The sequence below is a fragment of the Anomaloglossus baeobatrachus genome, chromosome 3 (genome assembly GCF_048569485.1).
Source record: "Anomaloglossus baeobatrachus isolate aAnoBae1 chromosome 3, aAnoBae1.hap1, whole genome shotgun sequence".
Taxonomy (NCBI): Eukaryota; Metazoa; Chordata; class Amphibia; order Anura; family Aromobatidae; genus Anomaloglossus; species Anomaloglossus baeobatrachus.
Window position 1 is genome coordinate 268,818,169 of NC_134355.1, and position 72,089 is coordinate 268,890,257.

The window sequence follows — 72,089 nt, forward strand, 5'->3', positions numbered from 1 at the left end:
TGCAGCTTTGTATTTCCCTTTTCTGTTTCTGGTTATTGTGAGAGTTATTTCTTCATAAAACTGCTATTACGGTGAAGTTAGGGACAAGGGACAATCCTCCGGTAGTAACCCACAATGCCCAGGAATGCTCTGAGACGCTTTTTTAAGAGAGGTTGCAGCCAACTCTGAATTGCATCTATCTTATTTATCTGAGGTTTGATCTCACCCCTGCATACAACATAGCCAGAGTAGTTGGCTTCATCCATCCCACTGGTGTACTTCTTCGGTTTGATGGTAAAACCCACCTCCTTTAGAGAATCAAGTATTGCCTGGACTTTGGTAAGGTGACTTTTCCAATCTGGGCTGAATATCACAATGTCATCCAGAAGGGCAGCAGCATACTTCTTGTGCAGCACTGGTCCATGACTCACTGGAAGGAGGCCGAAGCTCCTTGCAATCCAAACAGCACAATTACATACTGATAACATCCATCTGGCGTTGAGGAGGCCATCTTATCTTTGGCATGCTGGGATAAGTGAATTTGCCAATAACCTTTTGTGAGGTCCAGGGTAGTAATGTGTCAATTGTAGGGACGTTATTTAGCTTCCGATAGTCATTGCAAAACCGCCATCCTTTCAAACACCATCAGGAACACCTCGACATTGTCTTTGCAACACCCCTCTTACTGTCTTCCTCAAAGAAAGCCATCTCCTGCTGATGCTGCTCTGCTGTACCTGCTGCTGATGTTGCTGCTGCTATTTCGGTATCTGCTGCTGTAAGTGCTGCATCAGGATTTTGTTAGTTTCTTGTTGGACCTGCTGCTGCTGAACCAGTTGCTTAAAGTGAAGCAATCGCAACAAATTTCCCATATAAAGTAAAGGCAGTACCATACTGGCACTAGCATGGTGATTAAAATCATACCTTCACTTTTCAGATTGGATCTTTGATTGCAGAAAAAAAATATTCATTAAAGTTCAGAAACTTGTGCATTCTGTGATTGATGTGTGCATCGGGGTGGGCCTTTGTGGATCGGGTCTTCTGTGTAAATCCGTCCTTCGGCGTCCTGCTGGCTTGCCCCTTTTCTTTTTATAAATTGCTGATGTTGGCAGCCCATGCGCTTTGCTAGTGTAATGATGTCTTCAGTAAAATATAGTCAGAGCATGTACGTACCACATTCTCTGGCACCATTTTATTGAAGACTCTGTGGAGAAGTCTATAAGCGGCATTTGCACATGCGCACATGAAAAAAATTAAATCTGTGCATGCGCCAATTCCCTTTAACATCCTCCTCTATGCTGTCATACTGTGTTTGCAGTGCTGCAGCTGCATTAATTGAGGACATTCAGTGTTTAATCTGTAATCTACTCTTTAGGACTTCTGTATGGATTTGCACTCTTTGCATATGGTAGTGTCACACAGGCTTCAGTTATCTGTCCAAACCAGCAGATTTATTAAAGGTCATAAATCTTCACCATAAACAAATGTACAGCCTTCCGTAGACACAAAGCAAAGATAGTCCATGCTGCAGTTTGGCTCAGCCGCTCAGAAAACACAGGGTTTAGTCTGACACTGATCAGGACTGACCAGCACAACAGGTACGTATAAAATTTCAGTCTGAACAAGCCCATAATTCGCATTCAAACTAGCCAACAGGCTGCATAAAATGACCACCAATGGGCTACAAAGAAGCAGATTGTTATTATTTATTGCCAGATTAGACAGGCCACTGCACGTCCCATTCACAAACAATGTTGGCAATAGATCATTCTGTGCAAATAGACTTTCACTGGGATCGGTGCATGGGTACTAAGTAACTCACACGGATGTACGTGTGGGTTCAAAATGCTCACAATACCCCTGAATAAAATCCTTGAGGGGTCTAGATTCCACACTGGGGTCACTTGTGGCGGAGTTTCTGCTGTTTAGGTTCCTTAGGGGTGAAGCGATGGCCGAGAGGACCACCGCAGTGCAGAGTAGATTACAGTACACAAGACGAGGTGCGAACAACAAGGGTGTATTTATTAACAGGTGGGGAAAGATGTGGAGAAGGCAGGTTCAGGCACGGGGTATACAGTGGCAAAACGGGATTTAACAACACTTTTGTATTCTCTAGCTGGTCCGCTCAATAGCACGGTGCTCCAACTATTACAGGTTCAAGAAACACAAAAAACAGTCAGGTACAATGCTACTCTACACATAACCTCTCTGGCCTCTGCTAAACGGGCCACACGGATGCCGTGTTCTATCTACTGAAGCCTACTTTAGCCCCTAGTATGTGCACAATATTCAACTCACAGTGATGCTGGGGACATGGATCCAGTCCCGGGGGCCCCCCAACAACAGTCTCATCCGGAGGTGCGCACTTCTCCTGGGCCGGGTTAAGGAGATCAAAATCTTCTTCTTGCTTCAGATTCCTCGCTTGTTCCCTGTTATCTGCAAGTCTCTCTCTCGATTCAGAAGAAAAACTCCAATCCTCCGAGACACACCGGCTGTGTGTTCCATCACATACATCTAAAAGCAAAACAGAAACTCCCTTCTCTTCTTACACTCGAGCTGTCCATTAGCACACTTTCTGCAGGGGGAGCAGAACATTCCATTACCCCTCAACACGGGGAGGTTTCTGTCTCTTAAAGTGGCAGCGTGTTTCTTATTGTCCATAGCAGTAGCACCCCCCAATATGCCTCCCCACTTAATGATGGTCGTCCTCGGCCATCACAGCTTCGAGCCCACTGTGTTTTGAAGGAAGGTTCAAACCTGTAGAGGAGACAACAATGGCAGTACAGCAGACCTAGTACATTGTTCAACATATCGGATTGGTGGAACCCCTGCAGTAGACCTCTGAGATCTTCTAAGATCTTGACTATCAGGCCCGGCTTGACTAGCTTCCGGCGGAACACTTGCTGTGGGAGCTGCAGTGGAATCTTGGCTGGTCTCTTCTTCCCGTGGCGGTAGTGGCTCATCCATGTGATCTCCGTTTCCGGAAGGCTGAGGATCCCCCCCTGCATCGGGGGCTGTCCACCAGTCATCATCAACTTCACACACAGATGACGTATGTTCAGGGAGTGGGGCAGAGACTGCAGGAGATCTTGGCGTAGAAAGAGCTTCAGACCGACATGGTCGCAACATATTTCTGTGTAGTACTCTAGGGCCGGACGCTCCATTCTCAATTTGCACCTTGTAGACCGGGCCGTCAACATACACCCGTTCGATTACTCTGTAGGGTTGAACTTCCCATCTTTCACTCAGTTTACCCTTGGGGCGTTTCTCTCTGACTAACACTCGATCTCCAGGTTGAAGCGGTATCTCTTGAATCGGTTTAGGGCTCATATGTTCTTTCTTCTGTAGCTGTTGACAAGCCAACCGACGTATCGTCTGTAATCGTTGTCGATGTTCTTTCACCCACGAAGTGACAGTTCGTTCCATGAAATCCTCTGGCTGCTCCAAACTCAGCTCAATGATTTCTCGCCCAACTCTTCCAAACAGCAGTAAATATGGGGTGTAACCTGTAGTGGAGTGAACTCGGTTATTGTAGGCCCAGACCAGTTCTGCCAGGTAATCCGGCCAACATGCCTTCTTATCTTCCTCTAATGTTCTCAGCATTTGAAGTAGAGTTCGATTGAAGCGTTCACATGCTCCATTGCCTTGGGGATGGTAAGGTGTAGTCCGAGATCGCTCGATGTCATACATACGACATAATTCCTCCATCACCTTGCCTTGAAAACATGCACCTTGATCGGAGTGGATCCGCTTCGGGCATCCATACACCCGGATGAAGTCTTGGCAGATGGCCTGTGCCGCTGACTCAGCAATCTGATCTCTAGTCGGGGTGACTACAGTGAACTTGGAGAAATGGTCGGTCATAACCAAACAGTATTGTAGTCCCCGAGTGGAGTGTCCCACGAGGAGATAATCAATCATCAACAGTTCTAGCGGTTCTTTGGTCTGTATGGTCTGAACGGGTGCCCTTTGTTTGGTGCTTTTAACGAGGTTGCATACTCGACATTGCCGGCAAACCTCTTCCACCACAGACTCCAACCTGGGGAAGTACACGTACTGCTGTAACCATTGGTAGGTCTTTGCAGGTCCAAAGTGAGCGCCAAACTCGTGAGCTTCCTTAGCTACCTCTTGAGCCATTTTTCCGGGGATGACCACCTGCCATCTTGCTTCTATATCTTTTGGCAGTTGTCTCTTACGATATAACACTGATCCTCGAACTTCCAGTCTATCCCACTGGTGTAAGACACTCTTCATCTCGGCGTCCAGGTTAGCCCTTTCTTGTTTGTCTGGCTTCTGCTTCTCAGTTACCCAGTGTTTCATCTGTTGCAGCCCTTCGTCTGCATCTTGAGCACGTCCCCATTCTTCATTGGTTCTCCCCAGGGACCGGGGCAGTGTGCAAGCCTGCCTACTCAACTGGGACGCAACCACCGAGGGCCCAAACTTGCTAAAGTCTGGCGTTTCTTCCTCCTCTAATCGTTCATCGAGATCCCCCACTGGGGTCTCCACCGTCACTCTTGACAGCCCATCCGCATTTGCGTTTTCGGTAGCAGGGCGATAACAGATGGTAAAGTCAAACTTTGCAAGGCGAGCCACCCACCGTTGTTCCAAGGCTCCCAATTTGGTATTCTCAAGGTGGGCCAGAGGATTATTGTCTGTCCGGACCTGGATCTTGGTTCCTGTCAGGAAGCCAGCAAATTTCTCTGTCATGGCCCACACTAGGGCCAGGAGCTCTAGTCGAAAGGAGCTGTAATTGTGGGGGTTTCTTTCGCTGTCCCGCAGGGACCTACTGGCGTAGCCAATGACTCTCTCATGTCCATTTTGCATCTGAGACAATACGGCACCGAGTCCATGAAGGCTACCATCTGTGTACAGCAGGAATGGTTGGTCGAAGTCCGCATAGGCCAGGATCGGGGCTGAAGTAAGGGCATTCTTCAAAGCCTGAAAAGCCTCATCTTGTCTTTGAGCCCAAGAGATGCCCTGGTTCTTCGACACTCCGGCGGTCCCCCTCAGCAGCTCGTTCAAAGGACCCGCCACCTTTGCGAAGTCTTTGACGAACTGGCGGTAATACCCGGCGAGTCCAAGAAATGCCTTGAGTTCCCTCACCGTTCGAGGGACTGGCCACTTCTGAATGGCCGCCACCTTTTCTGCGGAGGGTAGGACTCCATCTTGTGACACTGTGTGGCCCAGGTACTCGATCTCTCTCTTGAAGAGGTGGCATTTTTTGGGCTTCACCTTCAGGTTATGAGCCTGCAGTCTCCCGAGTACCTGTCCAAGCCGGTCAAGGTGTTCTTTGAACGTGGCCGAGAACACGATGATGTCATCCAGATAGATCAGGGTCGCTTCAAAATTTAGGTCTCCCAAGCACTTTTCCATCAACCGTTGAAACGTGCCCGGAGCATTGGAGAGTCCGAAGGGCATCCGGTTTAACTCAAACAATCCCATCGGGAGGATGAACGCGGTCTTGGCTTTGTCTTTTTCCGCCACAGGTACTTGCCAGTACCCGCTTGCTAAATCCAAGGTGGAGAAGTACTTGGCCTTCCCCAAGGCCGTCAAGGATTCTTCGATTCGTGGTAATGGGTACGAGTCGCGAACGGTACAAGCGTTGAGTTTTCTGTAGTCTATACAGAACCGGATGGTTCCATCCTTTTTCTTGACAAGTACCACCGGGGCCGCCCAAGGGCTCTGGCTGCCCTGCACTATTCCTGAATCCAGCATCTGCTTCAGTAACGTCTTTACCTCTTGGTACATCTTGGGAGGGATCTGTCGGTACCGTTCTCGAATCGGGCGAGCTTCCCCGGTCGGTATCTCATGCATGATGGTTTCAGTGCAGCCGAAATCTTCAGCGTGGCGAGCAAATGCGGCCTGGTTATCCCACAGCATAGTTTCTACTGCTTGCACACGCTCAGGGCCCAGCGAATTCACATCCACTTCCATCTGATCGAGGATGGCCTTTCCACTCCACTCTGGGGATGGCATCTCTTTGGCCCTCGCAGAGACTGCTAGGGTCCACCCCACACTTTCTATCGGCGATAAGGATATCTCTTTTTGACTCATTACCTCGCCTTTATGTACGTACACCAGGGCCAGATCCGTCCCTCGAGGCAAGGTGGCCTCACCGGGGCCCACATTCAAGGCTCTGATAGGGAGTAGGGACGCGTCCTTGTTGGACCACAGCTACCATACGAGCTATCATAACTTCTTGGTCCACTCTTCCGGTTGCTACAGGCTGAACAATCACTTCTATCCCATCGAGATTGCGATAGGTTCCCACTGGGAGGTGTAATATACTTTCTCGGCCGGGAGGCAGGATTATAGGTTCCTTCCCAGGAGCCCTGATGACCCCTACCGTCTGATGAGATGGCACACTCTTCTGCGTCCCACAGACGCGGATCAGCCGTTGAAGTGCTTCCTGTGTAGGCTTATGTGTAGTAGCTTGCTTCCAGTATCCGGGTCCCTGTTTGGTGAACATAATCTGATCTAACTCACGTAGGACATTCATCCCCAATATTACAGGTACATCTTCGTTGATGGGCTCGGGGACTAGTAGGATCCCTTTTTTCCCCACTTTTTGCCCACAGATTCGAACATTCATCCACACAACTCCTGTGACCGGGATCGGTTGTTGATTAGCAGCAATCACCTGGATCAGGGTCTCTTTCTCTGGCCTGGCCAGTGTCTGGAAATGTTGATTGAAATATGCTTCTGGCATCGTCGTCACTTGTGACCCAGTATCTATCAAGCAATTCACTGGGACACTCTCGAATTCAGCACGTAGGATGGGACAACCAGCGATCAAATGTTCGTTATGATACGGAGCGGCCTCCCTTCTCGCCTCCCCCGCAGAGTGCCGCACTACTGCGGGGGTTGGTAGTTTAACGATGGCTTCCGTTGGCTTTGAGTGTTATTCCGGCACCCCCTGGCAATATGCCCCCGATCTCCACATCCCCAGCAGTGGATGTCTTCTCCTCGCTGGGGAATACCTCGTGCCTCTGGTGGCTGACGAGAGGAAGCCTGCAGCCTCCAGTCCCCCATTGGTAGAGCCGAGGAATTATTGCGTGAGTATGATGGGCCAGGTTGGAAGGAGGAGGATGCAGCTGGGTAGGGATGTTCACCAGACAAGTCCCTCATTCTTTGCTCCATCTGGGTCAGCTTCTCCTGTACGTTGAGAACGGATTTCTGTAAATCTTGCACCACCTGGACCAGTCCCACCTGGCAGTTTGGGTCCACTCTGGAGGTGGCGGTTTGGACGCGCACCACTCCAGATGCGTAACTTTCTTCTTTACTTCGGGCTACTGCTTCTGCTAGGATTTGACGAAAAGTAAGAGCCGAATTCGCTCGGACCCATTCTGCCAGGGCTCGCCGCAAGGATACGCTATGCAATCCCAGAATAAATTGTTCCCGGAGTATCCGGTCGGTAGAGCCTATGCCGCCGAGTCCATCTGACTCCTTTCTCTGGACCTCCGCTAACACTTCTTGTAGTACTGTTGCATACTGAGAGATCCCTTCTTCTTCCCGCTGCAGCCTCGAAAAAAATTTGGCGCGAAGATGTCCCGCGCTAGCAGTCTCGCCATAGATCTCTTCCAAGAATCCAACTAACTCTTTCAGGGTACTACGGGTGGGTTCTGGTTGTAGACAGACATTTCTACGTGCTTCTCCCTCTAGGGCAGTCAAAGCGATGTCCACCTCAAGCTCTGGGCCGATGTTATACACTTTCAGGGTGCTCTGCAGCCGGGACACCCAGTCGCACAGTGCCATGTTATTGCCATCGAATTTTGGTAGCACACTAAATATGGTGCCCGTTGGAAGTGTCCTTGCAAGGGTTCCACCATTGCCCACAGCACCCCCATTAACATTAGCGTTCCCGCCGTTGCTGTCTGCTGCCTCCATCTTGGTGACCGTACCCTGCTCGCAGCGCCACTTGAAGCGATGGCCGAGAGGACCACCGCAGTGCAGAGTAGGTTACAGTACACAAGACGAGGTGCGAACAACAAGGGTGTATTTATTAACAGGCGGGGAAAGATGTGGAGAAGGCAGGTTCAGGCACGGGGTATACAGTGGCAAAACGGGATTTAACAACACTTTTGTATTCTCTAGCTGGTCCGCTCAATAGCACGGTGCTCCAACTATTACAGGTTCAAGAAACACAAAAAACAGTCAGGTACAATGCTACTCTACACATAACCTCTCTGGCCTCTGCTAAACGGGCCACACGGATGCCGTGTTCTACCTACTGAAGCCTACTTTAGCCCCTAGTATGTGCACAATATTCAACTCACAGTGATGCTGGGGACGTGGATCCAGTCCCGGGGGCCCCCCAACAACAGTCTCATCCGGAGGTGCGCACATCTCCTGGGCCGGGTTAAGGAGATCAAAATCTTCTTCTTGCTTCAGATTCCTCGCTTGTTCCCTGTTATCTGCAAGTCTCTCTCTCGATTCAGAAGAAAAATTCCAATCCTCCGAGACACACCGGCTGTGTGTTCCTTCACATGCATCTAAAAGCAAAACAGAAACTCCCTTCTCTTCTTACACTCGAGCTGTCCATTAGCACACTTTCTGCAGGGGGAGCAGAACATTCCATTACCCCTCAACACGGGGAGGTTTCTGTCTCTTAAAGTGGCAGCGTGTTTCTTATTGTCCATAGCAGTAGCACCCCCCCAATAGGGGCACTGTGAATGCGACGTGATGCCCTTAATTTATTTCTGCCAAATTTGCTTTCCAAAATTCAAATATTGCTCCTTCTCTTCCCAACCTCCCCGTTTGTACAAACAGAGGTTTCTGATGACGTTGAGAATCAGCACGCTCAATAGAAACTGAGTAAGGCCCGAAACACACATCCGTGAAACACGTGCGTGTTTGGTCCGTTTCCGTATATACCGGAGACACGGCCAAACGTGCACCAATGTTATTTAATGTTTGAGGACACGTGCGTTTTTCATTATTCATTAAGGTCCGTGGGTCCGTGTGCGTGCTACGTTTGTGTCTCCGTTTTGCACGGAAGCATATCCATTTTCAGCACGCAACACGCAGCACGGACTCAATGAAAGTCCATGGGTCTGAGCGCACGTCCGAGTGACACGGACGCATCTCTGTTTGCTCCCTTTACATTTTGTGCTTTTTTCATGTGATGTCGGTCTTTTTTCTTTTTCTGTTTCGTTCTCTCCCTCAGTCCGTCGGTCGGTCGGTCTCTGTCAATGTCTGTCGGTCGGTCTCTCTGTCTTATCTGTCCCTCTCGCTGTCTGTCGGTCATTTCCCCCCCTCTCTCATACTTACCGTTCCCCGATCTCCGGCGTGGCGCTTGCACGGCTGTTATAAAAGCTCAGCTCAGCTGATCGCGCTACTCACCTCAGTTGCTGCGTGGAGCTGACCGGAGCGGCGGTGAGAAGCGCGATCAGCTGAGCTGTCACTGAGGTTACCCGCGGCCACCGCTGCATCCACCGCTGGATCCAGGTAACCTCAGTGACAGCTCAGCTGATCGCGCTATTGCCTTCATTAGCTGCGTGGAGGTGACAGGAGCGGCGGTGTCTTCTGCTGCTCCTGTCACCTGCATGCAGCAGAGCTGGATGCGACGCTGGAGGTCCGTGGATTACGCCGGACATAGAGGGCTTTGTCGGGGTTAATAAATTGGTGATGAGGGACTTTGTTACTGTTTTTTATTTCTAATAAAGGATTTTTCGGGTGTGTGTGTTTTTTAACTGTAATTTTCAGATTAATCATGGAAGGTATCTCGGGGAGACGCCTGACATGATTAATCTAGGACTTATTGGCAGCTATGGGCTGCCAAAAACTCCTTATTACCCCGATTTGCCAACGCACCAGGGCAAATCGGGAAGAGCCGGGTACTGTCCCAGAACAGTCGCATCTAATGTATGCGGTCATTCTGGGCGGCTGCTGACTGATATTGTTAGGCTGGGGGGCTCCCCATAACGTGGAGCTCCCCATCCTGAGAATACCAGCCTTCAGCCGAATGGCTTTATCTGGCTGGTATTAAATTTGGGGGGAACCGCACGCCGTTTTTTTTAAATTATTTATTTCTATACTCCATAGTGACACGCCCACCGGCTGCTGTGATTGGGTGCAGTGAGACACCTGTCACTCAGCGTGGGGGCGTGTCTCACTGCAACCAATCATAGGTGCCGGTGGGCGGGGAAAGCAGGGAATACGAGATTGTTTAATGAGCGGCCAGCTTTTTCAAATTAGAAAAAGCCGCCGGAGCAGTGTGAACGCCGTGCAGCGCCGGTGATCGGGGATCGGTGAGTATGAGAGAGGGGGGGACACTTCAGTCACTCGGGGGATTAGCGGTCACCGGTGAATCCTTCACAGGTGACCGCTAATCAGTACACGGCACACAGACAGAGCCGCGGCATGACAATGAAGTCGGGTGAAGTTCACCCGAGTTTATTCTCATCCCGCTACTCTGTCTGCTGTCTGCCGACATGTAGTAAACGACATTTTGCATCACACACGGATATTCCACACGGACAACACAAACACATGTCAGTTAAGTTTCACACGCACACACGGACATTTCACACGCACATACGGCTAGCATACGGGATACATACGCAGGCCACACATACCATAAAAACGGACCTAAAAAACGGAAAACGGACCCGAAAAACGGCCCATTTTACACGGACGTGGTTTTCACGGATGTGTGTTTTAGGCCTAACACATATTGGGGTCCATTTTGTTGTACTAGGTCTTGTAAAAGTGAATAAATTGGGGCTAAAGCAACATTATTAGGTAAAATGCTATTTTTTTTATCCTTCCACATTGCTTTAGTTCCTGTGAAGCACCTGAAGAGTTGATAAATTTCTTTGATGTGGTTTTGAGCACTTTGACGGGTGCAGTTTTTAGAATGGTGTCACTTTTGGGTATTTTCTGTCACCTAGGTCTCTCAAAATCACTTCAAATGGGATTTGGTCCCATAAAAAATGGTTTTGCAAATTTTGCTGAAAAATTGAGAAATTGCTAATAAAATTTAAACCCTTCTAACTTCATAGCAAAAAAAAAAAATGTTTTGCGAAACTGGTACTGATGTAAAGTGGACATGTGGAAAATGTTATTTATTAACTATTTTGAGTGACATAATTTGCTGATTTAAGGGGATAAAAATTCAAATTTTGTAAATTGCAAAATTTTTTGCTAAATTTCCATTTTTTTCACAAATAAACGTAAAAAATATTGTCCGAAATTAATCACTATCATGAAGTACAATATATCCTTAGAAATCATTCTCAGAATCAGTGGGATCTGTTGAAGCATTCCAGAGTTATTAACTTATAGGCCTAAAGGTGGTGTCACACACAGCGACGACGACAACGACGTCGCTGCTACGTCACCATTTTCTGTGACGTTGCAGCGACGTCCCGTCGCTGTCGCTGTGTGTGACATCCGGCAACGAGCTGGCCCCTGCTGTGAGGTCGTTGCTCGTTGCTGAATGTCCTGCTTCATTTTTTCGTCGTCGCTCTACCGCTGTGAAGCACACATCGCTGTGTGTGACAGCGAGAGAGCGACGAAATGAAGCGAGCAGGGAGCAGGAGCCGGCGTCTGGCAGCTGCGGAAAGCTGTAACCACTGTAAACATCGGGTAACCAAGGGAAAACCTTTCCCTGGTTACCCGATATTTACCTTCGTTACCAGCCTCCGCCGCTCTTGCTGCTAGTGCCGGCTCCTGCTCTGTGCACATGTAGCTGCAGTACGCATCGGGTAATTAACCCTATGTATACTGTAGCTAGGAGAGCAAGGAGCCAGCGCTCCTCCCTCCCCTCCTCCCTCCCTCCCCTCTGCAGCGCTGTCCCGCACCTCCTCAGTGCCGGCCCGCCCCCCGCAGCTATGGTCCAATCGCACGATTGGACCTCACTCGCAATGACACTCACATGACACTCGGCTCCCGCTGTGCTGCCAGCATGAGCCAAGTGTCATGCGAGGATCGCAGTAGTGCCTGTGTGGCCCTGGCCATAAAGTGACACTGGTCAGATTTCTCAAATTGGGCCCGGTCATTAAGGGGTTAAAAATAGTTTCACTAGCTGAACAACAGTTTTGCTTGTTTGTTGCTAGATTGGAAGCCTGTTCACACAGCCTTTTTTTATTGGGAACAAACAATCCTAGGAATGTGTGTTTTAATCAGCCAGTGTAAATGCATCCTTGTTTTCAATTACTTTGTTAGCTAAAACTGTGGCACTTTGTATTAACATTGTTTATATTCATCCCTATTGTGTAGCAGAGACTCTTTGATACCTCAAACAACAGTCTTTTCCTGAAATCTGGCACTACAATTTAATACAGGGCACTTCAGTAATACAGGCAGTTTGGTAAAGGCATTTTTCTATTCTTTTACTGTTACATAGGTTATTTTTTATTCCTACCGACATTTTTCCATTTTATGTGAAAGCATTAACTAATTTAGAAATTTATGGCAGCAACACATCTCAAAGTTGGTCCAGGCCCATGTCTACCATTGTGTATCATCTTCTCTTCCTTTTACAACCGTCTGAAAACATTAGGGAAGTGAAGAGCCCAATTGTTGGAGTTTTGAGAGAGAAATGTTGTCCCATTCTGGTCTGATGTAGGATTATAGCCGTTCAACAGTTCTGCGTCTTCATTGACAATTTTACTTTTCGGTCTGCACTAAATTTTTTTCTATTGATAGAAAGTCTGACCTGCAGCTGGCAAGTTCATCACCTGAAACCTTCTTCTGCAAAACCATGCTGTTGTGATAAAGGCAAAATATAGTTTAGCATAGTCAAGTCCTTCTCTGCAATAGAGGTTGTCAGGGTATTACTGGTATTGGTCTGGGTATTAAATATTACTCAAGTTACCCATTTTCTAAGTAAATATAATTGTAATGGTGCTATTGACATGAATTTCTCCCCAGATGTTGGTAACAATCCATCCAATTCACACAGCCAAAGAAATCAAACCATAGATGTTCATAAAGTTAGTGATGTATATTAATGACAAATGCAACAGGAAAAAAAGTATTGAACACTTTTACTGAAATTTATTTAATACTTCATGCAAAAGCCTATGTTGATGACGACAGCTTCAAGATACCTCCTCTATGGAGAAATTAGTCAAATGCATTGCTTAGGTGTGATTTTGCCCATTTTTACACACAAACACTGTTCAAATCCTGAAGGTTCTGTGTGCTCTTTCTATGAACTTTGAGCTTTATTTCCTTCCATAAATCTTCTATTGGATTCAGGTCACATGATCGGCTGTGCCATTCTATCAGCTTTTTTTTCTTTCACTGAAACCAATTGAGAGTTTTCTTGGCTGTGTGTTTGGGATCATTGACTTGCTGAATGAATGAAGATGAACCCATGTTTCATCTTCATCATCCTGGTGGATTTCAGTAGATTTTTATCAATAATGTTTTAGTACATATGTGTGTGGAGACACGGGGCTCAGTGGGTGCTCTCGTCCGCTGGTCCAGCCGCCTTTAGAAAGACAGCATGGCCCAGGCTCATCCCAACTGACCGCCGATCTCCTTAACAGTGGGTGGAACACTACTCAGACAACACAGGGTGAGGGAATCACAATAGTAAGACTTTATTGGATCCTCAAAATATTAATGGCACATAACACACAACCAGCAAAACACACAAATGTAACAGGTAACAGAGTCTCACACTTCCGCTGGCTCACCAGGGATTAGAATGTCCGTGCTTCAGAGCTTCCAGGGCTACTTACTCCAATCCAGCAGCACCCCGCTTTTGGCGGGCACCCACCAAGAATGGAATAATGCCAGATTTAGGAAGCTGGCTGAGGACTGCAAAGTCTGTAGCCAGGTGACTGGATTGTCCCAACCTGGGTTTCCTCCTTAAGTAGTCTCTGGTATGATGATATAATCCTGGCAGCCGGAGTTAAAATCCCTAGACTGTGGATATGGTCTCCAATCGGAACCGGAGTTCCTAGGTTGAAGCCATGTAGCCAAGTGATCCTCTAGTCAGAGCCAAAGTCCCGAGACCGAGTCCACAAGGTATCTCGGTCCTGATCCCCTAGCCAGCTCCTAAGAGCTTAGACTGGATCATGCACATCCATCAACAACTGGTGACTTAAAGAAGTCACCTTTTATAGCCATAGCCTTCCCTTAGTATATACTGTGCCCTTATCGGATTGGTTGTACAAGATTGCTTCTCTTATTGGATGAATTTCAAGCTGCATGGATAATGTTCATTTAAATGATGTGGATAGAAAGACTGAGGATATCTACATGGAGTCTGCAAGTCACAGACTAGACAATGGCTACTAAGGTAATTAACATTAGATTAGCAATACATAACTACATTACAATGGACGCTCAGAGGGTCTGGTAGAAACAATAGTTTAGCAAATATGAGTTAGCACACAGACGAACAATACGTCTGGCTGAATTTTAAGAAACGTTAACCCATGCTGCTAGGCATTGAGTGTCCATGTCGTCACAATGTGCATTCATCCTTCTTTCATTTATAAGAAGTTTTTTACTGCTGTATTCTGAAAAAACAGCCCCACACCATGATGTTCCCACCTCCAAACTTCCCTGTTGGTATGGTACTTTTGTGGTGATATGCAGTGCCTTTTCTGCTTTTAAACATGGTGAATATTATGGCATCAAAAGAGTATAATTTTGCTCTCATCTGACCAAACTATATTATCCCAGTATTTCACAGGCTTTTCTAAATGTTGTTAAGCCAACTTTAATCACACTTGTAAATGCTTTTGGCTCAGCAATGGAGTCTTCCATGGTGAGCGTGCATACAGGCCATGTAGGTTGAGTGCACTACTTATTGTTTTATTTGAAACAATTGTACCTGCTGATTCCAAGTATTTCAATAGCTCTCTGATAATTCTTTTCCCTACGCTGTCTGAATTCTTGTTGGGAGCACCTGGTTGTGCCCAGTTTATGGTGAAATTATGTTCTTTCCACTTCTGGATTATGGCCTCAACAGTGCTCACTGGAACCTTCAGTAATTTAGATTTTTTTTCTGTAACCAATGCCATCAGTATCTTTTGCAACAATAAGGTTGTGAATGTCTTGAGACAGCTCACTGGCTTTACCAATCATGAGATGTTTCTTGTGTGGCACCTTGGTATTGAGACACCTTTTTATAGGCTAATCAGTTGAACCAGCTGGTGTTATTTTTCACTAAGTGGCAGGATTACTTTCTAATTACTGATAGATTTCAGCTAGTGTCATGATTTTCCATGCACTTCTCTTTCTTCATGTGTTCAATACTTTATCCCTGTGTCATCTCTGATTATTAGACATTACTACATTTATAAACATCTATAGTTTGACTTCTTTGCCTGCATGGATTGGATAGGTTGTTACTGACAGCTAATGAAAAAAATATCATGTAAATAGCACCTTTAGAAATATATTTACTTATAAAATTGGTGACATGTTCAATACTTATTTCACCTGCTGTATATTGTTCTAAAACCTCTATATAATGCTCAGCAATGATAGTGCCTTTCAAGATATGTAAGCTGCCCGACAGGAGACGCCTTGAAGAATTTTCAATTCTGATTCATTTGACTAAGGGCTCCAACACACATCCATTAAAACCACGCACGTGTGATACGGGCCGTTTTTCGGGTCCATTTTCCGTTTTTTAGGTCCGTTTTTATGGTATGTGTGGCCAGCGTGTGTATCCCGTATGCTAACCATATGTGCGTGTGGAATGTCCGTGTGTGCGTGAGTGAAATAACTGACATGTGTGTGTGTTGTCCGTGTAAAATGTTCCGTGTGTGTGTGTGATGCACAATGTCGTTGATACATGTCGGCAGACAGCAGACAGAGTTGCGCGATGAGAATGAACTCAGGTGAACTTCACCCGATTTCATTGTCATGCTGCGGCTCTGTCTGTGTGCCGCGTACTGATTAGCGGTCACCCGTGAAGGACTCACCGGTGACCGCTAATCCCCTGACTGAATTGAGCAGCCGTCTCTCATACTTACCGTTCCCCGATCTCCGGTGCGGCGCTGCATGGCTGTTATAAAAACTTCGGCGGCTTTTACTATTTTGAAAAAGCCGGCCGCTCATTAATCAATCTCGTATTCCCTGCTTTACCCGCCCACCGATGCCTGTGATTGGTTGCAGTCACACACGCCCACCACGCTGAGTGACAGCTGTCTCACTGCACCCAATCACAGCAGCCAGTGGGCGTGTCTATACTGTTAGATACATAGGTCCAACAATATATGCAGACACACAGCAGTTATCCCTAGTGGGGACACTGCATTGTGTGCCAGAGCTACTCACAAACAGATTCAAAAACAGGAGAAAAACGAGTAGAACTGCTTCACAAAAATATGTATTTTTATTCAATGTCTTAATTTATCTTTTATCAAAAAAGTGAATCAGAAAAAAATACATATACACAGTACATATGGGAACATGATGGTAAAAAAGTGAGAACAAGAGGAGGGATGTTAAAAAGACACAAACATGACCTGCAAGGATACTTATGCAATCAAATATCAGAACAACCACGTGATAATCACATGGAAAGTATATCAAACGGAGTATACCAAGAGATTAACTGAGACACTTCTGCATGCCGTCTAATATCATACTGGTTTTACATATAAACTCTTAAGAGAAATCATGTAAGCATGCAAGAGAAACTCAGGAGCTATATGTCAGTGTTTACAATTATTGCTTTAAGGCAAAAAAGCACATATACGTGCATTTGACCCACTAAACAATATATGACTGCACCACAAGCAGACCAGGCTTATGAATAATCCATTACCCGTATATATAAAGACGGAGGTTCTCAGCCAAGGTCAGCTAAAGGCCAGTCACATGTCAGTTGAATTGTTTACACATAATCTAAAGCTCACACATATGTATACTCAACTCATACAGCATGTGACACTATGAATACAACTGGTGGTTGCAGAAGGATCTTCACCAAATATAATGTCCCACATAGCCGATTATATATCAGTGCTTTAGATCAGCATTTAATCAGGGAAGCTTCCCATAGTATCACGGCAAAGGGAACATATAACCTGGCAGGATCCCCATACATACCACAATAAAGTCTGCGATTGCAAAGTAACCAAGGAGGTCTGTGAGGTGAGGAAGGGGTTAAGTCCCCCAAAGAACTCCAACGTACGTTTCACAGGTGACTGCTTATGCGCCGTTGCTTCATCAGGGAGTGACTGATTGTAGCTCTCGGCTAGTTTAAATAGCCGCTCACCCTATGTAAACAGCTGTATCCTATCAATGGATATCGCCGGCGCATGCGCGCATAGCGCCCACGGAATCCGGAAACCCCCACACGCCGTCATAACAATAGCGCATGCGCGGGTGCAGGGACGCGTCTCCATAGCACCCGCGCATGCGCACAAGTCACCCAAGGACGGCCGGGAGGAAGGCGGACCCGCAGCGCGACCCGCGCATGCGCACAACCATGATAGATCAAAAAACATGGAAACCAAGTAATTCCAGGCACGGGTAATTATGGCTATGCGGTCGCATGAAGTAAAAATGCAAATGTAAATACGGTCACATCAAAACATATGACAGAGATAGAAATAAGTATACAATAAATATGCCGCACACGCCGTCCAGTGTCTGTATCCATTTAAGTAAGCCAAGAATCTTCAATATCACTTTTTGACATGGTGAATCACAATCATGCAGGATCAATGCTGTTATTTAAAAGGGACAAATGCAAGGGAAAAAGGAGACATAATGAATAGAGGAACAAGATTAAAACACATAAATAAAAAAGTTGCTGCATGTCCATATCCCTAATCAGACAACAGAGAAGGACAAGACCCACACAGTGGGGTAATGTCATAGAAAAGGGGCGAAGCTCAAAGCCTCATTGAGACCCGATGGGGTAATTGTATCCAACAACACCATCCATCGCGTCTCACGCTGGGCCAACCTTTTCTTAATATTGCCACCCCTAATCCCACCATGAATTACCTCAATCCCACGTACCAGTAGGGATTTTGGATCACATCCATGGTGGGCTTTGAAGTGGCGTGGGATGGTCTTTAAAGAGACACAGTCAGTCACGGTCTTAGCCGCAACAATGTCGCGCACATGCTCGCGGACGCGGACGCGCAGTTCACGCGAAGTCAATCCTATGTAAATCAATGGGCACCCACAAACGGCATAATATATGACGTTTGAGGTGCCACAAGAGACGTAGTCCCTAATATGGAACTCGCGCGTCCCGTCTGATGACAAAAACACCGAGCTGCGAGCGACATTGCTGCATGCGAGACAATGACCACATGGGAAGCACCCAACCCGAGGGTTGGACAGACCCAAAAAGGTAGATACTGGTGGAACATAATGGCTTCTGACAAGCATATCGCGGAGATTAGCCGATCTCCTGGCTGTCATCAAGGGGTAATCGGACAAAGAGTCCTTCAGGGCAGGGTCAGATGTTAGGATAGACCAGTGGCGATTCAGAATGGCACGAATATTATGCCATTCGTGATTAAAGGTGGTAATAAATCTAACCGCCGAATGTTCAGGTCTATCATTTTTTCTTGTCAATAGGAGTTGGGACCTTGGAGTGTTTTTGGCCCTAAGGTAACCCTTCTTAATACTGCGGTTGCTATAACCCCTTTCCTGGAACCGTGACTTAAGGTCGGCAGCCTGCTCCTCAAATTTTAAGTCTGATGAGCAAATTCTCTTCATTCTCAGGAACTGTCCGGTGGGGACAGCGCGAATAGTGGATAAGTTATGGGCAGACGAGGCATGAAGCAACGCATTCACAGATGTGCTTTTCCGGAACACATCCGTTTGAATCAAATTATTATGATCGACAGTAATTAAGATGTCTAAAAAGTCGATGCATTTGTTATGATGTTTGTGCGTTAACTTGATATTAAACGGATTCATGCCCAGCCTACCCACAAAAGTCCCAAGCTGCTCCGCCGTACCCTGCCACAAAATCAATAGATCGTCTATGTATCTGAGCCAGCACTGCACCTGGGATACGGCCTGGTCGCCCTCGTCGCCAAAAATTGATCTCTCCCAGTACCCTAGGAAGAGATTGGCGTACGAGGGCGCACAGGCCGCACCCATCGCAGTGCCGCGCTGCTGCAAGTAGAACGAATCTTTAAAAGTGAAGAAGTTGTGGGTGAGGATAAAGCGGAGCAGCTGGAGAATCAGATCACACATCGCGCTGTCCCGACCGGAGGTCCCAAGAAAGAATTGAGCAGCTGCCAACCCATCGTCATGGCGGATGCAGGTATACAATGATTCTACATCCGCCGTGACTAATAACATGTCAGGCTCCATGTAGATGCCATTGACCCTATTGAGCACGTCCGTCGTGTCTTTTAGATAGGAGGGAAGTGTTTCCACCAGAGGTTTTAAATAGAAGTCAATAAACTTATATACTGGGTCACACAATCCCTCCAATCCAGACACGATCGGACGGCCCGGCGGGTCAAGGGCATCCTTGTGAATTTTGGGGAGCAAGTATAAGGTGGGTACCTTAGGATATTTAACCAACAAGCCGTCCACAATTTTCCTTGTGACAAGACCCAAATCCAGCGCTCGCTCAAGAATCATTGAGAGCTCTCTAGAGAAGGAGTTTACAGGGTTAAAATCCAACTTTTTATACGTCTCTCTGTCTCTCAACTGACGAAATGTTTCCCTTTCATATTTGATGGTAGGCCATATTACTATATTTCCCCCCTTGTCAGCAGGTTTTATTACTACGTCCTTCCAGCTCTCTAGTTGTTTTAGAGCGGTTCTCTGTCGAGATGTAAGGTTGTCACTATGGCGCCTCGATGGCAACCCGGCAAGATCATTCACTACCAACCTTGTAAATATCTCGACAGAGGGACAAAGTGACAAGGGGGGAAACTTTGTAGATCTAGGTAAAATTGATGATGGAAACACACCTGTGCCGTCAGGGGATTGTTGTTCCGATTGAAGTTCCTCTAAAATTGCCAGGGCCTCTCTCTCTTCCCGACTATCCAAGCCAAAAGTTGGCATCTGACGGTTATGTAGTTTCTTCAATACCAGCTTTCTAGAAAAAAGATGAAGATCCTTCATAGCTGTGAAGAAATTAAAGGCATTAGTCGGAGAGAAGGAGAGCCCCTTGGATAGAACCTCCGTTTGCGCTCCTGACAGCACATGGGTGGATAAATTAATTACCTGAAGGGTACGGTTATCCCTCTTGGATGTCTTTGGTGGGGCCTGTTTAGTGGCTTTAAGTCGCGTCATTACCCCTGGAAGGGCAGGGTTCGAACCCGAATTCATCCCATCCGTACCACCAGGGGCCGTTGTTTCGTCAGAAGAGAAACCAGATATTAGAGACGCAGAACGTGACCGTGATCCTGATTTTGATCGAAATCTAGATCTAGATCTATATGATGGCTGTTGCCATCTATAGGTCTGATTAAGTTGTTGATCACGAAGATCACGTTGGAATTTTTTAATTTTAAACGCCTGTATCTCCTTCTCCATCTTACTGAGCTCCAAATCAATATCAGCGTTAAATTTGGAAAGCGCTTCAGACGATAATGAAGATTTTATCGTAAGAAGGAGTTGTTCCATTTCTTTTTCCATATCGCTGATAGATGAGCTATTAAGCTCACTTAAAAGTTGTAAAAATCCTCTAGAGCAGGTGCTGGATAGTTCTTCCCATTTGTTCCTGAATGACTCATTCTCCACTGGAAAGGATGGGAAAACTTGTACCCGTAAACCACGAGGGATCAAATTTCTTTGCATATACTTGTCAAGAAAAGCCCGGTTCCACCAGGTTTTGGTTCGCTTCCTCAGGAGATCCCTGTATCATATGACTGCCTCTTTCGTAGTGACATCACCACACACCTCCTCACCATTGGTGCCAACCTCCTCGAGTGCCACATTTAATTGTGTGAGCCACGCATTATCGCGGGCTCTAAAATCCATACTGTATAAAAGAAGGAAAACTGTGGAAACCACAGGAAAAAATGTTAGATACATAGGTCCAACAATATATGCAGACACACAGCAGTTATCCCTAGTGGGGACACTGCATTGTGTGCCAGAGCTACTCACAAACAGATTCAAAAACAGGAGAAAAACGAGTAGAACTGCTTCACAAAAATATGTATTTTTATTCAATGTCTTAATTTATCTTTTATCAAAAAAGTGAATCAGAAAAAAATACATATACACAGTACATATGGGAACATGATGGTAAAAAAGTGAGAACAAGAGGAGGGATGTTAAAAAGACACAAACATGACCTGCAAGGATACTTATGCAATCAAATATCAGAACAACCACGTGATAATCACATGGAAAGTATATCAAACGGAGTATACCAAGAGATTAACTGAGACACTTCTGCATGCCGTCTAATATCATACTGGTTTTACATATAAACTCTTAAGAGAAATCATGTAAGCATGCAAGAGAAACTCAGGAGCTATATGTCAGTGTTTACAATTATTTCTTTAAGGCAAAAAAGCACATATACGTGCATTTGACCCACTAAACAATATATGACTGCACCACAAGCAGACCAGGCTTATGAATAATCCATTACCCGTATATATAAAGACGGAGGTTCTCAGCCAAGGTCAGCTAAAGGCCAGTCACATGTCAGTTGAATTGTTTACACATAATCTAAAGCTCACACATATGTATACTCAACTCATACAGCATGTGACACTATGAATACAACTGGTGGTTGCAGAAGGATCTTCACCAAATATAATGTCCCACATAGCCGATTATATATCAGTGCTTTAGATCAGCATTTAATCAGGGAAGCTTCCCATAGTATCACGGCAAAGGGAACATATAACCTGGCAGGATCCCCATACATACCACAATAAAGTCTGCGATTGCAAAGTAACCAAGGAGGTCTGTGAGGTGAGGAAGGGGTTAAGTCCCCCAAAGAACTCCAACGTACGTTTCACAGGTGACTGCTTATGCGCCGTTGCTTCATCAGGGAGTGACTGATTGTAGCTCTCGGCTAGTTTAAATAGCCGCTCACCCTATGTAAACAGCTGTATCCTATCAATGGATATCGCCGGCGCATGCGCGCATAGCGCCCACGGAATCCGGAAACCCCCACTCGCCGTCATAACAATAGCGCATGCGCGGGTGCAGGGACGCGTCTCCATAGCACCCGCGCATGCGCACAAGTCACCCAAGGACGGCCGGGAGGAAGGCGGACCCGCAGCGCGACCCGCGCATGCGCACAACCATTGGTTGGCACCAATGGTGAGGAGGTGTGTGGTGATGTCACTACGAAAGAGGCAGTCATACGATACAGGGATCTCCTGAGGAAGCGAACCAAAACCTGGTGGAACCGGGCTTTTCTTGACAAGTATATGCAAAGAAATTTGATCCCTCGTGGTTTACGGGTACAAGTTTTCCCATCCTTTCCAGTGGAGAATGAGTCATTCAGGAACAAATGGGAAGAACTATCCAGCACCTGCTCTAGAGGATTTTTACAACTTTTAAGTGAGCTTAATAGCTCATCTATCAGCGATATGGAAAAAGAAATGGAACAACTCCTTCTTACGATAAAATCTTCATTATCGTCTGAAGCGCTTTCCAAATTTAACGCTGATATTGATTTGGAGCTCAGTAAGATGGAGAAGGAGATACAGGCGTTTAAAATTAAAAAATTCCAACGTGATCTTCGTGATCAACAACTTAATCAGACCTATAGATGGCAACAGCCATCATATAGATCTAGATCTAGATTTCGATCAAAATCAGGATCACGGTCACGTTCTGCGTCTCTAATATCTGGTTTCTCTTCTGACGAAACAACGGCCCCTGGTGGTACGGATGGGATGAATTCGGGTTCGAACCCTGCCCTTCCAGGGGTAATGACGCGACTTAAAGCCACTAAACAGGCCCCACCAAAGACATCCAAGAGGGATAACCGTACCCTTCAGGTAATTAATTTATCCACCCATGTGCTGTCAGGAGCGCAAACGGAGGTTCTATCCAAGGGGCTCTCCTTCTCTCCGACTAATGCCTTTAATTTCTTCACAGCTATGAAGGATCTTCATCTTTTTTCTAGAAAGCTGGTATTGAAGAAACTACATAACCGTCAGATGCCAACTTTTGGCTTGGATAGTCGGGAAGAGAGAGAGGCCCTGGCAATTTTAGAGGAACTTCAATCGGAACAACAATCCCCTGACGGCACAGGTGTGTTTCCATCATCAATTTTACCTAGATCTACAAAGTTTCCCCCCTTGTCACTTTGTCCCTCTGTCGAGATATTTACAAGGTTGGTAGTGAATGATCTTGCCGGGTTGCCATCGAGGCGCCATAGTGACAACCTTACATCTCGACAGAGAACCGCTCTAAAACAACTAGAGAGCTGGAAGGACGTAGTAATAAAACCTGCTGACAAGGGGGGAAATATAGTAATATGGCCTACCATCAAATATGAAAGGGAAACATTTCGTCAGTTGAGAGACAGAGAGACGTATAAAAAGTTGGATTTTAACCCTGTAAACTCCTTCTCTAGAGAGCTCTCAATGATTCTTGAGCGAGCGCTGGATTTGGGTCTTGTCACAAGGAAAGTTGTGGACGGCTTGTTGGTTAAATATCCTAAGGTACCCACCTTATACTTGCTCCCCAAAATTCACAAGGATGCCCTTGACCCGCCGGGCCGTCCGATCGTGTCTGGATTGGAGGGATTGTGTGACCCAGTATGTAAGTTTATTGACTTCTATTTAAAACCTCTGGTGGAAACACTTCCCTCCTATCTAAAAGACACGACGGACGTGCTCAATAGGGTCAATGGCATCTACATGGAGCCTGACATGTTATTAGTCACGGCGGATGTAGAATCATTGTATACCTGTATCCGCCATGACGATGGGTTGGCAGCTGCTCAATTCTTTCTTGGGACCTCCGGTCGGGACAGCGCGATGTGTGATCTGATTCTCCAGCTGCTCCGCTTTATCCTCACCCACAACTTCTTCACTTTTAAAGATTCGTTCTACTTGCAGCAGCGCGGCACTGCGATGGGTGCGGCCTGTGCGCCCTCGTACGCCAATCTCTTCCTAGGGTACTGGGAGAGATCAATTTTTGGCGACGAGGGCGACCAGGCCGTATCCCAGGTGCAGTGCTGGCTCAGATACATAGACGATCTATTGATTTTGTGGCAGGGTACGGCGGAGCAGCTTGGGACTTTTGTGGGTAGGCTGGGCATGAATCCGTTTAATATCAAGTTAACGCACAAACATCATAACAAATGCATCGACTTTTTAGACATCTTAATTACTGTCGATCATAATAATTTGATTCAAACGGATGTGTTCCGGAAAAGCACATCTGTGAATGCGTTGCTTCATGCCTCGTCTGCCCATAACTTATCCACTATTCGCGCTGTCCCCACCGGACAGTTCCTGAGAATGAAGAGAATTTGCTCATCAGACTTAAAATTTGAGGAGCAGGCTGCCGACCTTAAGTCACGGTTCCAGGAAAGGGGTTATAGCAACCGCAGTATTAAGAAGGGTTACCTTAGGGCCAAAAACACTCCAAGGTCCCAACTCCTATTGACAAGAAAAAATGATAGACCTGAACATTCGGCGGTTAGATTTATTACCACCTTTAATCACGAATGGCATAATATTCGTGCCATTCTGAATCGCCACTGGTCTATCCTAACATCTGACCCTGCCCTGAAGGACTCTTTGTCCGATTACCCCTTGATGACAGCCAGGAGATCGGCTAATCTCCGCGATATGCTTGTCAGAAGCCATTATGTTCCACCAGTATCTACCTTTTTGGGTCTGTCCAACCCTCGGGTTGGGTGCTTCCCATGTGGTCATTGTCTCGCATGCAGCAATGTCGCTCGCAGCTCGGTGTTTTTGTCATCAGACGGGACGCGCGAGTTCCATATTAGGGACTACGTCTCTTGTGGCACCTCAAACGTCATATATTATGCCGTTTGTGGGTGCCCATTGATTTACATAGGATTGACTTCGCGTGAACTGCGCGTCCGCGTCCGCGAGCATGTGCGCGACATTGTTGCGGCTAAGACCGTGACTGACTGTGTCTCTTTAAAGACCATCCCACGCCACTTCAAAGCCCACCATGGATGTGATCCAAAATCCCTACTGGTACGTGGGATTGAGGTAATTCATGGTGGGATTAGGGGTGGCAATATTAAGAAAAGGTTGGCCCAGCGTGAGACGCGATGGATGGTGTTGTTGGATACAATTACCCCATCGGGTCTCAATGAGGCTTTGAGCTTCGCCCCTTTTCTATGACATTACCCCACTGTGTGGGTCTTGTCCTTCTCTGTTGTCTGATTAGGGATATGGACATGCAGCAACTTTTTTATTTATGTGTTTTAATCTTGTTCCTCTATTCATTATGTCTCCTTTTTCCCTTGCATTTGTCCCTTTTAAATAACAGCATTGATCCTGCATGATTGTGATTCACCATGTCAAAAAGTGATATTGAAGATTCTTGGCTTACTTAAATGGATACAGACACTGGACGGCGTGTGCGGCATATTTATTGTATACTTATTTCTATCTCTGTCATATGTTTTGATGTGACCGTATTTACATTTGCATTTTTACTTCATGCGACCGCATAGCCATAATTACCCGTGCCTGGAATTACTTGGTTTCCATGTTTTTTGATCTATCATGGTTGTGCGCATGCGCGGGTCGCGCTGCGGGTCCGCCTTCCTCCCGGCCGTCCTTGGGTGACTTGTGCGCATGCGCGGGTGCTATGGAGACGCGTCCCTGCACCCGCGCATGCGCTATTGTTATGACGGCGTGTGGGGGTTTCCGGATTCCGTGGGCGCTATGCGCGCATGCGCCGGCGATATCCATTGATAGGATACAGCTGTTTACATAGGGTGAGCGGCTATTTAAACTAGCCGAGAGCTACAATCAGTCACTCCCTGATGAAGCAACGGCGCATAAGCAGTCACCTGTGAAACGTACGTTGGAGTTCTTTGGGGGACTTAACCCCTTCCTCACCTCACAGACCTCCTTGGTTACTTTGCAATCGCAGACTTTATTGTGGTATGTATGGGGATCCTGCCAGGTTATATGTTCCCTTTGCCGTGATACTATGGGAAGCTTCCCTGATTAAATGCTGATCTAAAGCACTGATATATAATCGGCTATGTGGGACATTATATTTGGTGAAGATCCTTCTGCAACCACCAGTTGTATTCATAGTGTCACATGCTGTATGAGTTGAGTATACATATGTGTGAGCTTTAGATTATGTGTAAACAATTCAACTGACATGTGACTGGCCTTTAGCTGACCTTGGCTGAGAACCTCCGTCTTTATATATACGGGTAATGGATTATTCATAAGCCTGGTCTGCTTGTGGTGCAGTCATATATTGTTTAGTGGGTCAAATGCACGTATATGTGCTTTTTTGCCTTAAAGCAATAATTGTAAACACTGACATATAGCTCCTGAGTTTCTCTTGCATGCTTACATGATTTCTCTTAAGAGTTTATATGTAAAACCAGTATGATATTAGACGGCATGCAGAAGTGTCTCAGTTAATCTCTTGGTATACTCCGTTTGATATACTTTCCATGTGATTATCACGTGGTTGTTCTGATATTTGATTGCATAAGTATCCTTGCAGGTCATGTTTGTGTCTTTTTAACATCCCTCCTCTTGTTCTCACTTTTTTACCATCATGTTCCCATATGTACTGTGTATATGTATTTTTTTCTGATTCACTTTTTTGATAAAAGATAAATTAAGACATTGAATAAAAATACATATTTTTGTGAAGCAGTTCTACTCGTTTTTCTCCTGTTTTTGATTGTGTCTATACTGTGCAGTAAAATAAATAAATAAATAATTAAAAAAAACGGCGTGCGGTCCCCCCCATTTTAATACCAGCCAGATAAAGCCATACGGCTGAAGGCTGGTATTCTCAGGATGGGGAGCCCCACGTTATGGGGAGCCCCCCAGCCTAACAATATCAGTCAGCAGCCACCCAGAATGGCCACATACATTATATGCGACAGTTCTGGGACTGTACCCGGCTCTTCCCGATTTGCCCTGGTGCGTTGGCAAATCGGGGTAATAAGGAGTTATTGGCAGCCCATAGCTGCCAATAAGTCCTAGATTAATCATGTCAGGCGTCTCCCCGAGATACCTTCCATGATTAATCTGTAAGTGACATTTAAAAAACACACACACACCCGAAAAAATAATTTATTAGAAATAAAAAACACTAACAAAGTCCCTCATCACCAATTTATTAACCCCGACAAAGCCCTCCATGTCCGGCGTAATCAACGGACCTCCAGCGTCGCTTCCAGCTCTGCTACATGCAGGTGACAGGAGCTGCAGAATACACCGCCGCTCCTGTCAGCTCCACGCAACAAATGAGGTGATTTGTGTTTCACGGATGTGTGTTTCAGGCCTAAAGAACAGTTTTGCTTTTTACCTCATCAGTGCATTACTGATTCTGCATTTTGTTGATATTTGACTTCTTCTGTATTACAATTGTCCAGTTTCTGGTCTCTGCTCCTTCCATCCCAGTCTGCTTTCTGCTCTTTCCATTCCGGTCTGCTAGACTTTCTTGTGCTCCACATCGGGCTTTATAAGTAGCCCGACATAAGCATATATAACTAACTTCCTAAGCCCAAAAAGTAATTTGCATGACAGAACCACGTGTAAGGATAGTCCTGGAAGTCGACCCACTGGACCGTGCACCGGACTCCCTTGCGATGCCACCTTGAGTGAACCCCTATAAAGGGACTGTAGGGTGTAACCACAGAGGGCCTAGATGCATGGAAGCCGGGAACAGCAAGAGTCACTGGATGCAGGATCCGATCTGGACCAGATTCAGCTTAACGGGATCAGGCAGAAGTCCTGAACTGAGACTGGTGCAGGTCACAGGAGTTAGGCTGAAGCCCAGGAGCAGAGGCTGGTGCAGGTTAACAGGATCAGGCTGAAGTCCAGAGGCGGAGGCTGGTGCAGGTTAATGGGATCAGGCTGAAGTCCAGAACCGGAGACTGGTGCAGGTTACTGGGATCAGGCTAGAGTGTGTGCTCAGAACAGCACTCAGGATCTGCAAGCAGAGACAGAGTAACACCAAGCACAGGCATAGAGGGACCTGAACAACTAGTACAAGAGATAAGCTACAGGGACGCGTTGAACAAGCACTGGCCACGGGGAGTAGCAAGTCTTAAATACCCAAGGTACTTATTAGTGATATTCTGGACGGATGTGCTGGCCCTTTAAGTCAAGGAGAGTGCACGTGCGCGCCCCCTAGTATGCATGTGTGAGGGCCGCAACCCGGAAGTCAGAGCCAAGACCACAGGAGTAGAGGCAGGAAGCTGGGGCGCAGGGGGCTGCAGAGAGTGAGCGGCGCGGGGCCGGGACCGACGGGAAAAAAGGTATGGACAGGGTAGCAGGAGAGCAGGGACCCCAGGGGTTGGAGCGACGGGTGGTGAGCAGCACGGTCGGACTGAGACCGGGAGCATGACACCATGCCTGTTTTTAATGCAGGGGGTGGATGGATCATGAGTGTCCAATATTGACTGTCGGCTTTATCCTTTGTGGGCAAACATTTCTCCATAAGCTCAGAATTTTTTGATATTCTGTACTGTAAATGTGGGATGTTTAAAGTCTTTGCAATTTTACATTGAGGAACATTTTCTGAAATTGTTGCACAATTTTTAAGTGCAATTGTTCACTGATTGTTGAACTTCTGACACTCTAACATGCTCTTTTTATACAAAATCATATGACCTATTTGAAAACTGAGCCTCCAGATGTTTTTTTTAGTACTATTCTATCCTTTTGTTAACCTAACCTGTTTGTGTCCTAACTTTTTGATGCCATAAATTTTTAAATGAGATAAAGGGGTATTTTCATCTCCAGGATCCTATCCCAATATGTAGTAGGCATAATAATAATAATAATAATAATAATAATAATAATAATAACAAATACCTCCAATTAAAAATGTTGTATAGTTCTCTTGATTACCTGGGCAATGCAGCAGCTTAGGTATTCATGTTTATGACCAGAAGTGACTAACTAATTAACTAACTGTCACTATTTGAATGGTCGTAACCATGGACACCTATGCTGCAATATCCTGCACATGAGGTAAGAAACAAAGCTAATCAGGAGAACTATACTACATTTCTAATTTGAGGTATTTGCTAATCTTATAATTATTACGTCAACTATATATTGGGATAGGTGGGTGATCACAGATTAGTGGATCCATTGGACCGAAGGTAGTATTCACTTGCCTGGAGAAGTGAACTGGACCAGCCACTGAGCCTTCACTAAAGCTACCGGAGGTGGCAATAGGTACACACACTGGTAAGCAGCTGGCAGAGGGCAGCCCCAGGGAATCTGCAGTACCTCGGCAGCTGGCGCCACAGATACCTTACAGTCTCTGGTTGTATCAACAGCAGCAGCAGCTGGTGTTGTGCAGTTGGCTGTGATGGATGGATGGATCCTGTAGCAGTGGCTGATGTGGATAATCGCAGCAGTGGGTAGTGTGGTAGGCGGCCAGTGTGGATACTTGCAGCAGTGGATATCATGGTAGGGGGCCAACGTGAATGGTTGCAGCAGCAGCAGACTAGTAATTCACTAGTAATTCACTAAAACACAGATACGAGTCAGCAACAGAATACAGCACAATGACAGCAGCAGCACAGTAGGACCTGAGAACTACGAATGTTAGGAACTCAATGCACAGGCACCTACCTAATGGGGAAGGTGCTTTAAATACCTGAAACCTCTCAGCTGACCTGAGAGGCTCTGCTGGGTCAGGGCTCACTGGCACTTTAAGAAAAGGGGCATGGTCACGTGCGCACCTTATGGGTATTCCCAGGAGGCCTGTGTGGTGTGTGCATTTCCAGGGAGACAGCAGCATGAAGCAAGGACGGGGCAGCCACCAAAGGAGGGCCAAGCAGGTGAGAGAACTGACGTATCCACCAGGGGAGGGGATAGAACAGCACTGGGATGCCTGTATGGGTGTTACAATAGGATCTTGGTGATGGGAATACCCATTTACTATTTTAAAAACAAAATGAAAAAAATGTCTAATTTTCACCTTTTTGATCTGTGTTCCATGTTCTGTTGTGAATAAAATATGGCTATAAGATATTTCCAAATCATTGCATTCTTGTTTCCTTTACTATCTACACTGCTTCCCAACTTTTTGCCATTGGAGCTGTAAGAAAATGCACTAAAATTGTCCTTTTTTGGAATTGGAAACTAGTTGGAAACTAGTACACTCAGACTGCTGAACAAGTATGTGCTGGACTTGAAGAGGAATCTAGTATTGAAAGCATATCTAAGGTAATCAGTATTGAAATTATAGAAATCCTCTGTAATGCTATAAATATAACTAAACCCATCTTCGATCTAAGCATAAACACCGCAATGTGCAGAAATGATCACATACATTGATGAAGAGATGGATTCTAAACTAGAGAAATTCTAGGCAAATCACTAAACTAAAGCACTAACTAGAGCAATGCTTAATTTCTATGATTCAACATGAGAACACTTATAATTAACAAACTAGACTGACACAAGCTGCTGGACTCACTGCATATACATGGTATTATTTATTATGACGCCCCATGATAAATATGGTTTAATCATGAGAACACTCTGCCATTACAATGTTTAGACATTAGTCTTAATAAATATAACTTGTGTCCAACAATGATCATGAGAATTGTGTCATATAATATAATATAATAATAATAATATATAATAATAATATATAATATAATATAGGTGAACACATATACTAGAGATTTATAATTCTAGAATACTCAACTGAAACAACACTTAGGCCCTGTGCGCACTAGAAAATTGAATTTTCTTAAGAAAATTCCAGACCCTCTGAAAGATTACTGCACCCGTGGTAAAAAGCCGTGGCAAACCGCACCCGAAAACCGCATGCGGTTTGGTATTGCCGCGGGTTGGTACATGTGTTTTAATGCATTCAATGCAATAAAGCACATTGAAAAAAAAATTGTCATTTCCTTCTGATAGATAGATGGATAGATAATGGATAGATATAATGATTGATAGATAAAATGATAGATAGAATGATAGATAGATAATAGACAGAGGGATAGAAGGATAGATAGATGATAGAGGGATAGGTAATAGAGGGTTAGATAGAGGGATAGATAATAGAGGTATACTACCTTCCTCTTTACCATAAAGACTTTGTGCTTGTGTGTACTGCTGCCAGAAAGCGAGTATCCTCACACAGCTCATTTTTGCTTAGTTTACACCACTGCCACCAATGGAAATGGAAGGAATGGGAACACAAAGGCAACACACCCAAGAGAAATAGGGCAGAAGAGAGTTTCACAACAGTTAAAATAAAACTGTTCTAATTAAAAGGATATATAATCAATATCAACCGAATAGATACAGTATCACAAAGAGAAAATTCCAAAGCCATGAACCACTAAATGGCCCAGCTCAGTAATAGAGGAGCACTCCTACAACATATATAAAAAATGGAGTCAAAAGTCCACAATTAAAAATTTCAAAATGTTATTAACTGTATCAAACAGTGGCATGCAACATGCAAATATTAAAATTAGGTACAGACGCTGGTGTTAAGGGGGTGAGTTATTTATATACTGATACTACTGTCTGGAGAGGTAGTATCAGTATGACATAGCACATATATTACTTAAAAATCTTCAACCTACAGAACTACCATCAGACATAGTATAAAGACTGCAGATAGCAGACAAATAAGAAGTCATGTTGGAGTTAAGGCCCTGTCACACACAGAGATAAATCTTTGGCAGATCTGTGGTTGCAGTGAAATCATGGACATATTGTTCCATTTGTAAACAGTCACAAACCTGGCACTGATTGTCCACAATTTCACTGCAACCACAGATCTACCACAGATCTGCCACAGATTTATCTGTGTGTGTGACAGGGCCTTAAGTAAATGTGCATAGAAGAGTTACCTACCCATTACACCATATATTTAACATCATACCCACAGCCCCAACACACACGTTTCGAGCAGACTTCCTTGGGAGGCTTAAAGTTACTGTGTGTCTCATGATCTTATAAATATATACCAAGGTGATGCCTAATCAGCTACACTATGTAGCGCATGACTACCAGCACCCATATTTGAAGTTGCATTGCTTATGGCAGTCAAGTGAGATGGAGGGACAGGCAAAGCCACTCGTGATGTTATCAAGCCGCTCACATCAGTCACAGATGTTGTTGAAAATACTCTGATGTAATGAGCTATAGTGCACATGCCCATTGGAGGGCACCATGTTGAGCAAGTGCAGTCATCCATTTATGATAGAACGAATTGGCTAATGTATTAAGTAGAAAAAACTAAATTAATATGAAAAAGGAACACGTTATCATGCATATATCAAAGCGCTGTGTAGAGACAGGGCACATGAAAATTGTGAAAGAAAATAAATGAACAAATGTGTACTGTATATCATTTCAAATAATTGGAAAAAAGATAGACTTAAACGGTGAGTATGTGTAGAAGAAAGGAATAAAGGGTGCTTTACACGCTGCGACATCAATAGCGATAGCTAGCGATGTTGTGCGCAATAGCACCCACTCCCGTCGTTCGCGCGACATTTGGTGATTACTGCTGTATCGAATATTATCACTACGGCAGCGTCACACGCACATACCGTTTCAGTGACGTCGCTGTGACCACTGAACAATCCCTCCTTCAATGGTGGAGAAGCGTTCGGCGTCATAGCGACGTAACTGCAACGTCACTAAGCGGCCGCCCAATAGCAGAGGAGGGGCGGAGATGAGCGGCCGGAACATGCCGCCCACCTCCTTCCTTCCTCATTGCCGGTGGATGCAGGTAAGATGTTCGTTGTTCCTGCGGCGTCACACAGCGATCTGTGACGCCGCAGGAACGACGAACAACCAGCGGCATGCACCACCAACGATATTATGAAAAGGAGCGATGTGTCAACGATCAATGATTTTTGACGTTTTTGTGATCGTTGATCGTCGCTCCTTGGTGTCACACATTGCGATGTCGCTAACGGCGCCGGATGTGCATCACTAACGACGTGACCCCGACGATATATCGTTAGCGATGTCGCAGCGCGTAAAGCACCCTTAAAAGTATTAAATATATCAATTATAGGTGATATCAAAACATATATTACAAGACTCATACAACACAGTACAATATAATCAGTCATATATGAAAATAAGGAATGACACGTGAGAAGCAATAAACAATTGTATGTGGTTCACAACCCTGACAATATACATTAAAAACAATTATGAGACTGTGCATAGTCCAAGTGTATATATAAACAAAAGTCACATATATAACCAAATAATGTAATAATGTAAATATATTCATTGACACTAAACCTCATTACTCATATTATTTGCCTTCATGGGAATTCCATGGTCAGTAGAAATCAATTCATAGGCATCCACCCGAATTGGTGCAGAGAAGATCAAAGTAATTGTCACGCTCCCTGTCTCCCGGCACCGCTCCGTACCCACTGATCCGGTCTCAATGTCCCGGCACCGCTCCGTACCCACTGATCCGGTCTCTGTGTCACGGCGCCGCTCCGTACCCACTGATCCGGTCTCTGTGTCACGGCGCCGCTCTGTACCCACTGATCCGGTCCACGTGCTCACCGATCGCAGCCGCTGCTCCCACTCCTGCTCCCCTGCGTCCCCCGTGCTCCCTGCTCGGCGGTCCCTCCGGCTTACTGCGACTCGGGACTTTGCCCCCGGTTACTCTGCACTCTGTCCCTGGCCTCCTGTGCTTGCCTCTGGCTCCCGGGCTTCACGCATGCGCGTTAGGGCGCGGGCGCGCTCAGTCACCTTGTCTTATAGGGCCAGCATCCCTGGAACAGGATGTGGCTGATTGCAGGTGCAGGGTATAAAAGACTTCCTGTTACTTACGGGCGGTGCTTGTTCAACAAGTTCTCTCAGCTAGTATCTTGTGATAGTGTTCAAGCCCTTTGTGTTCGGTCATTAACCCTGTCTCTGTCCTCAGAACCTGACGCTTGGTTTGCCTCAGTTGGTCCGGCTTCCTGGAGATTCCCCGGTGTTCGTTTGCAGTGGATCTCTCCATCGTCCCCCTGCTTCATTTCGCCACCGGTTCTGGATTCCATCTGAAGTCTCCAGTTCGCCCTCGTCACTGGTCCCGGACTCTGCCTGCGGCCCTCACCCGGCTCCGGTCATCCGTTCTGATTCCCCCCGGACTTTCCTAGGACGCTCCCAGTACCCCGACTGTGTTCCGGCCACTGTGCATCTAGGCCCTCTGGGGTCGTCAGACAGTCCCTGTATAGGGGTTCGCTCTTGGTGGCCTCCCTGGGAGAGTCCGGTGCATGGCCCAGTGGGTCCTCTCCTGGACTGATACGTAACAGTAATCAATCAAGAAGTCATCAAAATAAAAAAATATAACTAAAATATATATATAAACTATAATTACTGACAAGGAAACTATCACGGGGCGGCAGGGGATAACAGGGGACTGGGGCTCCTAAACTGGCGCATAGACTAGGGGGGGCTCTAACTGTCCCTGATCCCAGAGATACATCTGATGGTGATGATGTCTGGGCCGCCTTCCTACCCCTGCTCCTGAGCAGCCCTGATCTACTATCCCCTCCCTACCTCAGGGGAGCAGGACAGGAGCGTGTAAACACCAACAGTGAAAAGCAAACAGAGGAAACCAAAACTCTATCACCCAGCAGACTCACACAGAGTAATCAGACAACAAGTGATAAGGCGGAAAACTAAGGCCTTGTGCGCACTAGGCATTTTTGCTGCGTTTTTAGCAGCGTTTTTTTACCGCGTTTTTGTGCTGAAAACGCAGTGACATTGCTTCCCCAGCAATGTCTATGGGTTTTCAGAAGTGCTGTCCGCACACAGCGTTTTTTTGTAGCTGCGTTTTTGTGGTGACCACAAAAATGCAGCATGTCAATTATTTCTGCGTTTTTCACTGCGTTTTTCACCCATTGAGTTCAATGAGATGTTCAACAACGCAATGAAAAACGCATATAGCTGCGTTTCTATGACTAAAAACGCAGCTATAAACGCAAGGGGTGGGCAGTAAAGTGACGTGTACAGGAAGAGGATTCCTTCTGTTGGTAAACACAGAAGCATGAATCCTCCCGGTACCGTCACCGCTGTGTCCACAACCCGCCCGGTGCCATGTCAGCTCCGTGTGGCACCATGTCTGGGCGGGACGTGGAGGCAGCGGCGAAAACAAAAGTGAACAGTAGAAAAAAAAAATGTCATATATACTCACCTGTCTGCAGGGTCCCGGTGCCATGCCCGCTCCTGTCCCGTTCCCGCCACTCTGGCTGTGTGCAGTCTCCCCGGGGCACGTACGAAGCTTGCAGGACCTGGCGGTGGATCACCTGATGCAGTCACCTGATGCATCAGCTGATCGTAATTCTCGCGGTGTCGCCGGCTTTTTCGCGCCCGGCCGGCTATCAGCTGATCCTGCCGTCAGGAGACTTCATCAGCTGATTACCGGCAGCTGCTGCAGCGATGGGACAGGATCAGACTCTCATCCGATCGCTGCAGGAGCTGCCGGTAATCACCACAGACATGAGTACTTATTTATTTATTTTTTTTGCAATGATGTATCATCTGATTGTATAATCGGCTTTTATACAATCAGCTGATGTGTGATGTGCTTCAGCCCCTAGAACCTGACACATCATCTGATTGCTTTGCCTTCCAGCAAACCGATCAGATGATATTGGATCCGGATTGGACGGCGCGGGACCCTGACCCAGGATTACTGCGGAGGGGGGTTCTTTATTTCAATAAAGATGGAGTCACTAATTGTGTTGTGTTTTATTTCTAATAAAAATATTTTTCTGTGTGTTGTGTTTTTTTTTTATCATTACTAGAAATTCATGGTGGCCATGTCTAATATTGGCGTGACACCATGAATTTCGGGCTTAGGGCCACCTGATAATATACAGCTAGCCCTAACTCCATTATTACCCAGCGAGCCACCCGGCATCAGGGCAGCTGGAAGAGTTGGATACAGCGCCAGAAGATGGCGCTTCTATGAAAGCGCCATTTTCTGGGGTGGGTGCGGGACTGCAATTCACAGCGGGGGTGCCCAGAAAGCATGGGCACCCTGCACTGTGGATTCCAATCCCCAGCTGCCTAGTTGTACCCGGCTGGGGGTTGGGGGCAGCCTGTACCTGCCTGCTGTACCCGGCTCGCATACAAAAATATGGCGAAGCCCACGTCATTTTTTTGGGGGGCAAAAAACTCCTGCATTCAGTCCTGGATGGAGGATGCTGAGCCATGTAGTTCTGCAGCTGCTGTCTGCTCTCCTGCATACACTAGTTCTGCAGCTGTCTGCTCTCCTGCATACAATGAACATTTTGAAGAAAATTACATCAGACCTTTTTTTTTTTCATCAACAATCTTTAATGACATTGTGCACTGATTAAAAACGCAGTGAGCAAAAACGCAGTGAGCAAAAACGCAGCAAAAAACGCACCAAAACGCGGTAAAAACGCATGCGTTTTTATCACGTTTTTTAGCCGCGGGTGCGTTTTTTGAGACAAAAACGCACATTAAAACGCAGCGTGAAAAAAACACCTAGTGCGCACATACACTAAAGCAGGGAGAAAATAAGCAGACGACAGGAGGTAATCCACAGCACACCAAGCAATATGCAGTAAATCACCAGACTGGAAAACAAGAGCACACGGACCGGTTTAGCAGAAAGCTATAGATGGCACAGGAAGACAAATTAATCTATCTTAAAAAGGTGGGGGGTACCTGTGATAGAAATTAACTTGTGCTAGTCCAATCACTAATGAGCACATTGCTGGACGATGCCTGAGCCTACCTGTGCGGCTCAGGTTGGTATTTGGCCAAATACTGCTCCCTATATAAAGTCTATGGGGACCAGATTCGGACACAAAGGGGTAGGAGCAAGCACTACATACTCACCGATCACCAGTCTGCTGTCACACTGCTGCTGCGGCAGCTCCTTCATCTTCCGGGGTCGGCCGCTCATTAAGCTCATAACATATTCACTCCTTCTTTGCTCACCGGTGGCTGTGATTGGTTGCAATCAGACCCGCCCCCAAGCTGAGTGACAGCTGTCTTACTACACACAATCATAGACGCTGGTGGGCGAGTCTATATCGCACAGTAAATTAAATAAATAAATAAAAAAAAATGAGCTACGATATCATCTGCTGCAGCTAATCGGTAAGATCAGCTGTTCTCCAGTCCTGTTGTTACTGCGCGCGCTCCCGCGGTCACAACGAGATCTGAAGAAGCGAGGGCGCATGCACCCTCTCATGCACAATACTAGGTACTGCGGGCTTCAGAAACATGGCGCCGGAGATAAGAGCTATGCGCAGGCACCAACTCCGACGCCGTGTTTCTGAATAGAGAAATTTACATACAGCCAGAGAGAGGGAGGAACAGGCGGTGGGTGGGGGGGGGGGAATCATGTGCATAACCCGCCCGGAAATTATCTGGAGAGGTGCACACGTCAATCAAAAAGTAGATGAATTTTCAAAGTTCATAAACTTGGATTTCACAGCCTAAACATCCAAGCTGCCCACTAATGGTATGTACAGCCTGTGCCTGATAGTGCCAATACTGCACTGGCTTTACCTTATATACCAAAATCCTGATGTTTGGTTCCCTTTAACTGAGTTGCACTACCCTGTGGCGACCAGAGCCTCAGGGGCACCACACAGGCATCTCAAGAAGTCTATGGTGTCTCTGATATAAGAGGGCAAAGTCTCCACTTGTGGATGCAAGTAATTTAAGAACTAACATATTGGATCAGAAAACCCTTTTTTGCCAGAGACAATCGGACATCCTGGCGGATTCAGAGGATTTTTATGATGAATCTTTGGCTAAAGATAAAAGTTGGGAATGATAGGACCAGATGATAACCAGAAACCCTTCAAAGACCCTTTTGGTAATAATACCATTGTCATAAACCCGTTCAAGAATAACTCAGAGAATATTTGTACAAGTAACTAAAGGACTACCTCGTATAAGACAGTAGTTTACTTATTGCGCAGGTGTTTAAAGGCCTCTCATATTTTCCACCCGCCAGATGACCACGTTCCCCCGTTATCTGCAGGTTTAAAAACAACAAACTAATAGTTTATTAAGTTGTTTCAGTCACACTTTTTTGCATGCTTTAAACTCCATCTACTTAATAAAAACCGTTTCAATTAAAAGGACTAGTAATATTTAAAGGAGCTGCCTCACCATCTTACACAAAATAATGCACCTCTTTCATAGCCTTTCCAGAGTTTAATGTTCTCACAAATGCCCCCTTGCACATACACAGAGTATAACACACTGACACCTGTCAGTATGAAAGCCTCAGCATCATACCCCACACAGTATCATTGCCCCCACAATCCCCAACACAATATTGACGCCACCCAGCATAATGATCCCAAAGCCCCCCCAAGCCCCACAAGGTATTATGATCCCCAATACCTGCTGCGCAGTATTATTTACCCTCAGCATGAATCCTACAGCCTCTCAGTATGATGTTCCAAAAGGACCCCTCAGTATGATCCCCTTACAACCATCACTCAGTATGATATCCCCACACAATATCATTTTCACTTTTAAGTCTGATGGCCCCTAAGTGTGATGCTCCCACATCCACTACTCAATATGATCACCCCATTAAGTGTAATACTCCATAAACTCTCACAGGATCATAGGCCTGACAGTGCCCTAAACAGTGTGATTGCCCCTCAGTATGATGCTCGCACAGCCCTCCACTCATTGTAATGGCACCGAATGTCAGTCTCCTACTCAGTATGATGACCCTAAAAGCAAGCCCCACATGATATCCCCCACAGCCCCCAACTCAGTAAGATGTCCCCACAGCCCCCCACATAGCATGATGTCCCCCACAGCCCATCCCAACTCAGTGTGATGTTCCCACAGCCCACCCAAATTCAGTAGGATGACCCTCAATGCCAGCCCCCATTCATTATAATGGCCCCCCAATGCCAGTCTCAAATCAGTAGGATAGCCCCACAGGCCCCCATTGAGAATAATGTCCCTCACTCAGTAATATGTTCCACACAGCCCACCCAAAACTCAGTATGATGTCCCCGACAGCCCATCCAAAACTCAGTATAGTTTCATAGTGTTTAAAGTTGAAGGTAGACTTAAGTTCATCGAATTCAACCCATGACCTAACATAACATGTTGATTCAAAGGAAAGCAAAAAAAAATGATGCGACAGACAGTAAGCGCCACATTAGGGGAAAAAAATCCTACCCGACTCCACATACAGCAATCAGACTAGTTCCCTGGATGAATGCCAAATGAAAGAGTCTAGTGCACATAACCAGAAATATTAAATTTTTAAATAAAGGCATCCAGGCCTCTCTTAAATTTTAGTAATGATGCAACCATTACAACATTATGTTGCACAGAGTTCCATAGTCTCACTGCTCTTACAGTAAAGAATCTGCATCTGTGATTATGATTGAACCTCCTTTTCTCTAACCATAGTGTATGGCCCCTTGACCCCGTTACAGGTCTTGGTGTAAAAAGATCACTAGAGATAGCTCTGTACTGTCCCCTTATATATTTGTACATTGTAATAAGCTACCCCCTAAGTCTCTGTTTTTCCAAATTGAGAAACCCCAAGTTTAATAACCTGTCTTGGTACTGGATTCCATCCATTCCTTTGTAACCTTGGTTGCTCTTCTCTACACCTTCTATAGTTCAGCTATGTCCTTCTTATACACCGGAGACCAAAATTGTAAACAGTATTCTAAGTGTGGTCGCACTAGTGACTTGTAAAAAGGTAAAACTATGTTCTTTTCATAAGTATCTATGACTCTTTTAGTGCATCCCATGATTTTACTAGCCTTGAAAGTAGCTGCCTGACACTGGTCAGTAAAGTTGAGTTTGCCGTCCACCCATACACTCAAGTTTTTTTCAGTGACAGTTTTACCCAGTATTTTATAATTGTGTACATAGTTATACATTTTATTTCCTCTGCCCAAGTGCATGACCTTACATTTATCCCCATTAAACTTCAGTTGCCATTTCTCAGCCCAAGCCTCCAGCTTACACAAATCCCTCTGCAATATTAAATTATCCTGCTCTGTATTAATTACCTTGCATAGTTTAGTATCATTTGCAAATGTTGAAATTCTACTCTCAATGCCCCCTACAAGGTCATTAATAAATATGTTAAAAAGAAGAGGTCCAATGCTGATCCCTGTGGTACCCCACTGTTAACTGTGAACCAGTCCGAGTGTGTTCCATTAAAAGCCATTCTTTCTTTTCCATAACTAAGCCAGTTCTTAACCCAGTTACACATATTTTCCCTTATTCCCATTAATCTCACTTTATGAATAAGCCTTTTGAATAGCACTACATCAAACGCCTTTGAAAAATTCATATAGACAGCATCCACTGCATTTTCCTGGTCCAGTATGGGACTTACCTCCTCATAGAAGCAGATAAGATTAGTTTCACAGGACTGATCCCTCATAAACCCATGTTGATACTGGGTCATGAGGTTATTCTTCTTGAGATACTCGAAAACGGCGTCTCTTAGACCCGCAACACACATCCGTTTAATTTCTACGTGTGCGGTACGTATTTGCACGTACCGGAGACACGTACACACGGAGACCCATGTTATTCAATGGTAGATGGCACACACACGTAAAATCACACGGAACGTGTGACCGTGTGGTAAGTACATGTGTGCGCTTTTCTACACAGACAACATGTCCGTTTTTGGCCGTCAGCACGCAGGCACGGACCCGCTTTAGTCTATGGGTCCGTGCCTGCACGTACTGCACACGCAGTATGTCCGTGTTCAGCACGTTTCGTGTGTGTGCGTTTTTACACTAGAGATCTTATTTTTTGTTTTTTTTAAATTAAAGTCAGTATACTTACCTTTCTTTCTGCTGTTTTCAGTCATACTTACATTGGCGCTCGAGGGACTGAAGTGAGCAGCCCTCTCTCATACTTACCGCTCCCCGATCACCAGCGCGGCGAGCAACAGCTGTGCAGAGAATACGCGGCAACAATTACTTTGAATATGCCGGTCGCTCATTAATCAATCTCGTATTCCCTGCTTTCCCCACCCACAGACGCCTGTGATTGGTTGCAGTCAGACACGCCCCCCACGCTGAGTGACAGCTGTCTCACTGCACCCAATCACAGCAGCCGGTGGGCGTGTCTATACTGTGCAGTAAAATAAATAAATAAATAATTAAAAAACCGGCGTGCGGTCCCCCCCAATTTTAATACCAGCCAGATAAAGCCATACGGCTGAAGGCAGGTATTCTCAGGATGGGGAGCCCCACATTATGGGGAGCCCCCCAGCCTAACAATATCAGTCAGCAGCCGCCCAGAATGGCCGCATACATTATATGCGACAGTTCTGGGACTGTACCCGGCTCTTCCCGATTTGCCCTGGTGCTCTGGCAAATTGGGGTAATAAGGAGTTTTTGGCAGCCCATAGCTGCCAATAAGTCCTAGATTAATCATGTCAGGCGTCTCCCCGAGATACCTTCCATGATTAATCTGTAAATTACAGTAAATAAACACACACACCCGAACAATCCTTTATTAGAAAAAAAAAACACTAACAAATTGCCTTGTTCACCAATTTAATAAGCCCGAAAAAGCCCTCCATGTCCGGCGTACTCCAGGATGGTCCATCGTCGCATCCAGCTGTGCTGCATGAAGGTGACCGGAGCTGCAGAAGACACCGCCGCTCCTGTCATCTCCATGCAGCTAATGAAAGGAATAGCGCGATCAGCTGTATTCAGCGTTGGCCATGAGTAACCTCAGTGACAGCTCAGCTGATCGCACTACTCACCTCATTTGCTGCGTGGAGCTGTCAGGAGCGGCGGTGTCTTCTGCAGCTCCGGTCACCTTCATGCAGCACAGCTGGAAGCGACACTGGACCATCCTGGAGTACGCCGGACATGGAGGGCTTTTTCAGGCTTATTAAATTGGGTGGGGAAAGTAGGGAATACGAGATTGATTAATGAGCGGCCGGCATATTCAAAGTAATTGTTGCCGCGTATTCTCTGCACAGCTGTTCCTCGCCGCGCTGGTGATCGGGGAGCGGTAAGTATGAGAGAGGGCTGCTCACTTCAGTCACTCGGGGGATTAGCGGTTACTGGTGAATCCTTCACATGTGACCGCTAATCAGTACGCGGCACACAGACAGAGCCGCGGCATGACAATGAAGTCGGGTGAAATTCACCCGAGTTCATTCTCATCGCGTAACTCTGTCTGCTGTCAGCCGACATGTCTCAACGACATTGTGCAACACACAAACGGACATTCCACACCGACATTCCACGTACACATACACGGGCATTTTACACACAAACACGGACATTTTACACGTACACACGGCTTGCATACGCCATCACACGGATGCCATACGTACCGGAGAAACGCCCCAAAAAAACGGAACACGGACCCGAAAAACGGACCGTGTCACACGGACGTTTTTTTTGCGGAAGTTTGTTTTAGGCCTTAGGAACACCTCAAGGATTTTACCTTATGTATGATGTTTGCAAGTCAGAATTCAGTACAATGCACCCACAGCCCCCCCCCTCAGTATGAGGGTCCCACAGCTACACCGGTCTGTGAAGTGTGAGTACTGATGCTACGCATTTCGACTCCCTGATCCACCATTCTAATCAACAGTATTCAGGTCCTGAAGCTGCGGATAGCTCTGAAATTATGATGACAGGCAGCGGGAGGGAAAGCTGCTAAGTGGCGCCATGCCCCTTTGGCTTATGGGCCCCAAAGCAGCTACATTGCCTGATTCACTCATTCTCATTGAGATGGATTTTATACCTTATTGAAGTTTAGTAAATTCAAAGCATGTTGCACATCCACTGGTCGTAAATACAGTTGATGGTCAGATGGGCAGACAGGTTTCTCCAGAGTCTCCTCTACTCTAATGAATTCCTGGGTCCACTGTCTATGAAGAAACTGCTGAAAACGTAACTTTCTCTGGACCGAGCAGCCTAGTTAAAGAAAATCTGTCACCAGGTTAATGTTTCCCATCTCAGTGGATAGGCTGAGCTCTTTGAGGAAAATAGAAAAGTTTCAGAAAACACAAGTTTCTGTGCCTGTTCGAAGCTGCCCCCAGGTGGTAAGCATTAATTTGGTGACAGATTGTCTTTAATCCCTTCACGACATACGCGGTACATGCTAGCACCGATCTCGCAGACGTTTAACCCCTATGATGCCGCTGTCAATAGCGACATCAGCATTGATCTACTAATGAGGGAGCTCCCTTTTTCATCTGATTGGCACAACGTGATTGCGTTGACCCCAGGCCGAATAATGGCCACAGGGTCAACCAGGTGGCCTGTGAGCTCCTGTCTTGAGCAGAGTCTGACATGCCTCCTGCCTCTGTCAGATTGGCAGCTCTAATTCTGTGCAACGCAAAAGCATGGCAAAGTGTTAGGCCAGCGATCAAGGCAGGGAAAGTTGATGTCCCATGAAGGGACTAAATAAAAAAGGAAAAAGAAGTAAAAAAAAATTGAAAAAAGATTTAAAAAAAAAACAAAAAAACAAAATCGCAAAAGAAAGAATAAAATGAACAAAACAAATAAAACCCCCAAAAAACATCATACCAATAAATACATATATTTATGTAAAAAAAGATAAAGAAAAAAAGTAGACATATTTGGTGTCGCTGGAAACGTTATCTTTTCCCAGAAAAAAAGAAGGCCATACTCAGCTCTGGCAACGAAGAAATAAAAGAACTACAGCTTTCAGAATAAAGCGATGCAAAACAATTCTTTTTTTTATTAAAAAAAAATACTGAAATATAGTATCAATGTAATCATACTGACCCAAATAATGTCGTAATTATAATTGTTACTACATGGTGAACGGCATAAACAACAAAATAAGCAATTACTAAATTGCTAGTTTTTGTTCATCCTGCCTCCCAAAAATAGAAAGCAATTAAAAATGTTATGTGCTCAAAAACGGTAGAAAAATACCCCTCAACTCATCCCACAAATAAACAAGCCCTCACATGACGCCAGAAATGTAGAAAAATGATACCTCTCAAAATATGGTGATGCAAAACTGTTTTCTTGAGAAAAAGAGAGTTTGTTAGTGTGTGATAATACCATGTTTCCCCAAAAATAAGACACTGTCTCATATTATTTTATGCGCTAGAGCTTATTTTTGGAGTAGGGATAACTCTGGGGGAAACACGATTTGGGGGTAAGTTTACCACCACAAAAAAGCAGACACCCGTTCCCAGAAGAATCATACTCATAGATGGGGCAATGGTGAGGCTGCAGCTCCGGCGGTGGTAAGGCAGTGGGGTCATTGGAGACTATAGGCATTTCTGAACAGATGAGTTTTCAAGTTCCATTTGGTTCTTGCAAGTGTAGCAGATAATCTGATGTGTTGAAGTAGTAAGGTCCAGAAGACAGGAGATACTTGGAAGAAGTCTTGGAGGCGGTTGGATGAGGCGCGAATGAGTGTGGAAGAGAGAAGGAGATCTTGGGAGGACTGGAGATTATTACATGTTGGAGTGTATCGGGGGATTAGTTCGGAGATATATGGAGGAGACCGATTATGGACAGCTTTGTAGATCAGTATTAGTAGTTTGAATTGGATGCGGTGAAAAATTTGGAGCCAATGAAGCGATTTGCAGAGGGGAGAACTGAGGTAGTAGTGTGTGTGTGTGTATGTGTGTGTGTGTGTGTGTGTGTGTGTGCACAATTTGATGTGTGGATGTGTGACCTGATGTTTGTGGGTGTGCGATCTGATGGGTGTCGGTATGCGTTCCACCACAGGTCCTTAATGCATTCCATTGTAGGTTCTCCCATTCGGCATCTGGTGTGTATGATTGTGGGGTCTTCTGTCTTCCCTTTTTCGTCTGCTTTTTATAGCAAAGTGTCTTGCAGTATTCTTTAACTTTTTTAGCTGCATGGACACTTCAATTGAACCGCAACTAGGGCTTATTTTCTGGGTAGGGCTTATATTTAAGCCTTATGTGAAAAAGGCTGAAAATTCCTGCTAGGGCTTATTTTCAGAGTAGGACTTATTTTCGGGAAACACGGCAGCAAAACCTAAAAAGAATAATAAAAATCTGGTATAGCTGTAATCACACCAACATAAAAAATAAAGCTGTCTAATCACTAATACCATACGAGGAAAGGTGTAAAAAATAAAGAAAACCAATTTATCAGGGCAGTGAGGCTATAATGATGATGCCAGTAAGGTAAGGTAAGGGGAGGCTAGCAGCTGATGTTTAAAGCAGCATATGCAAGCATGGGCAGTGATAGACAATATTGAGGATAGAAATTAATTTGCATAATTGTGGTCTGCGGCCGTCTCTCCTCTAATTTAATCCATATACTGTATATTACCTATGCTGGTACTGCTCCCATACCTTGCAATATGTGTTTTTAACAATTGTAGTGAATTATTCCTGTTATTAAAAGATAAAATTAAAGTTAATTTTTACGTTTGAAGGTCTTTAGTTAGGGTACCCCCTTGTAGCGTCAGGCAAATTGTGTTTATAGTATTTAACCCTAAACTAACTGAAACACCATCTATATATTGTTCTCGCACATCATGGACTCTGCTAATGTGACATGGCAAACACAAACCATAAAAGCAAAATCTGCACTATAATATGGCGCTCCTTCCCTTTCAAGCTTTCACTGTGTCTGTGTAGTTTTTCAACCACATATGGGGTATTGGCATACACAGGAGAAATCGCACAATAAATTGCACAGTCCATTTTCTCCTGTTACCTTTGTGAAAATTTGAAGCTAAACAATATTTATGTGGGAAATGTTTTCTTTTTTTTATTTTCATGGATCAACATAATAAAATTATGTGAAGCACCTGTAGGTCCAAGTTTCTCACCACACCTCTAGATACATTTCTTGAAGGGTGTAATTTACAAAATGGGGTCACTTGAAGAGAGTTTCCACTGTTAAGGCACATCAGGGGCTCTGCAAATGTGACATGATGTCAGATATCTATTCCAGAAAATTTTGTGTTTCAATAGTCTAATGGTGCTTATTCCTTGCCGAGTCCTGCCGTGCACTCAAACAGTAGTTTTCCACCATAAATGGGGGATCGGCGTACTCAGGAGACATTACAAAACAAACTGTATGGTCCAATTTCTCCTGTTACCTTTGAAAAAATTAAATGTCTGCGCTAAAGAACAGGTTTGTGGGAAAAGCTACAACTTTTATTTTTTCCTTTCTGCTTTTCTTTAATTGCTGTGAGGCACCTAAAGGGTTAATAAACTTTTTAAATGTTGTTTTGAGCACTTTGAGAGGTGCAGGTTTTAAAATGGGTATTATTATTATGGTTTATTTTCATGATTATTATTGTAGTATTATTTGATTACTATGTGGTGATATGATATGGTTTGGTGGTATTTGTCCCTTATATGTAATATTAATCGGTTACCATATAGTGGTAATATGTATTCTGGTTACAGTTTAGGGGTATTTCTCTCTGATACAAGGAATTAGTCAGTCACAATGTGGTGGTAATATGTGGTCTGGTCATGGTCTGGTGGTATTTGTCCCTTGTATGTGGTATTATTGGTCTTAGTATAGTAGATTGTGTTGTGTATGGAGGTCATATGTTCTCTCTAATATTAATTAGGAGAAGATTATTCCATTAGAGATTAGCCCTTCTACCCCCAAGCCTGGTTTCACCTTTATGACCAGGCCATTTTTTTCAATTCTGACCAGTGTCACTTTGACAGATTATAACTTTGGAATACTTCAACGAATCCCTGTAATTCTAAGATTATTTTTTCGTTACATATTGTACTTTATGATAGTGATAAATTTAAGACAATATTTTTTGTGTTAATTTGTGAAAATATCATAAATTTAGCTACAATTTTGCAATTTTCAAACTTTTAATTATTATGCCATTAAATCCGAGAGTTATGTCACACAAAATAGTTAAGAAATAACATATAACACATGTCTACTTTACATCAGCAAAATTATTGAAACATAATTTTTTGTTAGGAAGTTAGAAGGGTTTAAAGTCTATCAGCAATTTTTCCAACAAAATTTACAAAATATTTTTTTTTAGTACCACGTCACATTTGAGTAACTTTGAGAAGCCTAGGTGACAGAAAACCATTATAAAAACTGCACCCCTCAAACTGCTCAAAACCATATCCAAAAAGTTTATTAATCTTTTATGTGCTTTACAGGAACTAAAACAATGTGGAAGGAAAAAATAAAATTTTACTTCATCCCACAAAAATATTACTTTAGCCCCAAATTTTTTATTTTCATAAGGGGAACAAGAGAAAATGCACCATACATTTTGTTGTGCAATTTCTCCTGAGTATACTGATACCTCACATCTGGTGAAAATCTACTTATTGGTGTGTACGACGGGGCTCGGAAGAGAAGGAGCGCTATTTGAATTATTTTATGCAACATTAGCTGGAATCAAACAAACAAAAAGAATTACATCCAAAGCTTTCAACTATTAAGAATAAAAAAAATATTTGAGATGTTTTGCATATCAAAATGGCCATGTTTATACCTGCCCAGTAGCCACGTCACGGCAATCTCATTATACTGGCTCCTACTCTATCTTGCTGCCTCACTGGGTTTTAAAACCTACATATATGAGTAAAAGGAGACCCGCTTTTAAAAGATAAAAACACCTGTGGCTAATGGGGGAGGGGGGAATGGAAGCATGGTCAGTCAAATGGACATAATCCTTATATATTACAAACAGACAAAAAGACTTACATGCTAAACTTTTCAACTTCTAAAAAACATACAAAAAATTTTTATGAGATGTTTTGCATATCAAAATGGCCATTTTCATACCTGCCCAGTAGCCACATAACGGCAATCTCCTGGATCCTATTCTATCTTGCTGCCTCTCACTGGGTTTTAAAAATATATGTACTATATATGGGCAAAGAGAGACCTGCTGGAGTCGTTAGAAGATGCCATGCAGCGTTTGGAAAGCCCCTGATGTGCCTAAACAGTTGAACTCCATCACAAGTGACCACATTTTGGAAACCAGACCTCTGAAGGAATTTATCTAAATGAACACCCAGGTGCTTCACAGAATTTTGTAACGTTGAGCAGTAAAAATGAGAAAAAAAAATGTTAACACAGAAATGTTGCTTAAACCTCAAATCTTTCATTGTCACAAGGGTAACAAGAGAAAATGCATGTTATGCTCACGGGGTGAGCACGGGATTAATGGACCCACTGGGCCACAGCACACACAAAACTCAGAGGGGCTTGACTGCGGAACCACACCTGGTTTTCCCCAGAGCCTGTAATGGTGAGGGTGTTGTGCTGCAGGTGTGAAACCGGGTGGCACTAAGGAAGACTGATGCTGCAATGGCTGGCCCCAAAGGTACGAACTCAGACAGTCTCAGATGATAGGAACAGAAGCAGCATCCAGTGTGGTGGATTCAGCCCGGATAGATGGATTAGGTAGCAGTAGCCAATGTGTATACTTGTGGCAGAAAGTATCATAGTAGAAAAAAAACAAAGAGAAAAATTGTATGAGAAATACCCTGACTATAAATAAATAAATTGCAAGTGCTTAATAACAGGGTACTTAGTATATACATTTTTGCAAAAAGGTAAAAAGCTGTCCCACCTCGTCACTGTGTACCCCCATCTGGGACAGTCCCTAACCAACTAAAGTTAAAAACATTTTCTATACCTGACTTGTGTCTATCAAAACTCCAATGTGAATGGTAACAAGTGGTCAGCTGGGTCCCAGATTAAATACACAGCAAAGTGGGAAGCAAATTGATTGCCCAGTCTCAGTATAAGGAGGGCTGCACCCCATCTTGCACTAAAACAAGAAAACAGACGAAAAACACCAAAAGAAACTGAGCTGTAACAAATGTTCAGTAAACATGCAACATTACAAGCATGTGAATGGCAGCCTCAGACTAGAAAAAAAACAAAGAGAAAAATTGTATGAAAAATACCCTGACTATAAATAAATAAATTGCAAGTGCTTAATAACAGGGTACTTAGTATATACATTTTTGCAAAAAGGTAAGAAGCTGTCCCACCTCGTCACGGTGTACACATCTGGGACAGTCCCTAACCAACTAAAGTTAAAAACATTTTCTATACCTGACTTGTGTCTATCAAAACTCCAATGTGAGCTGGCATGGACATTGCAGCAGCAGATATATTGGTAGCCGGCCAGCTTGAATAGTTGCAGTAGTACATGTAATGCGCTGAAACACAGATATGAATCAGCAGCAGAATACAGCACAATGACAACAGCAACACAATAGGACATGAGAATTAGAAATGTTAGGCGCTCGTTGCCCAGGCACTTCCCTTAAGGGAAAGGTGCCTTAACCCCTTCAGCCCCCAGCCTGTTTTCACCTTAAAGACCCGACCATTTTTTGCAATTTTGACCAGTGTCACTTTGACAGGTTATAACTCTGGAACACTTCAACGGATCCTGGCAATTCTGACATTGTTTTTTCGTGACATATTGTACTTCATGTCAGTGGTAAATTTAGGCCGATATGTTTTGCGTTTATTTGTGAAAATTTTGGAAATTTGGCGAAAATTTTAAAAATTTCGCAATTTTCAAAATTTGAAATTTTATGCCCATAAATCTGAGAGATATGTCACACAAAATAATTACTAAATAACATTTCCCACTTGTCTGCTTTACACCAGCGCAATTTTTGAAAAAAAAATTTCCGTTAGGTAGTTAGAAGGGTTCAAAGTTCATCAGCAATTTCTCATTTTTCCAACAAAATTTACAAAAAAAATTTTTTTAGGTACCACATCTAGAGATGAGCGAACCGGTCCCGGTTCAGCTCGAGGTCGGTTCGCCGAACGGAGGCCCCGTTCGAGTTCGGTTCGTCGAACGTTCGACGAACCGAACTCGAACCGCATAGGAATCAATGGCAGGCATTCACAAACACATAAAAAACACCTAGAAAACACCCTCAAAGGTGTAGAAAAGGTGACAAACAACTCACAACACAACACAAACACATGGGAAAGTGACAAGGACATATACTCATGCGAAAACAAAAGAGCAGGACAAGGAAAAAGAGGAGACACAGATATAGGCATGGCACGCCCTTCTAAAATCATGTAAAACACCGCAAGGTGACTCCAAGCGGAGTCTCCCTTTTTTCCAAAAATTGGGCCACACAGACACTCACCCCTTCAGTGGCAGCACTTGTGCCCCAGTTGTACACTTCACAGCTAGATTTGCATCAAGCACATTCAAAAATACGCCATAATTAACCGTCCCCAGGATGACACCGGGGTAGGTAAAAGTCTTTCCTGAACCATGACTTGTTCATCTTGGCTCCTTTTAAAAAACACAGCAAGCAAGGGTTACTCCAACAGGAGTCTCCCTTTTTTCCAAAAATTGGGCCCCACACACACCCACCCCTTCAGTGGCAGCAGTTGTGCCCCAGTTGTACACTTCACAGCTAGATTTGCATCGAGCACATTCAAAAATACGCCATAATTAACCGTCCCCAGGATGACATCGGGGTAGGTAGCAAAGTCTTTCCTGATCCCAGCTCTGTTCATCGTGGCTCCTTTTAAAAAACACATCAAGCAAGGGTTACTCCAAGCGGAGTCTCCCTTTTTTCCAAAAATTGGGCCCCACACACACCCACCCCTTCAGTGGCAGCAGTTGTGCCCCAGTTGTACACTTCACAGCTAGATTTGCATCAAGCACATTCAAAAATACGCCATAATTAACCGTCCCCAGGATGACACCGGGGTAGGTAAAAGTCTTTGCTGAACCATGACTTGTTCATCTTGGCTCCTTTTAAAAAACACAGCAAGCAAGGGTTACTCCAAGCGGAGTCTCCCTTTTTTCCAAAAATTGGGCCCCACACACACCCACCCCTTCAGTGGCAGCAGTTGTGCCCCAGTTGTACACTTCACAGCTAGATTTGCATCAAGCACATTCAAAAATACGCCATAATTAACCGTCCCCAGGATGACACCGGGGTAGGTAAAAGTCTTTGCTGAACCATGACTTGTTCATCTTGGCTCCTTTTAAAAAACACAGCAAGCAAGGGTTACTCCAAGCGGAGTCTCCCTTTTTTCCAAAAATTGGGCCCCACACACACCCACCCCTTCAGTGGCAGCAGTTGTGCCCCAGTTGTACACTTCACAGCTAGATTTGCATCAAGCACATTCAAAAATACGCCATAATTAACCGTCCCCAGGATGACACCGGGGTAGGTAAAAGTCTTTGCTGAACCATGACTTGTTCATCTTGGCTCCTTTTAAAAAACACAGCAAGCAAGGGTTACTCCAAGCGGAGTCTCCCTTTTTTCCAAAAATTGGGCCCCACACACACCCACCCCTTCAGTGGCAGCAGTTGTGCCCCAGTTGTACACTTCACAGCTAGATTTGCATCAAGCACATTCAAAAATACGCCATAATTAACCGTCCCCAGGATGACACCGGGGTAGGTAAAAGTCTTTGCTGAACCATGACTTGTTCATCTTGGCTCCTTTTAAAAAACACAGCAAGCAAGGGTTACTCCAAGCGGAGTCTCCCTTTTTTCCAAAAATTGGGCCCCACACACACCCACCCCTTCAGTGGCAGCAGTTGTGCCCCAGTTGTACACTTCACAGCTAGATTTGCATCGAGCACATTCAAAAATACGCCATAATTAACCGTCCCCAGGATGACACCGGGGTAGGTAAAAGTCTTTGCTGAACCATGACTTGTTCATCTTGGCTCCTTTTAAAAAACACAGCAAGCAAGGGTTACTCCAAGCGGAGTCTCCCTTTTTTCCAAAAATTGGGCCCCACACACACCCACCCCTTCAGTGGCAGCAGTTGTGCCCCAGTTGTACACTTCACAGCTAGATTTGCATCGAGCACATTCAAAAATACGCCATAATTAACCGTCCCCAGGATGACACCGGGGTAGGTAGCAAAGTCTTTCCTGATCCCAGCTCTGTTCATCTTGGCTCCTTTTAAAAAACACATCAAGCAAGGGTTACTCCAAGCGGAGTCTCCCTTTTTTCCAAACATTGGGCCCCACACACACCCACCCCTTCAGTGGCAGCAGTTGTGCCCCAGTTGTACACTTCACAGCTAGATTTGCATCAAGCACATTCAAAAATACGCCATAATTAACCGTCCCCAGGATGACACCGGGGTAGGTAAAAGTCTTTGCTGAACCATGACTTGTTCATCTTGGCTCCTTTTAAAAAACACAGCAAGCAAGGATTACTCCAAGCGGAGTCTCCCTTTTTTCCAAAAATTGGGCCCCACACACACCCACCCCTTCAGTGGCAGCAGTTGTGCCCCAGTTGTACACTTCACAGCTAGATTTGCATCAAGCACATTCAAAAATACGCCATAATTAACCGTCCCCAGGATGACACCGGGGTAGGTAAAAGTCTTTGCTGAACCATGACTTGTTCATCTTGGCTCCTTTTAAAAAACTCAGCAAGCAAGGGTTACTCCAAGCGGAGTCTCCCTTTTTTCCAAAAATTGGGCCCCACACACACCCACCCCTTTCAGTGGCAGCACTTGTGCCCTAGTTGCAAACAGGATGTTTTGATTTGCATCAAGCACATTCCAAATCCACAAGCATTTACTCTCCCCAGGATGACACAGGGGTAGTAAATTCCTTCTGGATCCATGACTTGTTCATTTTGATGAACGTCAGTCTGTCCACATTGTCACTGGACAGACGCGTGCGCTTATCTGTCAGCACACACCCAGCAGCACTGAAGACACGTTCAGAGACAACGCTGGCAGCTGGACACGACAAAATCTCCAAGGCGTAACTGGATAGCTCTGGCCATTTTTCTAGATTTGAAGCCCAAAATGAGCAAGGCTCCATTTGCAAAGTCATGGCATCGATGTTCATTTGGAGATACTCCTGTATTATCCTCTCCAGCCGTTGACTATGTGTCAGACTTGTTGTCTCTGGTGGGCTTGCAAAGGAGGGTCTAAAAAAATTATGAAAAGATTCCATAAAATTGCTGTTATCAGCACCAGATACGGTCCTACTGGTACGGGTAGACTGTTGAAGATGATGAGACCGTCCCATGTTTGGCAAGTTACAACTGGGAGAATCACTCCCTGCACCTGCACGGTTGTTTGGTGGAAAAGCCGAGCTAAGATCGAGTAACAGCTTCTGCTGATACTCCTGCATACGTGCGTCCCTTTCTATGGCTGGAATTATGTCACAAAATTTGGACTTGTACCGGGGATCTAATAGTGTGGCAATCCAGTAGTCATCATCACTTCTAATTTTGACAATACGAGGGTCATGTTGGAGGTAGTGCACCAAGAAGGCACTCATGTGTCTTGCGCAGCCATGCGGACCAAGTCCACGCTGTGTTTGTGGCATAGAGGTGCTAACCGTTCTTTCTTCCTCTGACATCTCCCCCCAACCTCTTTCAACAGAAATTTGACCAAGGTCTCCCTCATCCGCTGAGTCTTCCATGTCCATGGACAGTTCGTCCTCCATTTCTTCATGTTGTCCTGCACCTTCCTCAACATTTAGCCTGCTACCATGCGCCCTTGTTGATCCCTGTCCCCCATGGTCCCATGCCTGCCGCGTTGGTGATGATGAACGTCTGGACCTTGGTAATATTGTTGTCCCTTGCGCATATGAATCCTCCTGTAGTTCCTCCCCTTCCTGTTGTCCCACCCCCTGACTCCGAATAGTGTTTAGCGTGTGCTCCAGCATGTAAATGACTGGAATTGTCATGCTGATAATGGCATTGTCAGCGTTAAACATATTCGTCGCCATGTCGAAACTGTGCAGAAGGGTGCATAGGTCCTTGATCTGAGACCACTCCATCAGGGTGATCTGCCCCACCTCTGCATCTCGTTGGCCCAGGCTATACGTCATGACTAGTGATGAGCGAGTATGCTTGTTACTACTCGGTACTCGCACGAGTATCACTGTACTCGGGCTACTCGGCGGGGACCGAGTAATCTCGCGATACTCGTGATGTACTCGTGGTCTTCATCCCTGCATGTTGGCGCTCTTTTGAGAGCCAGCCCTCATGCAGGGATTGGCTGGCAGACCACTGCAATGCCACAGCCCTGTTAGTTGTGGAATTGCAGTGATTGGCCGGCCCGCACAGCGTGACCGAGCCTTTATACCGGCGGGCGCGCTGTGCTCTGCACACAGCCATCCAGACAGTCAGTGCAGGGAGAGTGTTGCTGCTTCAGGGAAAGGTTTGCGGCCCATTATAGCTATTTCCGTAGCAGGGCTGCAAACAGTGTGACCAGAAGTCCTTCTCAGGACTATTCTAGTTGTATACAGGCAGGCAGGGTATAGCCAGGTCGGAGTACAGTAGCAGAGTCCTTCTCAGGACTATTGTTGCTATATACAGGCAGGGTATAGCCAGGTCGGAATACAGGCTAGTGACCAGAAGAGTCCTTGTCAGGACTATTGTAGCAGTATACAGGCAGGCAGGCAGGGTATATAGCTATTCCTAGTGGTGACCGTATACCAGCCTTCATCATATCTGGGGCTGGTGTACACAGTCTAAAACAGTCCAGATAGTGTCAGACTTCTCAGTAATTTTTGCTCCTAAAAACCTGTTAGGTTCTTAGTGCGTCCGTGCTTGCATTTAAAAACCGCACGTGTGTGCCTGTCGGTGGCAGCGTACAGGTGCACTTGTGTGCGTTTTTCACAAACTATTATATAACGCACAAGTGTAGTGTATAATACACGTCAGTCAGCAGTGGCTGATAGTGTCAGACTTCTCAGTAATTTTTGCTCCTAAAAACCTGTTAGGTTCTTAGTGCGTCCGTGCTTGCATTTAAAAAACGCACGTGTGTGCCTGTCGGTGGCAGCGTACAGGTGCACTTGTGTGCGTTTTTCACAAACTATTATATAATGCACAAGTGTAGTGTATAATACACGTCAGTCAGCAGTGGCTGATAGTGTCAGACTTCTCAGTAATTTTTGCTCCTAAAAACCTGTTAGGTTCTTAGTGCGTCCGTGCTTGCATTTAAAAACCGCACGTGTGTGCCTGTCGGTGGCAGCGTACAGGTGCACTTGTGTGCGTTTTTCACAAACTATTATATAACGCACAAGTGTAGTGTATAATACACGTCAGTCAGCAGTGGCTGATAGTGTCAGACTTCTCAGTAATTTTTGCTCCTAAAAACCTGTTAGGTTCTTAGTGCGTCCGTGCTTGCATTTAAAAACCGCACGTGTGTGCCTGTCGGTGGCAGCGTACAGGTGCACTTGTGTGCGTTTTTCACAAACTATTATATAACTCACAAGTCTAGTGAATACACGTCAGCACAGCATTGCAAAATGCGCAAGGGCGTTGGCAAGGAACAAGGAAGTGGACGTGATGGTGGTGCAGGCAGAGGCCGAGGTCGTGGGCAAGCTCTAATTTCGCCACAACAAAGGGCCACATCTAGTCGCTCGCACGTCCTGTCCCAAATTCTTGGGGACCGCAGCAGTACACCGCTCTTGAACCAAGACCAGTGTCAACAGGTTGTTAGTTGGATAGCGGATAATGCTTCCAGTCAGATTGGCACCACCACAAACACTCTGTCTTCCACACGGTCAAGTGTCAGTAGCCGTGATACTGCACCGCACATTTCAGAACCTGATCCTCCTTCCTACCACAAGGCTGAGTACACGTCCTCGGACATTAATGATCCCACACTTGGACACTCGGAAGAGCTGTTCACGTTTTAATTCGCACATTCTGGCCTCTCGCCAGCTCATGTTGAAGTGGGTCATGAGGAGATCGTATGTACAGATGCCCAAATATTTGAGCAGCCACGTTCTCACGAAGTTGGCAACGTGTCTCAACAAGGGGTGGATGATGAGACACAATTGTCAGGAAGTCAGGAGGAGGAGCAGGGTGCGGAAGAGGAAGACGACGTGGTGGATGATCCAGTAACTGACCCAACCTGGCAGGAGGATATGCAGAGCGAGGACAGCAGTGCACAGGGGGAGGGAGGCGTAGCATCCCAACAGGCAGTAAGAATCAGGGTGGTGGCTCCAGGCAGAAGTCAGGCAACCGTTCCCCGGAACAACAACACGACACAAGGTGCCTGTACAAATGTTAGGTCTTCCCGAGTCTGGCAGTTTTTTAAGTTGGCTCCAGATGATTCTAAAAAGGCCATTTGCAACACCTGCCGTGCCAGCATCAGCAGGGGTACCAAAACTAGCAGCCTGACCACCACCAACATGATCAGGCACATGTCAGCCAAGCACCCGACTTTGTGGGAAGTACAACAGAGTCGAGGAGCAGTGCTTGCTGATGTCACTGCTACGTCTTCGCTGGTTGTGCATGCGAGCCAATCCCCTGTCCATGCTGCCTGCGAACAAGCCTCCTCCGGTCCTGCACCTGCAGTTGCCTACGCAGAAATAACACCATCATCAAGCACGTCCTTGTCCCAGCGCAGCGTTCAGTTATCCATTCAGCAAACCTTTGAACGCAGGCGCAAATACACTGCCAACGCCCCACATGCCACAGTTCTAAATGCTAACATTTCGCGACTGCTTGCGCTGGAAATGTTGCCTTTTAGGCTGGTGGAGACAGAAGCATTTCGCGACCTGATGGCGGCAGCTGTCCCACGTTACTCGGTCCCCAGCCGCCACTATTTCTCCCGGTGTGCCGTCCCCACGTTGCATAACCACGTGCCACAAAACATCACACGTGCCCTGAACAACGCTGTTTCACCCAAAGTCCACCTAACCACAGACACGTGGACAAGTGCTTGTGGGCAAGGCCGCTTCATCTCGTTGACGGCACACTGGGTTAATATTGTGGAAGCTGGGACCCAGTCTGAGCGAGGGACGGAACACGTCCTTCCCACACCAAGGTTTGCAGGCCCTACCTCAGTCAGGGTTTCACCCACACTCTACAGCTCCGGAATGTCATGCTCTTCAGCCTCCTCCTCCTCCTGCGCATCCTCATCCACTTTACCCTCCACACCAGTCCCAAGCTGGAAGCACTGCAGCACTGCCTCGGCGAAGCGGCAACAGGCTGTGCTGAAGCTAATCTGCATAGGTGACAAACCCCACAATGCAGAAGAGGTGTGGACAGCTCTGAAACAGCAGGCAGATCACTGGCTCACACCTCTGAACCTAAAGCCAGGAAAGGTCGTGTGTGACAATGGCCGGAACCTGGTGGCGGCTTTGAGGCGAGGCCAGCTGACACATGTTCCATGCGTGGCCCATGTGCTCAACCTCGTGGTTCAGCGGTTTCTAAAGTCATACCCAGAGCTGTCTGATCTGCTGGTAAAAGTTCGCCGCCTGTCTGCACATTTTCGAAAGTCACCTACTGCTTCAGCCGGCCTTGCTGGCTTTCAGCGCCGTTTGCATCTTCCGGCTCACAGACTGGTGTGTGATGTCCCCACGCGTTGGAATTCAACTCTGCACATGTTGGTCAGGATATGTGAGCAGAAGAGGGCAGTTGTTGAGTACCTGCATCACCTAAGCCGTCGGGAAATGGGTCAAACTCCACACATAAACACCTGAGGAGTGGAGATGGATGTCCGACCTATGTACCATCCTCCAAAACTTTGAGGACTCCACCAAGATGGTGAGTGGTGATGACGCCATTATTAGCGTCACCATACCGCTACTCTGCCTTCTAAAACGGTCTCTGCTCAAAAACAAACATGATGCATTGCAGGCGGAGCGCGATGAGTTTGAGCAAGAAACAGTAGTGGGTGTGGGTGATAACACACAGCCCAGCCTCGTCTCATCACAACGTGCAGTGGAGGACTATGACGAGGAGGAGGATGAAGACATGGAGCAACTCTGCGGCCAAATTGAGGATATGACATGCCCACCAGTCATATCCTCGGTTCAGCGTGGCTGGCCAGAGGACAGGGTAGATGAGGAGGAGGAGGAGGAGGAGGACAGCATGTTCAGTCATCGTGTTGGTCAGGCTACTGAAGTCCTGGCTGTTAAGAGTCTGGCGCACATGGCTGACTTTATGGTAAGCTGCCTGTCTCGTGACCCTCGCGTTAAGAACATCTTGGCCGACAATCATTACTGGTTGGTAACACTGTTAGACCCACGCTACAAGGAGAACTTTATGTCTCTTATTCCCGAGGCGGAGAGGTCAACCAAAATGCAGCAGTTCCGGAAGGCCATACTCACGGAAGTAGGCAAAGCATTCCCCTCACAAAACGCTAGCGGCATAGGTCAGGAATCAGTGGACAACCAAGGCGTACAGCCGAGAGAGGCACAAGTCCAATCCGCCAGAGGTAGGGGAACAGTCTTTAAGATGTGGCACAGTTTTCTCAGCCCCTCACGTACCACAGCCCCTGAGGTGCGGGGTAGTGCCACAAGAAATCCTAAGTTTGCCCAGATGCTCAAGGAGTACCTTGCAGATCGAACAACTGTACTCCGACATTCCTCTGTGCCTTACAATTATTGGGTATCCAAGGTGGACACGTGGCATGAATTGGCTCTCTACGCCTTGGAAGTCCTGGCCTGCCCTGCCGCTAGCGTTTTGTCAGAGCGTGTTTTTAGTGCCGCAGGTGGAATCATTACAGATAAACGCACCCGCCTGTCAACTGAAAATGCTGACAGGCTGACTCTGATCAAGATGAACAAGGGTTGGATTGGGCCAGACTTCACCACACCAACAGCAAATGAGAGCGGAATTTTAAGTTTGTAACGGGAATTTGCCATGTACCTCCACTCACCCATGGGTACACACTTCTGGACTTTGGATAATCGCTGGACTGCTCCTCCTTCTCCTCATGCGCCACCATGATGACCGTTACAATAGTTAGGCCTTTGTTTCAGGTATACCCCCAGTGGTAAATTTTTTCGCCCATTCTTTGCAGAATGGACATTACAACGACAGGAGACCCGCTCCTTTGCAATGGGAACAATGTTTTGAGGCCCTCATGCACGTCTCTATCCAGGGACAACGTGGAGCCTCCCAATTTTTGGCTGCCCTGCCTAAGGGCTATACTATAATACACCCACTTCCTGACAATGGACACTTAATGTTTTGAGGCCCTCATGCACGTCTCTATCCAGGGACAACGTGGAGCCTCCCAATTTTTGGCTGCCCTGCCTAAGGGCTATACTAATAGACCCACTTCCTTACAATGGGCACTTCAGGTTTACAGGCCCTCATGCACATCTCTATCCAGGGACAACGTGGAGCCTCCCAATTTTTGGCTGCCCTGCCAAAGGGCTATACTACAATAGACCCACTTCCTTACAATGGGCACTTCAGGTTTACAGGCCATCATGCACGTTTCTATCCAGGGACAACGTGGAGCCTCCCAATTTTTGGCTGCCCTGCCAAAGGGCTATACTACAATAGACCCACTTCCTTACAATGGGCACTTCAGGTTTACAGGCCATCATGCACGTCTCTATCCAGGGACAATGTGGAGCCTCCCAATTTTTGGCTGCCCTGCCAAAGGGCTATACTACAATAGACCCACTTCCTTACAATGGGCACTTCAGGTTTACAGGCCATCATGCACGTCTCTATCCAGGGACAACGTGGAGCCTCCCAATTTTTGGCTGCCCTGCCTAAGGGCTATACTATAATACACCCACTTCCTGACAATGGACACTTAATGTTTTGAGGCCCTCATGCACGTCTCTATCCAGGGACAACGTGGAGCCTCCCAATTTTTGGCTGCCCTGCCTAAGGGCTATACTAATAGACCCACTTCCTTACAATGGGCACTTCAGGTTTACAGGCCCTCATGCACGTCTGTATGCAGGGGCATTGGTGAACCTCACAATTTTGGACTGCCCTGGCAAAGGAAAATACTACAAAGACTCACTTCCTCAAAATGGGCACATTAGACTCAGAGGCCTTTATGTACGTCTCTTCTCAGGGACATCGGAGTGCCACACAATGTTTTACGTAAAATCTTTCATGTATTAATCTCAAAAAGTAACATACATTAGCTCTATCTCACTATTGGGTATGTGCCCTTAACATTTCCGCCATGAAAATTCATTTTGGTGTCATTTTTGAAGGTTTTCTGGTGAGTCCGTAAAAATGGCGTAAAACGCGGACAAAATTGTTCACAGCTGTGACTTTTGAGTGATAAATGCTTCAAGGGATCTTCCCCATGCTGTTGCCATGTCATTTGAGCACTCTTCTGAGACTTTTGTGCCATTTTTAGGGTTTCTACATGCTGCCGGGGGTCATTTCACAAAAATACTCGGGTCTCCCATAGGATAACATCGGGCTCGGTGCTCGGGCCGAGTACACGAGTATCTTGGGATGCTCGGCCCGAGCCTCGAGCACCCGAGCTTTTTAGTACTCGCTCATCACTAGTCATGACGTATTGCACCAGGGCTCGGCGGTGCTGCCACAGTCGCTGTAACATGTGGAGAGTTAAATTCCAGCGTGTCGCCACATCGTATTTCAGGCGATGAACCGGCAGGCCGAAAGACTTCTGGAGCGATGCAAGTCGCTCAGCTGCGGCGCTTGAACGGCGGAAGTGAGCAGTTTTCGTGCCCTGTTCAGAAGGCCATCTAGGCCGGGATAGTGTGTTAAAAATTGCTGGACAACAAGGTTCAATACGTGAGCCATACAAGGCACGTGTGTCATCTTGCCCAGGCGAAGGGCCGCACCCAGGTTTGCAGCATTGTCGCACACGGCCTTACCAGGCTGCAGGTTGAGCGGAGACAACCATTTATTAAACTCGGACCGCAGAGCTGACCACAACTCCTCAGCTGTGTGACTCTTATTCCCAAGACATGTCAAGCTAAAGACCGCCTGATGCCGTTGCGCTCTGCTGCCAGCATAGTAATGAGGCGTGCGTGATTCCTTCTGCGCAGTGAGAACGCTGGTGGCCTGACCAGGCAGGCTTGGGGTGGAGGTGGAGGACCCAGATGAGGTGGAGGAGGCAGAAGCAGTGGCGGAACTTGGACAGACAGAGGATTGACACACAAGTCGTGGGGACGGCAAGACTTGTGCAGCAGACCCTTCAACATCTATCACCATAGTTACCCAGTGCCCAGTCAGCGACATGTAACGTCCCTGTCCATGCTTACTGGTCCAAGTATCGGTGGTGAAATGCACCCGTTCACACACAGAGTTTCTCAAGGAAGCGGTGATGTTGTGTGCGACATGCTGGTGTAGCGCGGGCACACCTTTCTTAGAGAAGTAGTGGCGACTAGGCATCTGGTACTGGGGCACAGCCACAGACATAAGGTCTCTAAAATCCTGTGTGTCCACCAGGCGGAAAGGCAGCATTTCGGTAGCCAAGAGCTTACAGAGGGATAGAGTCAACCTCTTAGCTTTGTCATGGGTCGCAGGAAGTGGCCTTTTATTTGACCACATCTGAGGGACATAGATCTGGCTGCTGTGTGTAGACGGTGTTGAGTAGGGTGTCCCTGGAAAAATGCAGGTTTGTGAGGAAAGTGCAGGCGGAGACCTGATGTTGCCTTCATCCAACGTTGGTGCTATCGATGTCTGAGAGAGCTGTACACACTCACTTGTTTCCCCTTCCAAACCAACTGACGACCTACCAAGCAAAGTGCCTGTTGCGGTTACAGTGGTGGAAGTTGTGCGTGGAAAAACAGGTGTGACAGCTGTCCCCACAGTCCTAGAAGATGAAGAGCGCGCGGATGCACTGGAAGGGGCAGGCGGTGGATGGTTCGCTCCGCTAGGCCGCATTGCAGCAAGGTGAGCTTCCCACCGGGACATATGATATTTATTCATGTGACGATTTATGGAAGAAGTTGTCAAACTGCTGAGGTTTTGACCTCTACTAATAGAACCATGACAAATTTTACAGATCACATAATTTGGGCGATCTTTTGCTATGTCAAAAAAGGACCAGGCTAGGCAAGGCTTAGAGGGCATGCGACCTGTTGATCCACCCCGACTAGTGCTCAGAGGCAGAGTGGTGGCTGAGGATGCAGTTGTAGACGTGCTACCAGTACTCCGACTCTGTCCAGGAAGGCGCAAGGTAACTTCGTCATCAGTTGCATCCTCCTCCACCACCTCTGTTGACCTCCTCGAGTGCCTGACTGTGGGTTGACAGTAGGTGGGATCTAGAACTTCATTATCAATTGTTGTGTTTGCACTCCCCTCCCCCTCAGACCGAGCCTCTTCTTGCCCTGACCGAATATTTAAGTTGTCATCCCAATCGGGTATCTGCGTCTCTTCTTCATCAGTATGTTCCTCATTGTCTATAACCACAGGTGTTACAGTTTGTGACAAAGGGTCAACATTATGCTCAGAAACGTGGTCCTCACGGCCTGAATCAGAGTCACAAAGGTTCTGGGCATCACTGCAGACCATTTCATGTTCTGTACTCACTGTAGCTTGGGAGCAGACCTCTGATTCCCAGGCTATAGTGTGACTGAACAGCTCTGCAGACTCAGCCATCTCAGTTCCACCATACTGTGCAGGGCTGATGGAGACTTCAGAGCTGGGAGAAAGCAAGTTTGATTGGGATGACAACTCAGAGGACTGCTGTTTTTTGGATGCGGTACTTGAAGTGGCTGAGAGGGCACTTGTTGGACCACTTGAGATCCATTCAAGCATTTTCCTTTTTTGGCCATCATCTACCTTTGTTCCTGTTGTTCGTGTCCATAAAAAAGGGAGCACATCGGATTGTCCACGGTAAGTAGTAGACATCTTACTTTTGCTGGTAGATGGTCTATCTTCAGCAGATGATAATGGAGCTTTGCCACCTTCCCCACGGACAAAACCTTTTCCTTTTCCACCACGCCTCTTCCCCTTTCCACCAGCATCTGTCATTTTGCCACTCATGTTGATTGCGACAAGATTGTGCACTGAAAATGTGGTAGTAAAAATTGAGAGGTGGTGTAGATTGCAGCGGTGGTCTAGCTTTATTAACAGCAGAATAATAAAGAATAAATATCACTGACAATGCAACTACGGCAGCATAAATTGCTAGTATAATGGCTTAGTTATAATGAGTTGGAGTGTGCAATGCAGACAGATGTGCTGCAAATGTCTTTGCACTAGTGTGACTAGACAAAAGTCCAATAGCCACGTTTAGGATGCCACTAGGTACACTGAGTGTTTGCTATAATGAGTTGGAGTGTGCAATGCAGGCAGACGTGCTGCAAATATCTTTGCACTAGTGGGACTAGACAAAAGTCCAATAGCCACGTTTAGGATGCTACTAGGTACACTGAGTGTTTGCTAGTATAATGTCTTAGTTATAATGAGTTGGAGTGTGCAATGCAGGCAGACGTGCTGCAAATGTCTTTGCACTAGTGTGACTAGACAAAAGTCCAATAGCCACGTTTAGGATGCCACTAGGTACACTGAGTGTTTGCTAGTATAAAGGCTTAGTTAGAATGAGTTGGAGTGTGCAATGCAGGCAGACGTGCTGCAAATGTCTTTGCACTAGTGGGACTAGACAAAAGTCCAATAGCCACGTTTAGGATGCCACTAGGTACACTGAGTGTTTGCTAGTATAATAGCTTAGTTATAATGAGTTGGAGTGTGCAATGCAGGCAGACGTGCTGCAAATGTCTTTGCACTAGTGGGACTAGACAAAAGTCCAATAGCCACGTTTAGGATGCCACTAGGTACACTGAGTGTTTGCTAGTATAATGGCTTAGTTATAATGAGTTGGAGTGTGCAATGCAGGCAGACGTGCTGCAAATGTCTTTGCACTAGTGTGACTAGACAAAAGTCCAATAGCCACGTTTAGGATGCCACTAGGTACACTGAGTGTTTGCTAGTATAATGGCTTAGTTATAATGAGTTGGAGTGTGCAATGCAGGCAGACGTGCTGCAAATGTCTTTGCACTAGTGGGACTAGACAAAAGTCCAATAGCCACATTTAGGATGCCACTAGGTACACTGAGTGTTTGCTAGTATAATGGCTTAGTTATAATGAGTTGGAGTGTGCAATGCAGGCAGACGTGCTGCAAATGTCTTTGCACTAGTGGGACTAGACAAAAGTCCAATAGCCACGCTTAGGATGCCACTAGGTACACTGAGTGTTTGCTAGTATAATGGCTTAGTTATGAGTTGGAGTGTGCAATGCAGGCAGACGTGCTGCAAATATCTTTGCAGTAGTGGAACTAGACAAAAGTCCAATAGCCACGTTTAGGATGCCACTAGGTACACTGAGTGTTTGCTAGTATAATGGCTTAGTTATAATGAGTTGGAGTGTGCAATGCAGACAGACGTGCTGCAAATGTCTTTGCACTAGTGTGACTAGACAAAAGTCCAATAGCCACGTTTAGGATGCCACTAGGTACACTGAGTGTTTGCTAGTATAATGGCTTAGTTATAATGAGTTGGAGTGTGCAATGCAGGCAGACGTGCTGCAAATATCTTTGCACTAGTGGGACTAGACAAAAGTCCAATAGCCACGTTTAGGATGCCACTAGGTACACTGAGTGTTTGCTAGTATAATAGCTTAGTTATAATGAGTTGGAGTGTGCAATGCAGACAGATGTGCTGCAAATGTCTTTGCACTAGTGTGACTAGACAAAAGTCCAATAGCCACGTTTAGGATGCCACTAGGTACACTGAGTGTTTGCTATAATGAGTTGGAGTGTGCAATGCAGGCAGACGTGCTGCAAATGTCTTTGCACTAGTGGTACTAGACAAAAGTCCAATAGCCACGTTTAGGATGCTACTAGGTACACTGAGTGTTTGCTAGTATAATGTCTTAGTTATAATGAGTTGGAGTGTGCAATGCAGGCAGACGTGCTGCAAATGTCTTTGCACTAGTGTGACTAGACAAAAGTCCAATAGCCACGTTTAGGATGCCACTAGGTACACTGAGTGTTTGCTAGTATAATGGCTTAGTTAGAATGAGTTGGAGTGTGCAATGCAGGCAGACGTGCTGCAAATGTCTTTGCACTAGTGGGACTAGACAAAAGTCCAATAGCCACGTTTAGGATGCCACTAGGTACACTGAGTGTTTGCTAGTATAATAGCTTAGTTATAATGAGTTGGAGTGGGCAATGCAGGCAGACGTGCTGCAAATGTCTTTGCACTAGTGGGACTAGACAAAAGTCCAATAGCCACGTTTAGGATGCCACTAGGTACACTGAGTGTTTGCTAGTATAATGGCTTAGTTATAATGAGTTGGAGTGTGCAATGCAGGCAGACGTGCTGCAAATGTCTTTGCACTAGTGTGACTAGACAAAAGTCCAATAGCCACGTTTAGGATGCCACTAGGTACACTGAGTGTTTGCTAGTATAATGGCTTAGTTATAATGAGTTGGAGTGTGCAATGCAGGCAGACGTGCTGCAAATTTCTTTGCACTAGTGGGACTAGACAAAAGTCCAATAGCCACGTTTAGGATGCCACTAGGTACACTGAGTGTTTGCTAGTATAATGGCTTAGTTATAATGAGTTGGAGTGTGCAATGCAGACAGACGTGCTGCAAATGTCTTTGCACTAGTGTGACTAGACAAAAGTCCAATAGCCACGTTTAGGATGCCACTAGGTACACTGAGTGTTTGCTAGTATAATGGCTTAGTTATAATGAGTTGGAGTGTGCAATGCAGACAGACGTGCTGCAAATGTCTTTGCACTAGTGTGACTAGACAAAAGTCCAATAGCCACGTTTAGGATGCCACTAGGTACACTGAGTGTTTGCTAGTATAATAGCTTAGTTATAATGAGTTGGAGTGTGCAATGCAGACAGATGTGCTGCAAATGTCTTTGCACTAGTGTGACTAGACAAAAGTCCAATAGCCACGTTTAGGATGCCACTAGGTACACTGAGTGTTTGCTATAATGAGTTGGAGTGTGCAATGCAGGCAGACGTGCTGCAAATGTCTTTGCACTAGTGTGACTAGACAAAAGTCCAATAGCCACGTTTAGGATGCCACTAGGTACACTGAGTGTTTGCTAGTATAATGGCTTAGTTAGAATGAGTTGGAGTGTGCAATGCAGGCAGACGTGCTGCAAATGTCTTTGCACTAGTGGGACTAGACAAAAGTCCAATAGCCACGTTTAGGATGCCACTAGGTACACTGAGTGTTTGCTAGTATAATAGCTTAGTTATAATGAGTTGGAGTGGGCAATGCAGGCAGACGTGCTGCAAATGTCTTTGCACTAGTGGGACTAGACAAAAGTCCAATAGCCACGTTTAGGATGCCACTAGGTACACTGAGTGTTTGCTAGTATAATGGCTTAGTTATAATGAGTTGGAGTGTGCAATGCAGGCAGACGTGCTGCAAATGTCTTTGCACTAGTGTGACTAGACAAAAGTCCAATAGCCACGTTTAGGATGCCACTAGGTACACTGAGTGTTTGCTAGTATAATGGCTTAGTTATAATGAGTTGGAGTGTGCAATGCAGGCAGACGTGCTGCAAATGTCTTTGCACTAGTGGGACTAGACAAAAGTCCAATAGCCACGTTTAGGATGCCACTAGGTACACTGAGTGTTTGCTAGTATAATGGCTTAGTTATAATGAGTTGGAGTGTGCAATGCAGACAGACGTGCTGCAAATGTCTTTGCACTAGTGTGACTAGACAAAAGTCCAATAGCCACGTTTAGGATGCCACTAGGTACACTGAGTGTTTGCTAGTATAATGGCTTAGTTATAATGAGTTGGAGTGTGCAATGCAGACAGACGTGCTGCAAATGTCTTTGCACTAGTGTGACTAGACAAAAGTCCAATAGCCACGTTTAGGATGCCACTAGGTACACTGAGTGTTTGCTAGTATAATGGCTTAGTTATAATGAGTTGGAGTGTGCAATGCAGGCAGACGTGCTGCAAATGTCTTTGCACTAGTGGGACTAGACAAAAGTCCAATAGCCACGTTTAGGATGCCACTAGGTACACTGAGTGTTTGCTAGTATAATGGCTTAGTTATAATGAGTTGGAGTGTGCAATGCAGGCAGACGTGCTGCAAATATCTTTGCACTAGTGGGACTAGACAAAAGTCCAATAGCCACGTTTAGGATGCCACTAGGTACACTGAGTGTTTGCTAGTATAATGGCTTAGTTATAATGAGTTTGAGTGTGCAGAGGACAGGAGGGTACAGTGCCAGGGTTGTGGGGCTCTGGGTAGAGGAAAGGAAGCCTGCCTTTCTATTCCCTCCTAATGGGGAATTGCAGCGACGAAATCCCTGACCTTAGCTACACAGACGCTGTCTCTGTTTTCAGGACCTGTCACCTATGGCTCTGACCCTGCCGGTACGAGCCCTTAAAAGGACTTATAGAAAGTGCTATCCCTAAGCTGTCCAGCGCTGTGTATGGAGTGCATACAGCAGTATCGGCGATAGGACAAAGGACGGAGCTTCGCCAGTGATGTCTGACACCAAGGACGCAGAAGGCAGATAATGGCGTGCTGGAGGAAAATGTCCGGTTTTATAATGCAGGGACATGTGACATGGACATCCTATCACACATGCCGTTGCTTCTCTGGCTAAAAGTCCACTTAGCTGTGTGTGTGTCTGGGATTGGCTGACATGCTGGCCCGCCCCACAAGACGCGCGCGCTTAGGGAAGGAAGACAACGAAAAAAAAAAAAAAATGGCGATCGCCATTATACAAACAGCAGTGATCTGAAGGCGCTGTTCACGCACACTATACACTGAAATTTCATAATAGTGTGAGTCAGTGACTTACACTATTACAGCGGAAAGCCAGCTAGGAATTAGCTGTTTTTTTTGCTGCTAGAACCATTATCGAACGTTTTTAGAACTATCGAGCTTTTGCAAAAAGCTCGAGTTCTAGTTCGATCTAGAACAGGCCCCAAAATCACTCGAGCCTAGAACTAGAGAACCTCGAACCTAGAACCGCGCTCAACTCTAACCACATCACATTTGGAGTGATTTGAGAAACCTAAGCGACAGAAAATACCCAAAAGTGACCCCATTCTAAAATATGCACCCCTCACTCTGCTCAAAACCACATCCAAGAAGTTTATTAACCCTTTAGGAGCTTCACAGCAACCAAAGCAATGTAGAAGAAAAAATGAAAATTTTACTTTTTTTAACACAAAAATGTTACTTTAGCCATAAAAATTAGTATTTTCACAAGGGTATCAGGAAAAATGCATCATAAAATGTATCGTGCATTTTCTCCTGAGTACGCAGATATCTCATATGTGGTGGAAATCAAATGTTTGGGCACACGGCAGGACTCGGAAGGCAAGGAGCGCCATTTGAATTTTTGAGTGCAAAATTAGCTCCACTCATTAGCGGATGCCATGTCGGGTTTGAAGACTCCCTGAGGTGCCTAAACAATGGAGCTCTCCCATAAGTGACCCCATTTTGGAAACTAGAGCCCTCAAATAATTTTTCTAGATGTTTGATGTGCACTTTGAACCCTTGGGGGCTTCACAGAAGTTTATAATGTTGAGCCGTGAAAAGAACATTTTTTTTTACCACAAAACTGTTGCTTCAACCAGGTAGCTTTTTTTATCACAAGGGTATCAGGAAAAAATGCACCATAAAATGTATTGTGCATTTTCTCCTGAGTACGCAGATACCCCATATGTGGTGGAAATCAAATGTTTGGGCACACGGCAGGACTCGGAAGGCAAGTAGGACCATTTGAATTTTTGAGTGCAAAATTAGCTGCACTCATTAGCAGATGCCATGTCGGGTTTGAAGACTCCCTGATGTGCCTAAACAATGGAGCTCTCCCATAAGTGACCCCATTTTGGAAACTAGATCCCTCAAATAATTTTTCTAGATGTTTGATGTGCACTTTGAACCCCTGGGGGCTTCACAGAAGTTTATAACGTTGAGCCGTGAAAAGAAAATGTTTTTTTTTTACCTCAAAACTGTTGCTTCAACCAGGTAGCTTTTTTTTATCACAAGGGTATCAGGAAAAAATGCACCATAAAATGTATTGTGCATTTTCTCCTGAGTACGCAGATACCTCATATGTGGTGGAAATCAAATGTTTGGGCACACAGCAGGACTCGGAAGGCAAGGAGCGCCATTTCACAGCAAAATTGGTTGGAATTATTAGCGGACGCCATGTTGCGTTTGGAGACCCCCCTGAAGTGCCTAAACAATGGAGCTCCCCTACAATTGACCCCATTTTGGAAACTACACCCCTCATGGAATTTATCTAGCTGTTTAGTGAGCACTTGAACCCCTGGAAGCTTCACAAACGTTTGTAATGTTCAGCCGTGAAAATATTTTATTCTTTTTTTTAACACAAAATTGTTTTTTCAAACAGGTAGCTTTTTTTTCACAAGGGTATCAGGAAAAAATGCATCATAAAATGTATTGTGCAATTTCTCCTGAATACACAGGTACCTCATATGTGGTGGAAATCAATTGTTTGGGCATACGGCGGGGCTCAGAAGAAAAGGAGCGCCATTTCAGAGTAAAATTGATTGGAATTATTAGCAGACGCCATGTTGCATTTGGAGACCCCCTGAGGTGCCTAAACAATGGAGCTCCCCCACATGTGATCCCATTTTGGAAACTAGACCCCCCCAATACAAAAAAATTAGTTTGGCGAAATAAAAAATACAGACATCAGTAAAAAAAAAAAAGGAATAAAAAAAAAAATATGAGCGCCTGCCACTAAGACCAGGGCCAAACGTGAGAGCAATGCACGAGTCTCGCATCGCATCATCCACTCCGTCTGGAAGCGAGCAACTGCGCTGGATAATGCGATGCGAGAGGGCGGGGCGGCAGATGAGAAAGGGCGCAGCGGATGGAAGATGGGAAAGGGTGCAGCGGATGGAGGAGCGGCAGAGGATGGGAAAGGGCGCAGCGGATGGATGATGGGAAATGGCGCAGCGGATGCAGGAGCAGCGGAGGATGGGGGGTTAGGGAGGTGAGATGGGGATACCTACCTTACAGGATGGATCTAGGCAGCAGGATCACAGCAGACAGAAGAGGCAGCAGATGAAGGAGGCAACAGATTGAGGAGTGTGAGAGGGGGCAGTAGATGAAGAGGATGGGAGAGAGCAGGCAGCAGATCGGGGAGGGGGGCAGAGTCTGATGGGAGAGAGAGATGGCACATGGAGGAGGGGGGGCCCCGGGGGGAAGGGGGCCCCCAGAACATGGAGGGGGGAGGGTGGACTGCAGCACATGGAGGGGGAGGAGGTGTAGTGGCGATGGAGAAGGGGAAGCTGATGAAGGAGGCGGCGCGGCGGCCGATCGGGAACAGTGGGGGCCGATTCGGGGGCAGCAGCGGCTGAAAAAGGTGGGTGCGACGGCGGCGGGGACAGTGGCGAGCGTGGCGGCGGGGACAGTGGCGAACGTCGCGGCGGGGACAGTGGCGGGCGGGGCGATCGGGGACAGCGGTGGATTGGGAGCAGCGGCGGATCGGAGCCGCGGCGGGGCTAGCGGTGGCGGGCGGGGCGATCGGAGACAGCGGCAGGGCTGGAGCTGGTGGGTGGGGCAATCGGAGACAGCGGCGGGGCTGGCGGTGGCGGGCGGGGAGATCGGAGACAGCGGCGGGGCTGGCGGTGGCGGGCGGGGCGATAGGAGACAGCGGCGGGGCTGGCAGGGCGATCGGGGACAGGGGCGGGCGGCGGGGGCAGCAACTTACCGATGGGCACCCGCAGAGACCGCTCTCCTCGGCTTTCAGGGACGGACACAGGTCACCGGCACCAGATCCACGGTGATTGGAGAGATCGGTCACAAGACCGGTCTCTCCAATCAGAGCTGGGGGTGGGTGAAGCACCGATCACCCAGCTGCAGCCAATGGCCAGTGCTACAGCAGCACTGATCAGGGCTGGATTTCAATGTTCCAGCCATTTTCAATGGCTGGAACATTACAGTGACTTTAATTGGCTGAGCGGCGTTCGTCAGCCAATCACAGCCTCTGTAGGTTCGGGGAGGAGGCACCACCCCTCCTGAGGTCAGGCAGAGGTCCCCTCCTTCCCAAATCTACTGTTTAATTAAACAAATTGGACTCCCCAGGGCTCCGGGACCGCGATTTCGCCATGACGTACTGGGTACGTCATGGGTCGTTTAGCACCATGTCGTACCCAGTACGTCAAGGGTCGTTAAGGGGTTAAATACCTGCAGCCTCTCAGCCAAGCTGAGAGCTCACTTCCCAGTCAGGGCATACTGGCCTTTTTAGAAAAGGGGCATGTCCGTGCGTGCACCCTATGGGCAATTCCAAGAGGCCTGGTGGACTGCACAGGCCCTGGGAGACAGCAGCATGGACAGAGAACAGGGCAGCCACCGCAGGATGGCCGTAAAGGTGAGAGTGCCAGTGTCCCCGCCAGGAGAGGGGAGCCGGACAGCACAGGGATGCCGATATTGGCATTACAGTACCCCCCTTATGTCCACCCTTTTCCAGTTATCTCTTAAGGGGACAATGTAGACTTGAGGAGCAGAAGGAGGTATTACTACGCTGCCCGTGACAGGAAAAATACAAAAAAACATTTTTATATAATAAAAGGAGGGCAGCACGGTGGCTCAGTGGTTAGCACTGCAGCCTTGCAGCGCTGAGGTCCTGGGTTCAATTCCCACCAAGGACACCATCTGCAAGGAGTTTGCATGTTCTCTCCGTGTTTACGTGGGTTTCCTCCAGGTACTCCGGTTTCCTCCCACACACCAAAGACATACTGATAGGGAATTTAGATTGTGAGCCCCAATGGGGACAGTGTTGCCAATGTATGTAAAGCACTGTGGAATTAACAGCGCTATATGAATAAATATTATATATATTATTATTATTTTATTTCTACGTGTTTCAGGAGTCTGAGTCCACTTCTTCAGGAAAGGAAACACTGTGATGCACTTTGTTGACCTCTCCTCAGGACCAAACCCCTTCTAGTCCACCAAATAGTAGATTTTACCTCAGACCTCTTTTACGGCAATGATGGCTTTTACCTCTAAGGTGTCTTCATGACTGACCACGGAAAGTGAGGTACCTGGATCCCTGTAATAATGGCTCAGGATGACAGGTATGAGGAGGGACATATGGGACGAGTTGGGGATGAATAGTGAAGCTGGGAGATTCAACTTGTAGGATACCTCGTTAATCCACTGAAGCACCTCAAAGGGAACGATAAAAACAGGGACCCAACTTGTAAGAAAACATCTTGAGGCAGACGTATCTGGAAGAGAGCCATACTATGTCTCTGGGCTGGAACGAAGGAGGGTCTAGGCGTCTCTTGTCTCTTCATAAGGATGGAGGACTGTTCCAGGTAGGCCTTGGTCTCCACCCAGATATTGGAGAATGTCTTGAACAAGGAATCGGCCACAAGATTTCCTAAGGTGA